Raw genomic sequence first — 72089 nt, forward strand, 5'->3', positions numbered from 1 at the left:
GTGTACAGTAGAAGTCGCACAGATGCCAATACACCACACACACATTTCAAAAGAAAGTTGTTACGAAGGTCGTCAATGAAAAGTTTTAAATACAAAAGGGGCAAGTGAAATTTCGGCCTGGAAATGCCATGCTCCCAGTTTAATTTTGCAGGGAAAGTCTGTCCCAATGCAATTAAAAGTATTTACATTAAAGAAATCAGTTTGTCATACCTCATCATGAAGCAAATTGAACCGCCCGCAAATGAAGACTTCTGGGCACATGTAATTAAGGACGAAGTTGACGTAGGATGTTGCTCGGTCCACACAGGCCTAAGTCCATCTCAATATTTCCAGAGGAAGGCCAGGTATTTATAGTGTGGAGTAGAATGAGAAATATATCTGGAAGATTCCAGAGATTAGTGAAGCATGCGCGAATAAACCAGGCGGTCACGTGACGTCAGCCGGCAAAAAGGAAATTAGTTTATCGAAGATGGTGAAGATGAATAGAGTAGAGTTCATGCAAAGTATGAAGTATGCAAGTTCACAGAAGTATGCAAGTTCCAGTTGGAGAAAAAATGCAGTTTATATCATGATGAGGGTAAGTCCATACTAATCGTAGAAAAAAGGTTATGTGCGTGGCGAATTTCATAACAGTAGTTGCCGATGAAGTGAAGAGTCCGTTACAACATCATATCCTGGCACACATTTTAACACCTTTATTATTTCTGAAGCGAAGTCAAGAGAGACGAGTGCCTGTGTTGTATTATTAGACATAATAAAAAGCGTTTCATAACACTGGGCATACTTACCTTCGGAAAGTACACCATTCTCAAGGAATATCGTCCTAATTTACACATGCTGTAATGGCTTTTCAGGAAGCAAATAAAACTCACATTCAAGCTTCAGAGGTAAATAGCTTAGCAAGAGGTGTGCTCCAAGGATCACCACTGTCTCCCATTTTCAAAAACATAGCAACAAACTGTATATTAGAAAATTAACTGAAGGAAAATTACTTAATATGCCATCTAACTAACATTACTGCCGTGGTCTTTGCTGACGACACTGGTATCATAGGTAATAGTACAGAAACTGCACTGGAATTAATCAGAACTGCAACTGGACATTTTCAAAAATAGGCTTATCAGTTAATGCGAAGAGAGCCTCCATGGCTCAGATGGCAGCGCGCCGGCCTCTCACCGCTGGACTCCGTAGTTCAAATTCGGTCAGTCCATGTGAGATTTGTACTGGACAAAGCGGAAGCTGGACAGGATTTTCTCCGAGTACTCCGATTTTCCGTGTAATGTTTAATTCCAGAAACACTATCCAATATCACTTCATTTTCCAGTCATTAATCATTGCCCCGGAGGAGTGCGACAGCCTTCTGCAGTCGCCACAATTCCTATCCTCGCCGCTAGATGGGGGCTTTATTCATTACATCCCTGACTCGGTCAAGTGACTGGAAACAGGCTGTGGATTTTTATCTGCATTTCAGTTAACGCGAACAAATCTGTTTCTATTAACATCAGCAGTGGTGAACATTTGAAAGATCCTTTGTACATATCTGATGACCTTGTTATCCCAGTCCTTAATTATGGAAAAGTAATTCGTTATCTTGGAGTATCCTTCACAAACGAGCTCGTTTTCATAGGCCCTCTGCAAATAACAATTTTGATTATGATGATGATGATGATGATGATGATGATGATGATGATGATGATGCTTGTTGTTTACAGGGTCCTAACATCTAAGGTTACCGGCCCACTTAACATTTTTAATTCTAATCTAGTTATACTCACTTCCTCGTCCTTACTACGGTTCTATCAAGTATTTCACATACTAAATTTCGCAGTACTACCACCTCTCGTGTATAGGTTCTAAACAATTCGCCCAGAACTGATTCTTACTGATTTTTTCTGACAAGCTAATCAAGAATGCATCAAAAGAAATAATAAAATTTCCAGATGACTCACATGGTGACATGGTTTATTGTAGAAGGAATATTAAAAGTCTTTCTTTTGGTGCATCTTGGAAATCAAGATTACAACATATCAATACTTGAAAATTTCCCGCATTTTAAAGTAACCCATATATATCTGCAACAAGGGGTGTCATTAAAGAAAGCAGCAAATGTCTCACAGAGCTTGGATTCGAAGAATAAGATCAACATTTTTGCAAAGGTACTCACTTGCTTTCCGCTTCAAAAATCAGAGTAGATCTTAGAAATCATGAATTCAAGAGATGGCGTAAATTACCACACAAAGAAAAAGGTGTGGGCCTATTGGAAGAATACGAACCCACAAATAACTGAGCCCGAAATCATACTGGACTTTCAGTCAGTGAATGGCGTGAGGGAGTAAAAATTACTGCTAATGTGTGCGCTGTTCGATCTATTCCTGGCAGGTCCCAGAAGATTAATAGCCACTTCTCTCGAAAAGAGAAGTTATAGGGTCGTAGAAGAAACATCCGTACTTGCCAATATCGGAAACAGTAGATGAATTGACATTATAGTATACAAAGAATCAGATGATTTAGGATACGTAATAGATCCCGTTTCTAAATTTCCATACACCACCCAGAAGTCGTTGATAGGGAAAACAAGCTGATCATTGAACCGACCATACCTTATGCCAGAGACAAATTTGGATTGAATGACGTTAAAGTGATAGGATTAATGGTAGGATCTCGAGGGCTATTTCTTGATTCATAGTATTCTTTGGGAAGCAGTTTAACTTAAACGTTCCAGAATTGCAAACTATGTTAGCTTTACGAGGTTCAATTTCATTACCTAGAAATCATTTCTATATGCTATAAGTCCTGTTCATCAACGTCATTATAAGAACAACGTAATCGACAAAATAATCATTGTAAACCGAAATTATAAATTTCAATGCCTCTTATGCTTTAACCATTATGGCAACGTTCAACTGATGGAAGTTAATATAAATAAAAGAAATGAATAAAACACTCTTAAAATTAGTGTGCATAACAACCTTTCAAAGCCTTTTTTAAATTTTTAGTCCTCAGTATTACACATCACATAGTGTGTTTTTATTATTCTTGTGATTTAAGTGGTAAACAGTTGTTCTCTACATTTCTGGTGTATAACCCGGTGGGTGAGATAGCATTTGTTCTATTGAATAATATAATACGCCACACAGATTCCACTAATTCACCACGATTTCTGTCTTGATTTAATCAGCAGGTACAATACGCGATTGAAAGATTTGAACTTTTTTGAACTTTAATGCTGTAATTATTAAATTCCGTATCATCAACCTACTACATTCTTTATCATTGACGCTGAAGCATGAAATGCTTCCGATTTCTCGACAGAACTGAACAAGTTATACGATGTTTGTGTTCCGTCATTCTTTAATTTGGGTATTGTGACATTTTCGTGTAATGAACTTGCATACGTATCTATCAGTGAGGGAGACTCGCTATAAAATAATTTCCAAGCTGTGAATACATCCATTAAAATTGATTAAATGCAGTGATTAAAATATTCAGATCAATGCAAAGTTATAATAACATCAAAAATAAGTTTTGCATTTTCCGAAATTCAGCGAAATTTGCTAAGTCTCTCTGATTATTTAATATTGAAAGCATCCATCGTAGCAAGAGTTCTGATCCAGCTTATCTTATATTAATACCCTGTTGAGTTGTGTCTGTGTGCAGTGATTAAAAATGGTACACGTTGGACTTAATTTAAAAGCTCTTGCGTATTTTTATATAAGAGATCTATGCATATAAAATGTGGGGTGATGAAATACCTAAATATTTATGCAGTGTTATCACTCAAAATCCAATCACGTAAAAAGTATTTCATATTAGTACGTGTATCAGTGTGCCCATGCCTGTAATACGAAATAATATATTTGGAAACATATAGAAGTGAAAGCCGTGGCTTTCAGGAACAGTGGTAACCGATAATGTAAATGTACGTAAATGAGAGGAATTTCTTTAAAATAAGGTGTAACTGACATCAGTATGTAAAAACAGAATATTATGCTTACTCGGCGAATTGCAAAGATGGTGATATCATTAAGTCGGCACTGAGAAAATTAATGTTTTCTTTTTAAAATTCAATATTTAGTATTATAACGCTGACGATATCTTTACGTCGACGTTGAGAAAATTGAATTCGCCGGGCTGAGTGGCTCAGACGGTTAAGGCGCTGGCTTTCTGACCCCAACTTGGCAGGTTCGATCCTGGTTCAGTCCGGTGGTATTTGAAGGTGCTCAAATACGTCATCCTCGTGTCAGTAGATTTACTGGCACGTTAAAGAACTCCTGCGGGGCTAAATTTCGACACCTCGGCGTCTCCGAAAACCGTAAAAGAGTAGTTAGTTGGATGTAAAGAAAAATAACATTATTATTAGAAAATTGAATTCCCGTTCATCAAAAGTTACAAATTAATATTTAATTATAGTAAATTCTTAAAATTGATTTTAAGTTTCACTAAAGCTACACAATTAGAAATTTAGTTTATTTCTAGTATCTGTAGTTGGATACGTGACAAATTGTACTGCATAGGCATGTACATCCTAAGTTAAATTTCCATAACATAAATCAACATACACAGATGAAATGGCGTATGGCTCATAGTGCCGGGAGTGTTCGAGGACATGTTCGGCTCGCCAGGAGCAGGTCTTTCTATTTGATGCCCTTAGGCGACCTGCGCGTCGGGATGTGGATGAAATGATGATGAAGACGACACGTAAACCCAGACCCCGTGCCAGCGAAATTAACGCCGCCTCCCAAAGCCCATTTAAATTCTCCCGCCAAATGATCTGATTGGTTAACTTTATCAGCTAATAAAATGAGGATGGCGATAGAAATCGAATTATTTTTTTAAAAGTTTTTTAAAAGTTATCCATCAGTATGAAATTTTCGTTAAAACTCCCGAAATGTTTACGTACGATCTACCGATTTTTGTTTGTAGACCTGGCAACACTGAGTGAGCCTTCCGTTATAGTAAAAACTCCCGAACTCAATTGTGAATGGCAGTAGGAAATTTGGCCTTCCTTAATCATCGAAACTTCCCCAACGCCCACTTAACATCGGAAACAACGTATGAGGTCCTCCCCGTTTTGTTTCTCGGATAGCGTTACTTAAGAAACATACAATTTAATATAATCTTACTCACTGTATGTACAGTAATTTACGTATAAATCCGTATACAATGTAGAATACCATAGCGAAGCACGGGAACATTTGCTAGTTTTACAAAAAAATGGTGATTGAATGCGTCAAATACGTGTTTCTTTCGAGGGGTACCCAGTGCCCCGCTGTACGGTTAGTGTCTCTAAACTTAAGTGTGCGGTTCCATAGCTAATATTAACCTTTTTAATATATGAAATATCAATGGTGGTTGTCTGAAAGCTTAGGTCCAAGCGCCAATAACTAACTCTCTTAAGAGTTGCTACAGTTATCATACGGCAACGGTTTAAATGCTTCGTACATCTGTCTTTGTTTTTTGAAAATTAACCCCATACTTCGTATTTATATTGTTTGTTTGTTTGTTTGTTGCAGCATTACAGGAAAAAATAATGGAGATATCTTTATGAAGTTTTATGTGTAAGTTTAGGATAAAGGCGAGTGTGATCATAGCTCTAAGATGTTCAGCGAGAGGGAGGCTTCGGAGGGGCCTAAAACATTAAGCTCGATGTATCTCTCTGACAGATGGTTATACAGGAAAATTTGTGACAACAAAATTGATTTATAAGGCATGATCAAGAAGTTTCCGTTTGAGGACGTTGCTTCAGCGGGCATGCAACGTAGCGAGACTCCGATGCGGGTATATAAGCACAGACATGTAGCCAAGAGGGATTAGTGTAGCAGTCGTGTCGTGCCGAGGTGAGTGCGTTAAATGCAGAGACGTTAACTATGGCGTCGTTATTACCAAATGCGTCCAAACAGGACCAACGTTCTGTTACCCAGTTCTTGGCTGCAGAAAGACAAACACCGCTAGACATCCCTCGGAGAATGGGGACTCTGCATAGGGCAACATGTCTGTCGAAAACTACCCTTGTGGAATGGTGCACCAAGTTTCGTGCAGGCTGTGTTTCGACACAAGACGCCGGTCGATATGGGGGGCCAGCCTCAATGCTATGGACAACAACAAAAACTCAAGAGGGAGATACTCAAACACCCACCCTATAGTTCCGATCTCTCCCCATGTGATTTTCATGCCTTCGGTCCCCTCAAATAGGCTTTGAAGGGTCGACGCTCCTTGTCGGACGAAGATATGCAGCAAGCGGTTACGGACTTATTCACGCAATACGACACGGTATTTTATCACACGGGAACCTTCAACCTGGTGCGTCAGTGGAATGAATGCTCAATGTTCACGGCAATTTCGCCTAATTGGCATCCCGGTTCAGGACTGTACGGCCTCCGAACGGAAACTTTTTGATTAAAGGTAACTAGTTACTAACAAACATTTTTGTTGTAAAGGGAAATATCATTGGCGGTCCTCTGAAAGTTAAAATCCAAGAACCGATAATTAACACTGCGGAGATTTGCTATGAAGATCACTCTGGCAACGCTTTAAATGTTCTTTGTAACTGTACTTAACGAACATTAACCTGATACTTGGTTTCTATACTAGAAGAAAAAGATAAAATGCAGAAAAGATTAAACATCACAGGACCAAAGAGAACCAAAAAACGATTTTTTTTTACAAGTTGTTTTACGTTGCACCTGGTGTGAAAATGAGAAACCACGGAAACCCATCTTCAGGGCTGCCGACATTGGGGTTCGAACACACTATCTCCCGAATACTGGATATTGACTGCACTTAAGCGACTGCAACTGTTGAGGTCGGTGAATCAAGAAACAAATACATTACGACAAGTCTCTGACAGGGAGAAACTGCCTATCTGCGGCGTGCCTGAGAATCTCAGCAACACAATGTGCGGTCGACAGAAATGTAATCACGCACTTGACAAGCGATAGATCCATCATCGATGGGTACAACAGTATGTTATTTCATGTTTCCATCTTGTATATTGTATTAAAATTCTTGGCCGTTCACCTACTGCATTTTATATGAAGTAACACGGAGCGCTCATCCTTCGCGGGGCTTCGTTAGCTCCTCCTGCTCTGCCGCGGCCCCGCAGTGCTCTTTAGACATTACATAGAGACCTATTATAAAACTACTATTCTTGGATTTCAGCAATTTGAAGAAAAATTAACCCTTTGGGATCCAGTTAATTCCCGCCTGCATCGTGCAGAGGTACAATTTAACATTAGGCAACTATGGAAAGGAAATACTCTCTTTCTTCTTCTTCATCTTCTTCTGTTTACCCTCCAGGGTCGGTCTTTCCCTCGACTCAGCGAGGGATCCTACCTCTACCGCCTCAAGGGCAGTGTCCTGGAACTTCAGACTCTGGGTCGGGGATACAACTAGGGAGGATGACCAGTACCTCGCCCAGGTGGCCTCACCTGCTGTGCTGAACAGGGGCCTTGAGGGGGAAGGGAAGACTGGAAGGAATGGGCAAGGCAGAGGGAAGGAAGTGGCCGTGGCCTTAAGCTAGGTACCATCCCGGCAATTGCCTGGGGGAGAGGTGGGGAAACCACGGAAAACCACTTCCAGGATGGCTGAGATGGGAATCGAACGCACCTCTACTCAGTTGACCTCCCGAAGCTGAGTGGACCCCGTTCCAGCCCTCGCACCACTTTTCAAATTTCGTGGCAGAGCCGGGAATCGAACCCTGGCCTGCGGGCGTGGCAGCTAATTATACTAACCACTACACCACAGAGGAGGACAGGAAATACTCACTTAAGTAAACTTATGAACTTTTGCATTATTTATTTATTTATTTATTTATTTATTTATTTATTTATTTATTTATTTATTTATTTATTTATTTATTTATTTATTTATTTATTTATTTATTTATTTATTTATCGTATGATGCTTACAAGACAGTAAGAATTATGTTAAATTATATTTTTTATATACACACTTTACAGCATTAGGACCACTTTTCAAATATGGATAGAAAGGTCCGCAGTCCATCTAATTCTTTTTGGAGATGCTGAATGGAGTTCATCCAAGGAGCCGGTATATGTGCGTAGAGGGCACTCCTGCACTATGTGCTTCATGGTTTGCAATTCAAAACCGCAATCACATTGGAGAGAATTTATCTAACCTCAATGATATAGGGCTGCACCAGTTCGACCAGTACCACATCGAATCCTGTTTAACCTTGGCCAGACTGTCCGAGGTAGATTAAAGCCAGCAAACCTTGTAGTGGGATCACTGATTGAAAATATGCCATGAGGTGTCGAGTTTAACCATTCATCTCTCCAGGCATTTCGGAGATCTACGCCGTCTTGCAAACTGGCTTTCTTGATTTCAATCTCGGTTTAAAAAGACGTTTGCATCACGATGAATTGGAAGAGCATCATTTTCCATGATCCTCCATCACAGGCGAAGATGGGGTGGAGCGATGTTACATAGTACAGGCAAACACTAGGAGGGAGTACCAAAGATGACACGCATTGTCTGGCGTCGTTGCATATCCAGTAGTTGGCAGTGAGAACTATTTAACCAAATGCCAGCACAATATTCAGCTGGGGAATATTCAACAGCCAAAGTAGTACACCTGAGTGTACTGGCGCCGGCACCCCATGATGTTCCAGCTAACCTACTAGGTATGTCATTATGACTTTTCAGTTTTGCAGTCGTTTTTCCAATATGATTTCGGTAGGTCAGTGCCCTGTCCAATATCACACCTAAGTACTTAGGACAGCTATTGTGCTTTAGGTATTGATTCCTAAACTTCACTTTAGTATGGTAGTTTGCTTGTAGGTGACTAAGGTGAAATGTGGCAACCTCATATTTTGAGGCACTTGGCTTGGGCCGCCAGTTTTTGAAATACTCATCCATCTTCCCAAGATCTGCATTTAATATATCCTCAGCTTCATCAAAGGTGGTAGCTTGAACTGTAAGATTTATATCACCTGCATAGATTACATTAAAAATGTGAATTGCACATTTCTTTATCACCTGTCATATTAACAAAATTATCAGCAATATTTTTTGAAAGTGTGGTTCTTCTGAAGGCATTTGTTTGGGTGCAGTTCTGCATTCCATGGCCAAGTCTCACAATAAAATAATGTCTCATTTCTGCCTCCTTTCACACTTTCCTGTCGGAACACATGGCACAGTCCTTACTTTTTGTCCTAACGGGTGTCTATGATATGTAGCTTCCCATTCAGACAAATCTGTCACCGCTCCGTCAGCCGCGCTTACGGGTATTTTGTTTCGTAACGTCCTCCATAAGGCCCATGATAACTAGACCCCTGAAAGACTTGCGACTTTAGCCTTTTTCTGGAAATTAAATATTTGAAAACTTTTTTTTTTTTTGCTACGGGCTTTACCGTCGCGCCGACACAGATAGGTCTTATGGCGACGATGGGATGGGAACGGCCTAGGAGTTGGAAGGAAGCGGCCGTGGCCTTAATTAAGGTACAGCCCCAGCATTTGCCTGGTGTGAAAATGGAAAACCACGGAAAGCGACCTTCAGGGCTGCCGATAGTGGGATTCGAACCTACTATCTCCCGGATGCAAGCTCACTATTTGAAAACTATCCGCTAAAGCTACCAGGTTCTTCCCTGTGTTATGGGGCATGTATTCCAGGTGAATATTGTGACAAAACTTTGAAAAATCGCGGTCACCTTCTTCAATTATCACTCTACATCACAGTTTCTGTTACTTCACTTTCCTCCTCCTCACTCGAAATTGTTTTCTCATATTCGAGAACACTTTTACTTTCAGAATCAGTCAATAAGTCAGCGTCAATAACGCCACTGTCACACAACCGTCCGTAAATATCACCAGGTTCCATGCTGCGACTGGTGGATGCCATGTTGATAACAAATATAAACACAACAGCGACGAACTGTCTCGAAAGATAAAGCAACTCAGTTAAAACAAATTAACATCAGATGGCAGCTTGGAACAGAGAAATGTCCAGGCTGAATACTACGTAAAGCAAGGCGCCATTTTCACTCCAACATACGAAATACTAGGTCCGACATGGGGGAGGAACGGAAAATTAATGATGTCGAATTGAGTCCTACATTCGACCCCAACGGTTAAGAGTGGTATTTACGATACATATTACGTTTTTCTAAACATTATATGTTATCAGATCTCAATTTTCCAGATCAATGGCTGAGGGGTCTGTATTTTGACCCTAGGTCCTATCCCCGGCCGAGTGGAAGGATTTTGATAGTAAATATTGTAGTTAACTTCCTTTGTTCGGGGACTGGATATTTGTACTGACCCCAATATTCCTGTGTCTCATATTCCACTCACAACATACCCTCTACTAAACTAACGCGCACTTTCTTGCACACAGTAGACGCCGCGTGCCCTTGTCGAAGTTTCCACCTTACAAGGGCAACACCAAGCTAACAAAATCCACATGAAAGTATATTGATATCTAGGTTTCTGTAGTTAGTTGAATATATTTAAAAGTGTGCTACTTATTTCGTGTAACGAAGACTTTTGTCTGGATTATAACTAAATCTTCTAAGAGAACAAATTCTTAAGAATTAAGTGCATGTGGGATGCTGGTCTGAGTTATGAGGTCCGAGTAAGAAACAAGCTGGTATGCGATTATTTGAATGTAATTTGGAGTGCGGTGTGGACCGCCTCGCGGTCGATAGCGGCCGCTGCGACAAAACCACGCAGTCACGACAGCTCACCCAGGGTAATTGATTGCCCGGCCAAATTCAAGGCAGCACAACATCTGACCACCACACATTCAGAATTCACAAAGCGCAGCGTTAAGACCACCTCAAAACTATTTATAACCATGATCACGGAACAGAGTAGATGAGTGCTCTAGTAGGTACTGTAATAACAATCTCTTTCACTGTGCAAAAAGCCAGATATTAAATAATTACTACTCTTTTATCCGTTAATGGTCCTGGAGCATCTCCCTGAGGTAACCCATTTACTAGCATGTAGAGATTATAAACTGAAGCTATTATGGACTAAGTAAACAGAAAGGTGAGGACCGGACGTTGGGTACAGCTGGTGAAGGCTTGGCGTATTCCCTCACATCGGGCAGAGTTGAAAGGAAATGATGATGATAATAATAATAATAATAATAATAATAATAATAATAATAATAATAATAATAATAATAATAATAATAATAATAATAATAATAGGTCTTTATATCTCAATTGTACGAATTTCGGCAACGCCGGGGTGCTGGAAGTTTGACGTGCAGTTCTTTTACGTGCGAGTTATTGTAACGACTCGAGGCTGACTTATTTGTACAACTTCAGATACCATCAGATTAAGCCGAGATCGAACCCGATAACATGGGTTCAGAAGGCCAGTAGTTTGCCCTTCGAGACACTCAGAATAGCAATAATAATAATAATAATAATAATAATAATAATAATAATAATAATAATAATAATAATAATAATGTTAATATCGTCAACAAATATTCAGTTCACGGACTAGTCTGTTACCACGAAATTATTTCATGTCACCCGATTAATGGCTGTACTAGTCCGACTCGTTCGCGGAATGGTCAGCGTACTGGCCTTCGGTTCAGAGGGTCCCGGGTTCGATTCCCGGCCGGGTCGGGAATTTTAACCTTCATTGGTTAATTCCAATGACCCGGGGGCTGGGTGTTTGTGCTGTCCCCAACATCCCTGCGACTCACACACCTCACATAACACTATCTTCCACTACAATAACACGCAGTTACCTACACATAGCAGATGCCGCCCACCATCATCGGAGGGTCTGCCTTACAACGGCTACACTCGGCTAGAAATAGCCACACGAAATTATTATTATTATTATTATTATTATTATTATTATTAATGGCTGTACTATTCACTGCTACGTAGTTTTCCGCTCGAATGTTCTATTTCATGAATGAAGTCCTAGGTCTTCCCGACCGCCCTTTACCAGCAATATAGCCTTCTAAAATGCTTATCAATAACGTATAATAGCATAAAGTATAACCCCACCAGGACAGACATCGTTTGCATATTAATTTCAGTGAAGATCTCTTTTGCCTGCCTCCAGGCAAACCACAACATTTGTCATCTTATCTGTCCACGTTTAAGCATATTGTGGAAACATCTCATTTCAAAAGTCTTCAAGCATTTAATATCACTTTTACTTGTCGTCCAGTTTTCTGAGGAATACAATAGCACGGTCCTGACAAATTTATGTAGGATTGTTACGAATGTGTAGGATGAACCTGTTTACTGTAATCTACTCTTCTGCATAAAACCTGACTTTGCTTCAAGAATGAGACTCAGACGCGTCTACCACCCTCATTAATTTTCTGGTTCAAGTAGGTGAATGTACTAAGTTGTTTATTTGTGGAATCGCAGAATCATTGAAGAATGTGAGCTGACCATGCACTTTGTCTTTAGACCGTTAATTTTCACTAAAAATATTTTTACTGTAGATGTAATTCTGGAGATAATAGACTGTAAGAAAGCCGGGATGACTGGGTCAGACGGTTGAAGCGCTGGCCTTCTGATCCCAACTTGGTAGGTTCGATCCTGGCTCCTGGCTGGTGGTATTTGAAGGTGCTCAAATACGTCAGCCTCGTGTCGGTAGATTCGGTGACGGGAGTAAATTCCGGCACCTCAGAGTCTCCGAAAACCTTAAAAGTAGTCAGTGGAACGTAAAAACAATAACATTATATTAAATTATAAGAAAAGTGGACTTGTACCAATATAGCCTGATAATCGGCAAAGTTAATTCGGACCATTATTCAATTCACTTTCACACACATCTCCATATTTCTTACTATTTCTTCCATCATTAGAACTCCAAAAGTATTGAAGAGGGCTGGTGAGAGGGAACATCCCTGACTTATTTCTTTCTTAGTGGGTATTGGTTTTGAATGTCATTCCTTAAATAAAACAACAGCTTTCTGACTTTCGTAACGCCCTCAGATGGGAGTGATACATTATTGTTCTACGCCTAAGTTCCGAAGCGGTGGGAACAGTTTATGACAGGTACTATGTAGAAAGCCTTTTCATAATCTACAAAACAGTCTTATAGACATTTTCTATCAATTTCTGCAATTTTAGAATGACTTACTAAGGCTATCGATTCTGGTGGGTACAGGGCTTCTGGTAGGACGACTGCTTCGAAATGTTTCACTGCGCGATATCATTTTGTTATAATTCCACGTTAGTCAATATCGTCGCTCCTATGCTAAAACCGAGAATGTGACAATGCTCTTGTTATCCATTATTTCCCTTAAGACTGGCTACGCCTCCCAGCCACATAATGATATGCAGTCCATCAGAACAAATGTAACTGAGTTCATTTTCCTTTGCGCGCGTTTAAAGGAAAATGAACGTTACTGTACCGTACTATAGTAATGTATGTTTGCATGCCATACTTACCCGCTCCTAGAGTAAGATGCATTTAAGGTTCATTTTTCTTTACACACGCGCATAGGAAAGTGAACCTGTCGAAAATTGTTCTGATGTACTGTATATCAATATGGGCCTGGGAGGCGTGAGCAGTTTTAAGGGAAATAGTGGATATGAAGAGCGACGATATGTCTTCTGGAGTTTGGTGGATCTTGTTAATTTTAATCATTTATTTATTTTAATTCGTTTAGGTTATTGGAGACCACGTCAAATAACTTATACAGTTTTGGAAGCCTTATTTGCAGCTCAGAATAACAGCGTTATTTCTCTTCGTACATCCGTCCATCCTCGGTTCTGCCTCACTTATCCATAGAAGCCCTTGAAGTTGTTGATCTGTAATCTGCATCGTGATCGTGCTCCATCTGAAATGTCTTCTCGCCTCAGACCAATCCTGCCGAAGTTTTTCTTACCTCCTGGAACCACATACCTGAAACTTCAGCTCTGTTATTCAGTATTTGTAAGACATGCTTTGTCAGCCGCTCTTCATCCATTTAATATAGATATCCATAGAAATCCAGTCTTCGTGTTCTTATTGATTCCAGCAATCGTTGGTTTTCCTGATATATTTCTTCACTTCTTCTTGACCTATATTGTCCAGTTGCCATCTTCGGACCCATTAACTTGGGAATGATCTCTTCTCTCACTCTCTCTCAAATTTCTTGGCGTCTCAGAGCCCATCCTTTCCAATTATTCACTTGTTCATAGAAGCCCTTGAAATTGTTGATCTGTAATCTGCATAGTTCTCCATCTGAGATGCCTTCCCACCTGAGACCAATATCTTAAAAGAGTTTACTCAAAACAGCTTTGGCAAATCCTTCCGTCCGTTCTACTGGATCGATTTGCTTCATTTCTGTTTATTCTCTCCGGGAATACCTGCCAGTGAATCATGAGACATTGATAGGTCTCTAAGTTCAGCCAACTTCCAGTAATTATAAAAAATCATTACCTGATCACACTCCAATAATTGAAGATGAAGGCTTACACTAACCCGCAATACATTCTCTACTTAGCAGGTTGCTAAGCGACTAACACTTTCACTAATATTCTGATATATATGTGATTTTCATCCTTTATTGCATGCAGCCATGTTTGATTACTATCTGTGAATCCAAAGAGTATACACATCCTCTGATGATGGAAGAATACTATTATCTACTAGATACTTTTTGATTCTCTGACCTTCCCAAGCTTCTGAATATACTCAACAGATGGCAGAACGTTCCTAATAACTTAAATGATGCTAAGACACAGCAGTCAACATACGTGCAGATGGGAAGGTATCAAGTCGACTAGCCTTCTGTATGACCATTAATAAAGCGCAAGGACAAACTCTTGAAAGCGTGGATAGTCTACTTATCCGAACAAGTATTCGGCCACGGCCAATTGTTTGTTGCACTATTTTGAGCAAGATCGTTTGAAAATGTTAAGATCCAGATCTAGATTCGGCCGAATGGTCGAATTATGGAAAGAAGTTATATAAACTACATTTCAGGTGTTAAATGTTCACAAAACTATCGAAAAAGTCATGCAAAACAATATGACTGCGACAGACGTATCAAGACAAGTTATCTCATCTATTTATAAGGACAGCACGGGTCCACTGGTTATTATTATTGTACCGGGTGGTACACCTCCACGCCGCTAATTCAAAAGGTGCGCCAGTTGAAACTCCTTTGCTGGAGGAAACCTGAACTTTATTGACGGTATTAATTTTCTACTTTCTCAGAAGATGTCACTACCTGTAAATTTCGGAGTTTTAGAACTGTGTCATTTTTTATGTGTTTTTGTTTTGCTTGAAGTAAGAAGTGTGAACTTTCTCTTCTAGAGGACACTACTGAAGAACTACAATAGTGCACCCTAGTGCGAAGAAAAAGAACTGTTCTTTGGAGAAATTTTTATTTCAAAAGTTTGTTTCTTGTTAAATTTCCTTCTGTTATGGTTTAAGTTGGCTGTATACCCCTCTCTTTCTCCTTGTTTTGTATTCAACCAATCCCGAATTTCTTAACTTAATTTTCCACCAATAATGTGTTTCTTCTTCATCTTGTGTAGGGGTTTCTCTTTATTCTCCAATAAAGTGATTGTGGGCGGGTGTTCTCATTCCCCTAACGCCTAGAACCTTCCGCGAGAGTATATAAACTGCTGATTTTAGGGTCTCTGCGCCACTTCTGTTCCATCTTTCAGTGTGTAAAGTACATAGCAGGGGGCGGGAAGCGCCTCTTTCTTCGGCAGCGGTCAACAACAAGGTAATGGCCAATTAATAAATTATTTCTTTGCTAGCTCAGCAGTTTAACTCTCGGGGCGGGTCCGAAATTTTTCCGTTATGTAACCTTCCTTAAAAATGTAAAGAATCTGGTATCTATTTTACCTTTTAAATTACGTATTGGGATAGAGAGTGCTTAACCCTCTCGATCTCCCACTCATATTGTTTTGAGGTGAACTTTTTTCTCAACCTATTCTTCCTTAACATTATGTAAATTTGTTTCTGTTCTAAAGTCACCTCCGTAGTATGGGATTAGCCCTTGCATCAGTGGCCTAAGAGCCAAATTAGGTTTTAAAAACAAAGTGTATTAGGAGTGCCGATCGCCTCCTCTCAAATTGTTATTTTGGAGGTCATGTAATCAACCTTCTTTTCATTTAATAGACCTCAGTAGGTTGGGTATTTTACCCCTGTGTCTATGTCCAGTGAGGACAACTCGAAGGTGGAGTTTGGTGTGGCCTTTGAGAGGCTTAAAGTTGAGAGCGAGTGGCTCTTTTTGAAAATTGAGTGTTGTATGCCTCGTGGAGGCTTTTCAGTGTAATTTGGAGCAAGGGCTCCTAGGCATGAATGGGGTTTTCTGCCCCTCTGTTGAAACTTGTGTTTGGGGTAAAACTGAGCTGATTGCCCAAGCATTGTGAAGTCAGGGCGCGAAGCCAAATCCCGTAAATATTGTAACTACCCTTTTGACTTGCTACTTTGTACATGCCATGCTTGTTATTTCCTTATTTTGAAAAGAAAATATAACCTTGTTAAATTTTAAATTAATTTTACTTTCGTAGCTTGAGACCCGTTCACACCCGCACCTTCTTTCACCTCTACCTACCACGGAAAGCTCCGTAACAATTATTATTATTATTATTATTATTATTATTATTATTATTATTATTATTATTATTATTATTATTATTATTATTGCCAAAATGACGCCGCGATCCAAGATTAAAACGATATAGCATATATTTTAATATATGGTTGTATATACTGATTTTAACGAAATGAAGAGGTCGATGATTTTCATCTCCGTAACGCAATGTTCTCTTCCGAACTCTCTGAAAAGAATCTGCACCCGAATGCATTCCATAAAGAAGAATGAACCGCCCGTCTGGGCGGTCAAAACATAATTAATTTCTCCTGTCATCAATAATACTGTTCTATACACAATAAGTCACGGGAAGAATTCTACAGCTGAATGCGCAATCTATAATACATTATTAAAGTGTTCTGCATCTCACGGTCTTTCTTCAGCGACAACAATCACATAAGTCTGAATACTGTGTTGTATTATCTTCGTTTATGATATTTAAAAAGTTGTTCGCTTGCCAATAAAAAAATAAAACAAAAGAAAAAAAGTGAAATGAATTACGGCATGATAAATCCAACGTAAGCTTGCAGATTACGTTTTTAATTGCACTTTGGTCCAGAATTCAACGCCGAATACAGAAGTTCTTTTCACTCCGTAAAAGTGGAATATTATTCGAGACTAGCTGTTGTGGTGAAGCCTCATTGGCTCGCGCTTAAGCGCGCCGGCCTCTCACCGCTGGGTCCCGTGGTTCAAATTCCGGTCATTCCGTGTGACTTTTGTGTTGGACAAAGAGGAGGCGGTACAGGTTTTTCTTCGGGTACTCCGGTTTTCTGTGTCATCTCTCATTCCAGCAACACACTGCAATATCATTTCATTTCAGCTGTCAGTCATTAATCATTACCCCAAAGAAGTGCCGGCACAATTCCTATCTTCGCCGCTAGATGGGGCTAGTTCATTTCATTCTTGACCCGGTCGAATTACTGGAAACAGGCTGTGGATTATCGCTAGCTGTTGTATCTTCGTGGATGGGACTACAAATCAGTATAAGCAAGATAACATTTTTGTAGACCATTTTCTTAGCATTCTACACAGAACGCAATGAGTTCAAAGTACAACAAAAATAGTCCAGATTACACATATCTGTGTATCTAACGTGTATGACAGCTGCAGGTATTAGTTGGTGTTATCTTCCAAGTGCCTAGTAATACTTCAATCTGATGACCACAGAAAGCTTCTCGATATTAAATCCTTGCTAAATGTTAAATGTTTTGTCATAAATGAGTATTTGTCCAATTTTTGTAGCCGGGCTGGGTGGCTCAGACGGTTAAGGCGCTGGCCTTCTGACCCCAACTTGGCAGGTTCGATCCTGGCTCAGTCCGGTGGTATTTGAAGGTGCTCAAATACGTCAGCCTCGTGTCGGTAGATTTAATGGCACGTAAAAGAACTCCTGCGGGACTAAATTCCGGCACCTCGGCGTTTCCGAAAACCGTAAAAGAGTAGTTAGTGGGACGTAAAAAATAACATTATTATTATTACCAATTTTTGTAGATTCGGCCCCAAATATAATGTAGTGATAATATATACGGAGATATTAGAGTATTTGGCTCTCTCTGTGTTCATATCTTCACCTGTGCACACGTTAACTTTCACACTGCTCGCAAAATTTCCATACAAAAACAAATTATTAGGTTGATATTAAAACAGACAGATATACAACACTTTTAAAATATTACCGGAATGATCTTCTTAGCTACTCTCCATGAAGTTCCACATTTACCCATTCAAATTTAGAATTTGATGAACAACGGCCATCTAAAACCGCACATTATTTTTGACCACAAGACTTCGCCATAATCTTCTTTTTAAATCTTTTAAACTCAAAGTTGTAAGTAATTATTAGCTTAATCAAACGTTTCATAAATTTGAGGAGACCGAGTGACCGGCTAGGAGATTTGAGTCACGTATCTGACAGCTTGCATTCGGTAAATAATGGGCTTAAACCCCACTTTCGCAGCCATGAAGACGATTTTCCATGGATTTCAGTTTTCACGTCAGACGAATGTTGTGTCTGTAATTTAATTGAGGCAACGGTCCCTTCCAACCCAAGAAAATTGTAAAAACAAGACAATTTTAAACCTTCTTTAATGCTGTTGACTGGTGCCACTTTTTTTAAATGCTAAGAGAAGCAGGAGTCAATTACAGGGACAGACGAGTAATCTGGAGTGTCTACAGTGAATAACAGGGTATGATCGGATGTAGCGGACATGACTATGAAGACAAGGTGTTAGATAGGGATGTGCCCTCTCACTCGTACTTTTCAATAGCTTCATGCAGAAAGCTCTAGATGAGCTAAGAAAGAAATTAGGGCTTTATTTATATTATTTTCAGATTAATTACTTAAGAACTTTCAAGGAAAACAGACAGGAGGATTACTTCTTTAACTGATCTGGGTACATGCGTTAAGGTCGTACCTACACCTCTGAGCATAGAAAAATTGGGTGCATTAATTTTTATTTTTCGCGAAAACGGAAAAGAATATAAAAGGAATCCTAGTATGACAAACACATTATTCCTTAATAATATGCCTACATATTTAGAAATCACATAAACTATGACATACGTAATTATTAAAAAGGACGGTGTATCATGACCACTATTTCGCCTAATTTCCAAACACATAGATATTTTTGTATGATTTTTTATTATGAATAGTAATGTTACAGCTGCAACATGTACAGTACTAGATTCGGTGAACTACATCAAGTATAAATATTTTTTTCATGAACTTATTTTCAAGTAGTCAATTTTTTATTAACTTTCATTTGAAAATATATTTTTTAAACTTAACCAGTGAAGCTAGCTCAATAATTCTAGTATACCTTCTTCTTCTCTATGAGAACTACATATTACCTGATTTTAAAATGCATGCAAATTTACATCTGAAAATCTTAAAAACTTCCGGTGTTAACAGGGAAACGGTTTTGAAAAAGAAAAGTTACGGGAAATGGTCAACAAACTTAACGGTACCAATAAGGGGCTTGCTTGAGTGACAGGGCTTCAAGTTTCTGGTCATAACTTCGAAAGTATTGGAGATATTAACAAACATTTTGCACTCTTATAAAGAGAAAAGTTCAATTTTAAATCAAAAACCTTGAATATTTGTAGTTTTGGTTGGTCAAAAATGGCATTCTTTTAACAAACTAAAATCCTTCTAAAGAGAGAAACAATCATCTACGTACTTGCCCTCTTCCCAGATTCATCCCGTTCATTGTGGAACTGTCATGAGACGAAGTATATCATTTACCCCTATTTTCAAGCTCATTAAGTAATTATGATATGGATGTTACATGTACTATTAGCCCGTAATTGGTATAATCAATACAATTACTGGCATATTAATAATGTAGTTTTCTTAGGAAACTCCAAGTTAACAACTGCCAGAATTAAAATGAGGTATCCTCATTTTTCTCCTTGATATACATTTTTTTAACCAATCAATCTTATTTTAATTTACTTTTCTATTAGCTGCAATACCGGCGTTGACTGAACAATGTCAATAATCTCAATAATGTGCATGATTACATATTTTCCCACCCCTTATATTATTCCCCAGTTTCTGAGGCCTGCCTCTCTTTGTCAACGGCTTGTCTTGATGTGCTCGCTTCCTTGCTTTCTGTGGTCCTTTGAAGTTCCATGCATTTTTGCATTATTGATAATCTTGATTTGCTCTCCTTATTCCGGCATAAAAGAAATCCAAATAACGTTTTAACATTTAAAAGAATATTGACAGATATACAAAGCCTCTAACACGTTGCCGGGAAAATCTCCATAGAAACTATCTGCACAGTCAATAAGAGCTACAGTTAAACTTCTATGAGTCGAACGTCTATAACTCGAATTTTCGTTATCTCGAAATAATTTTCTTTCCCCAACAAAATCTTACGTATTTTGCGCCTTATGTATTCTCTATAACCTGCAGTTGTATTACTCTAATTGTTCGATATCTCGAGTGATATATCAAGGCAAGATATAACTAGAGCCCGGATTTTTATGCATTAATAGGTTAGAATGCAAACTTACTGAAGCGAGTAGCAAGTATAGTCTACCTCCATTACGAATATGCTATCGGGTTTGCATAAATTTAAGGAGTACGGCCCATCAGAACCCCTAAAATTTATGTTACTCTTGCTACATTACGGAAGAGCGGGTGGCCGGCACTTCCTACTAACCAAATTAATTTGCACTAACCTGTTACTGCATAAAAATCCGGGCTTTAGATATAACATATTTTAATGTACATTGAAGTTATGCAGAACATTACTCTTACATCTACTCTATTATTCCAACGTACAACTAATTCATGTACTAGAACTTGAATATAACTCGTTTCCTCATACATTTATCAGCATTCTCGACATTGTTATATGCCGTAATATCTTCACGGTACTGTTAACTATACCACAGGAGCTTTAAACCCTTCAAGCCACTTTACAGAGAAATAACCAGAGAAAAATTACGAACTTCCTTTAAAAGATATTCATTAGCAAATATCCTAAAATTAAGAATATTCCTTATTAAGGCACGTCGGTAGATGCAGGGTGGGTTGTTGTCCCACATGCTCTGTACTCTGACCGGACAACCGAGCAGAGGAAAGTTGGCCACGGCTCTATCGTGGCTGTACGCCTCTGCATTCGGGAGACGGGCCTGGGGCACAGTGCCGGACTTCACGCCTGGTCCCACCCGTCGGCTGTCCTGAGAATGGCTTTCCGTGGTTTTCCATTCTCCTGCACTAAGGCGAATGCCGGGACAGTTCGTAGTATAGGCCACGGCCGCCCACCCCCTCACCTTCTTCGCACATCTCCTTCACCGTAACAAATCCTCCCGGCCTGAGAGACGGCGCCACAGTCTAAGAGGCCCGCCTCCGCCTTCAGGGGAGGAATGAAAACGTTTAGTAGTAGTAGTAGTAGTATTAAGGCATAATGCATCTGGTTTTTAAAACACCGAATTAGGAGCACTGTCCTTACTCCGTAATCATGTATATTGATAGTAGTACCATCTAAAACCAAACACCATGGCACAATAGCCCAGAAAGGCCTTGGCCTACCAAGCGACCACTGCTCAGCCCAAAGGTTTTCATATTACGAGATGTCTTATGGCCAATACGACGATTCTTCTTGGCCAATATTCTTGGCTTTCTAAACCGGGGCGTTATCTGACCGTCCGATGGCTCCTCAACTGTAATCCTGCAGGCTGAGTAGACCTGGAATCAGACCTCAGGTCCAGGTAAAACTCGTTGACCTGGCCGGGAATCGAACCCGGGGACCCCGCGTAAGAGGCAGGCACGCCACCCATACATCGCGGGGACCGGCAGTAGTACCATCTACACCCAAAATATGTAAGATGTTATTCTATAACAGTTTAAAGCTCTAGTGTATAAGTTCTTGTTCCGGGTATTCTGTGGAACGCAGAGGTGAGAGAAGATGCGGGCTCGAATGGGTGGATAAAGAAAAAAATCAAATATTTATTTAAAAATTTTAAAATTAGGAATTTTATTTCTTGCCTTTCTTTTCTTTTAAAATTTTAAACTTTGCTAAGCAATAACAGATAATCAGGTACAAAAGTTAAGCTCGTGAGCTCAAAAAGCAATGTTAGAAAAGTCTAAAACAATCAGATAACATGATTTAACAACCGGAGCTTGAAGCTCCCCAGTTACAATTTTAACAACAGCACCACAGCTGCCTTCAATAAAACTACAAGGAGACTGATCTCCAAAATTTACAACAGTAGGAAGAGCGTCTTTGTTCCACACAATTTATCTCTAGGAGACTATTCTCCAAAATGTATAAGTTTCAGGCATCTAAAGGGCACAATCTACATTTTACCAAAATCAAACAGTATTCACTGCCTTATCTGCGCAACAGTATAATTTACATAGGAAATGAAAAATAGTAGTTAAATTTAACAGGGGAAATAAGTGTTCATTCTACCTGGCCTTAGTAAAAATGTTACAGTCATTGGCCGGAAGTGAAAATGTTGGGAGGCGAACACATTAACTCCTCTGAAATACACTTGAAGATTACCTAAAACCCTATTTGGGCTGATGGACCTAAGTTACAGAGGCTAAGCCTATACTACGGAGGTGACTAGATGGAGAGAAAGTTTAAATTACAAGGAAAATATGGATTTAAAACTTACGAAATAATAGTCACGTCAAGACCAAGTTGAAGGAGAATACAGGAGGGTTCACACTTTTTATTCCCTAAGTTAGATTGAGTTCCTTAGACTGGTTTGAAAATTTACATCGAAAAATGAAAGTTTAACATTGCCAAAGAGTTTTGAAACCTTCCTCTCGGGTTAGCTTTTTGAGACGATTACATGATTAAAAGTTGTCTGACATTACCTTGAGCTGGTGGACCTTCCGGAGATGGACGAAGCAAGTCCTCCCCTGCCTCTACTACTAGCACACGCTACTGCGGACTAGAGCGACCAAAAGACAATATGGCCCGAAAGGTGCCAGTTTTTATAGCGGACAGGAAGGTTCCAGAAATCTCTGGGCTGAAGCCCTCGGCACACCCACAATTCTTATTGGTATTATTAAATAAATTTCAAAAATTCCTTACTGGTTAATTTTTAAAGCCGGCGTGAAGAGATAGAAGTGCCAGAAACCTTAGAACACCAGCAACAGTCTACAAACAATTCAGTTTAGAAAACCTTCACACTCAAAATTACTTCGAAAACGGATTCTTAATCCTCGTACCAGAGGGCGCACATAAGTCGACAGTATAGACATCTGAAGATAAACGTCCAAACTTCTTCCACTAGCAGTTTCAGAGTTTGTCACAGATGGACGTAGAAAAAAATACTAAAATTACGAAGTAACTAATGATACCGCTTAATTTTCTATTAGAACCTGGAATTTTCGTGACTCGAAGTATTTTTTAGCTTCCGCAAGCTCTCCGAGATATCCAAGATCGATTGTAGTTACCCGCTCTTGGACTTAAAACAATCACATGACTGCTACTGATATTTCCATTAAGTTTCCTTGTATAAGAAAACGATATAGAACAAAAATTCGCCATGAACTATTCTCGTGTAAAGCCACCTGTGAGAGTGATGCATTGAGTTCTGTGTTTTAGGCGCTCTCTGAAGTACACTCTCATGCAAAAAATGTTTGAGCAATGTACAAGATCCTGTTCGACCTTATTCTAAACTAAAATTCCATACTACCAAGTTCGATAGCTGCAGTCGCTAGTATCCAGTATTCAGGAGATAGTGGGTTCAAACCCCACTGTCGGCAGCCTTAAAGAAGGTTTTCCGTGGTTTCCCATTTTCACACCAGACAAATGCTGGGGCTGTATCTTAATTAAGGACACAGCCGCTTCGTTTCTAATCCTAGCCCTTTCCTGCCCCATCGTCATATAAGACCTATCTATGTCGGTGCGACGTAAAGCAACTTGCAGTGAGAACAATGCCAAGTTCCAGAGCTGGAATGACCCAGCCACAGACAGCGGTGAAAACTGCTCTGCCGTTTTCCGTTGAGTGTGCACACTCACCATTCCTATCAGCGCCTCATAGCAGGGATCTAACAGCTGGAATACCATAATGAATCAATGTGCCACGTACAATTAGTTATTCTGATATATATGAACCAGAGAAATCGTTTGCTACCATCTATCGAAGATGAGTGGCAGCAGAACAGACAAAGCATATCACAACAAACAATAGTCCATATAATGTTACTCTTGATCAATTTTACGGGCTTTCAGCATTGTAGGCCTTCACATTTAGTTTTCTTCAGAATCTGTGTTATTAGGGCTTCCAATGTAAAGGGAGTCTCCTCCCTTTATTACTCCCTCCTGCCTGATTCTGAAAGCGATCGTTCCTTCACGACTTTTTTTTCATTTGATAATCACATTCACAATTTTCCTTGTCGATACGGGCTGTAGACCACGAGGATTGTCATCCTAAGACAAATACCAACAATCAACATTAGTTGGCAAGACTGAATAATACAACCTGTGACAATAAAGTTCGGTGAATAGTCCTGTACTATAAACATAGATGAACAATGCATGACAGTGACCTTACTGTCTTTCGAAATAGTCCCCTCCTATAACTATACACTGCTGAGATCGGAGATATATGTCCCGGAAACTTTGGAAGAAGGCTTCCTTGGGATGGTGTTCAAAAGCCTCGTCATGTTTCGTTAGATGTCAGGAATATCGTCAAATCTCTTTCCTTTCATAGCGAGTTTGATGCGTGACTTTTCGGCTCTGACCTTTTTCCGACGAGGGGACCCCGGAGAACGCCATTCCATGCTTTGCCATTTCGTTTCAGGGTCGTACTCGAGATATCAGGTTTCATCCTCAATGACAATACAGTTCAAGAAATTTGGTGTCGCATCCGCCGTTTCGACAAAATCCTGTGAAGTTTCTAAACGTGCCTGCATCTGATCGTCTGTCAAGTGATGTGGCACAAGGCGAGAACACGTTTTCGTCTTCCCTAACTTCTGGGTAACGATCTGTCGCACGGATTCACGGTTAATCTGCAGTTCATCCGCTATCATGCGCACAGTTAATCGCCGATCGTTCGTGATTAATGTCCTCACCTTCTCAATGTTTTCGTCTCTGACGGCGGTCGTTGGTCTTCCGCTACGGGGGTAGTCAGAAATACTTTCCTGGCCTCCTCGAAAAGGGGCGATCCACTCGTACACACACTTCATGGACAGTGCTTCGTCTTCATAAACACGTATCAGCATCGCATGCGTTTCTTTCGGTGTCTTACCCAGTTTAAAATAAAACTGTACATTGATCTTTTGGTCGTTCATGTTCCTGTTTGCAGTTCAGAACTAACGCACTGTGTCAAGCACGCCTTACACTGCACACACACGATGCTCACCTGGACAACGTGGGGAGCAGGTGGTCAAAACCTGCTGCTACGCAACCAGTGTCGCCAGTGTTAACGGATCAACCGTTCTGACTTCATTCACCGAACTTTATTGTCACAGGTTGTATTTCATGTTAACGGTGCTCGGTATTGACATGGGCCTAGACTAAGCAACACAAGTCTAAATTTATGAATATCTCTGTTATCGTAGCCGTTGCGGTAAAAGTGTATAAGATATAAATGATCGGAAATTGTATTTTCTATAACTTTTGTTGTGTAGGATTTATCGGTAGGACCACTAATAACATAGAGATTTCAGAATTAAGTTTTAGGCCTTCCCCTAAACTACCATTTCACTCAGCGTGAATAAAACTTACAGCCTAGATAGCAGTGTCTTATTTTCCGACTGTACATACCGATTTTCGTTAAATTGTGTTCAACTTTTTTCTCGTGATGCGCATACAAACACATATACACACACGCACAGACAGACAGACAGACAGACAGACAGACAGACAGACAGACAGACAGACAGACAGACAGACAGACAGACAGACAGACAGACAGACAGAGAGAGAGACCGAGAGAGAGAGAGAGAGAGAGAGAGATAGACACACAGAGATGACGGAAAGTTAAAAATTACAAAATTGCATTTCCTTCTTACTTTGAACATGACCAATACAAAAATTCCATTTATTTAATTCTGAGCAATGTACAGTCAAAACTCCTATCATATACTATATGTATATTATTTCAGTAGTATATATCCCTTTTGCGGCGCTCATAAATAACTGATCGGGACAAACTAGCATTCCAAAGAAAGATATAGGGATTAGCAGTGACGAATTGCACTCTAATTTTATAAATATAGATAATTTCCTTAAAAATTACCGTAGTTTAAAAAATTGTACGAAGTGTGCAATTTGCAAATACTGTTGCTGTAGGAAAATACTCGCCAAATTTGCCGGTAACTTCATATTTTGGCCGCTGGGACGCCTTTTTTAAGTCATTATAATGTGCTGTTGTTATCAGTTAAGAAAAGAATGATAGTAAACCCAAAAATTACTTCAGGAACATTCGTCAGTATAATAATGCACTTGCATTTGCTTCGGTTCAAGTGGATACCACAAATGTTAAAAAATCAAAGATTACATTTAGTGGCAAGACTGTCTAATATTGCACTGATTTGTGTATTCCTTAGTTCATCAGTAGTTCACCATATTTTATGAACATGCGAGATTTCTAGCACGGGTCCCGTAGTTTTATATATAGTGGCCTAAGCGGCGGGGTATATCAGCAAAATAGCGTAAGGTATTTGGGGGTAAATGTCGAACGTGTTGGATTTAGTAGTTTGCTGTGTTGATCTGAGAGTGGGCGTAACTCTGAAAGAGGAAGGAGAGGTTCTTCCTGTGATATGGAGCAGATAAGACACAGTTGACAAAAGTCTATCCTTACTTCGAAAGTTCGCTACACCAGCAGGTAATGGACAAGTTGTGGGATGAGATCGATAGAGCTGGAAGTCTTAATTCGGAGCAGAGGAGCCAGCAATCAGGGCTTAATAGGTTCTAGAGCAACAGTGGCGGACAGACTGACGGTCTCCAGTTTACAACTGTGTGAGGGCTGGCCGTAGTTGCTGATGGAACTAACCATTATCTGGTGCTGGATGATTGCTGTATTATTATTATTTTATTATTATTATTATTATCAGAGCTTTTTTGTGGCGGTACATGACGATGATGATGATGATGATGATGATGATGATGATGCTTATGCTTGTTGTTTAAAGGGGCCGAACATCTAGATCATCGATCCTTAATGGTACGAAATGAGACAAAATATAATGACAATTTAAAAGTTCAAAATTCATCCACTGACCATAATTCAGAACGTGATGATGAAGAATGAATGGATGAATATGAGTTTAAAATAATCAGCGGATCCAACTCACAATACTGAAAGTTAAAAATAATCCCAAAGTCGATCCACTGACTAGAATTCAAGAAGACGACGATGAACAATTATTATGTACTTAAAAACAACCGGTGGATCCGACCCACGATTCCCCACCTTCCCAGAAACTATCTTTAAACAATAGTTTGGTTTGAACCCCACTGTCGGCAGCCCTGAAAATGGTTTTCCGTGGTTTCCCATTTTCACACCAGGCAAATGCTGGGGCTGTACCTTAATTAAGGCCACGGCCGCTTTTATTTTCCACGCCTAGCCCTTTCCTGTCCCATCGTCGCCGTAAGACCTATCTGTGTCGGTGCGACGTAAAACAACTAGCAATAAACAACAGTTTTACTGACCAAAGGGCTGTTTCCAAAGCACAGTCCTAAATCGATGATGCTTGTTGTATAAAGGAGTCCAAATCCAGGTCAACGGCACCTCATAATGCTACTTATCGCTTATTTATATCGTGTCAGAAGCATACATAAGTTTAAAATTAAAGATATGGAAAAACATAAAACATAATATAAATACTCCAATGGCGAAGAGCCACATTAAACTACGTGAGCCCAAAACCTTGCAACACCAAGTGCATTTGGCTTTGCTTTAACCAGGTCTTCTGTTGTGCAGCTGAATGGGCATGAACTGCATTGCAGCAAATGGGCTGTGGTCTGCTCTTCTCCACATACACACAAGGTACTGTCCACTTCGAAACCCCATTTCTTCTGGTTTACCCTGCACCGCGTAACACCAGAGCGCAGTCTGTTCAGTGCTCTCCAATTCACCCAATCTGTGACATGGCCAGGAGGGAGTTCCTCTTTTGGGGTCATCCATTGACTGATCCTCGTATGTTGACTCCTGACGCGCCATTCTTGAATTCTTGCTTGCTGCGCTGTTCCTGCAAGTGTTTCGGCTACTCTCAAGAAGCTTTTCCTAGACTTAAGCCGCTGGCGTGGTGGCTCATATCCAAACAAAGGGTGGGCTTCCGATGTCAACACCTTTCTCTTTTCTTTCTTGGCTGCCACTTCACGGCGAATATCGGGAGGTGCTATCCCTGCAAGGCAATACACTTTTTCCAAAGGTGTAGGTCTCAAACATCCAGTACTAATGTGCTAGTAAAGTAGAACCATGGTATTTCTCATGTTGCGGTACTCATCAAAAGTAGCGTAAGCTCGAGGTGTTCCAAAAATTATGGTACTACTCACAAGTATTGTACGTCACACAGGTAACGCAGACCTGTGGTGTTTCTCAGATAATGGCACCACTAATAGGCAACGCAAGCCCGTGGTGTTCCGCATATAGTGTCACCAATCACATGTACTGTGAACCCACAGTGAACCGCTCTCCGCTGCAACTGATCACAAATGTATTGTGTACCTAACATAGTGGAACAACTCGCAAGTAAAGGCGGAGCTCATAGGGCTGGTCGTGCTGCAATAGCATTTTCTGGTTGAGCGAGGAAAGCAATGGCAAACTACCTCACTCCTTATGTTGCCTAGTACGCCTCATTTTGGCACTGCCATTGGTTTTTGCGGTTCGCTATGACCGCTTAATCTTTGGTAATGCTATTAGAGGATACATCCTGCCTCCTGGCTGATGACCTATCACACAGACAGGGTTTCGGTTATGAATGAAGTAATGGTCGAACTATTAAGGCTGTATAATAATAATAATAATAATAATAATAATAATAATAATAATAATAATAACACCGAGCTCGATAGCAGCAGTCGCTTAAGTGCGGCCAGAATCCAGTATTCTGGAGATAGTGGGTTCGAACCACACTGTGGGCAGCTCTGAAGATGGTTTTCCGTAGTTTCCCATTTTCACACCAGGCAAATGCTGGGGCTGTACCTAAATTAAGGCCACGGACTCTTCCTTCCCACTGCTAGCTCTCTCCTCTCCCATCGTCGCCATAAGACCTATCTGTGTCTGTGCGACGTAAAGCAACCAGCAAATAATAATAATAATAATAATAATAATAATAATAATAATAATAATAATAATAATAATAATAATAATAATAATAATAATAATAATAATAATAATAATAATCCCATTCGAAGAAGCCATCAGCGTTATGTAATAACTAGACCTGGGAAGGTAAGAAGAATGCCTTCTTTATTTGGATGGATATATCGAAGTGCCAAATAGAAATAAACAGGTTTCCGTACATTTGGGGAGGTTAGGACCAGTTATTATTTTGCTCTTTTTGCCTAGAAATATTCCGTTGCCTATTCGAAAGTTCAATGCCCATTTTTTCTTTTCTTAAGTAGTTATGGATATTGCTTGGCTATTATTTGCATATTAAAGTTAATCGGCAGAAATAAAATATAATTTATTGTATTAATAATAAAGAGCATAATTTCATTTTAATTTAACAGATTATTATATTTGCGTATTACACAAATCTCTACCGAAAATCTCACTTTACAAACCAAATGGTCGAGAGGTTTGCCGGCTCCTGTGCCTCCTACGTAAGATTAAGTACTAAAATGCGATGTAGATGTACAGTACATTAAGAAGCTTACATTAAACCATTTTTGTTACCTAGTGTAGATTTTCGCCATTTTAAAGCTTATCTTCATTATTCTACAGCCTGTTTCCTAAATTTTATGTGCTTACTTGCCTGCCTATTTTAGCCAAAATAAATGCCAGAACTTCCAAGTCTGGTAATAACTAAAGCCCGGATTTTTATGCAGTAACGGGTTAGATTGCAAACAAATTCGGTGTGATTAGCCGCCACCCCTGGAGGCCCGGGTTCAATTCCCAGCTCTGCCACAAAATTTGAAAAGTGGGACGAGGGCTGTAACGGAGTCCACTCAGCCTTGGGAGGTCGACTGAGTATATGTGGGTTCGATTCCCTCCTCAGCCATCCTGGAAGTGGTTTTCCGTGGTTTCCCACTTCTCCTCCAGGCAAATGCCGGGATGGTGCCTAACTAAAGGCCACGGACGCTTCCTTCCCTCTTCCTTGTCTATCCCTTCCAATCCTCCCAACCCACGCAAGGCCCCTGTTCAGCATAACAGGTGAGGCCACCTGGGCAAGGTACTGGTCATCCTCCCCAGTTGTATCCCCGACCCAATGTCCCACGCTCCAGGACACTATCCTTGAGACGGTAGAGGTGGAATCCCTCATTGATTCCGGGGGAAAAACGAACCGTAGAGGATAAACAGATTAAGAAAGAAAGATATACATTTTTATATTCAGGTAAACGTGCTTTGTTGTAAAAAATTAAGGTGTGGTCTTTCGATAACTTCCACATCACTGAGCCTAGAGCCCGGATTCTTATGTAATGACGTATTCCATTTCTTTACTTGAAGGCAACTGAAAACGAAAAAATGTCGCCGAATTGTGGTTCTGATAGGGTTATACATATGTTTCATTTTACATATTTTTACATATTCTAAGTAATATTACATATTTTTACATATTAGATGAGGAACGTAACATGTATATATCACTGAAATTATTCAAAAACCAAACTAAGTAGTTACAATCGCTTAAGTGCGGCCAGTACCAGTATTCGGGAGATAGTGGGTTCGAACCCCACCGTCGGCAGCCCTGTAAATGGCTATCCGTGGTCCTTTCTGTCCCAACGTCGCCGTACGACCTATCTGTATCGGTGCGATGTAAAGCAACTTGTAAAAGTTATTGAAAAATTTGGAAAATGCGTCAGTTCGTTTAATGTTTAGAAATATTGTAAAATAATTGACGAATTTCATCTCATATAGAAAATATTTCAATTGCTAAAGTCCGCTTTGAAATTATTCCTTTAAAATTGGGTTTCTAACACATTTTCTGTGAAATACGTAGGTCCGAGTGCCTTAAATGCTTGCAACAGTACAAATCCTTTCTCATAATCCGGGATGGTTGTCCGGCTCCATATCTAAATGGTTAGCGTCCTGGCCTTTGGTCACAGGGGTCCCGGGTTCGATTCCCGGCACGATCGGGAAGTTTAACCAAAATTGGTTAATTCCCCTGACACGGGGAGTGGGTGTATGTGTCGCCTTCATCATTATTTCATCCTCATCAAGACGCGTAGGTCGCCTACAGGTGTCAAATCAAAAGACCTGCACCTGGCGAGCCGAACTCCTCGGACACATCCCGGCGCTAAAAACCATACGCCACCGAACTCGATAGCTGCAGTCGGTAAAATGCGGCCAGTATCCAATATTCGGGAGATAGTAGGTTCGAACCCCACTGTCGGCAGCCTTGAAAATGGTTTTCCGTGGTTTCCCATTTTCTCACCAGGCAAATGCTGGGGCTGTATCTTAATTAAGGCCACGGCCGCTTCCTTCCCACGCCCTGTCCCATCGTCGCCATAAGACCTATCTGTGTCGGTGCGACGTAAAGCAACTAGCAAAAAAAAAAAAAAAAAACATACGCCATTTCATTTTCATTTGGAATGGTTAGGTGCCTTTCATTAGATAGAGTTTCTAACAAACCCCATGCAGTCTAGGTTATTCAAACTCTCTGTATGGAGACCATTAGTGGCGAACAAGAAGAGCCCATGGAAGATATTTCTCCAAAGCTATTTTTATATTTTTAAATATGCATCGCTGACTTCCTGCCATGTTGAACAGCCCTTCTCAGCTAACAAGAGAGTTTTATCGGATCAGCATCAAAATATCACAATGGAAAACATGGGTAGGTACTTGGTGACACACTGCGCATCACGATAAAGAAGTTACCGTTCTATTTGTCTTCCTTAATAGAGGTTTAGAGACAGATTCTATATTAAATGTATTTATTAACATTGTTTTATTTTCAGGGAATGAAGGTAGCAGGAAATCAGCTACAACAATACAACGCATAAAATTATTTTTATACATTTTAAGTATTTGAATCGTGCCTTTAATTAGGTTATTTAATACTGTCAGAATTAGAAAGCAGTAGACTATATTAATTATCCAAAGGAACAATGATGACTTTGTCATAAAATATGGAGGTGTTTAAACAATTTCATTATCTCATACCATGTCTGCCTGCGTAGTGTAAAGGTTAATGTTATTAGCTGCCGTCCTCGGGGTCCGGGTTCGATTCCCGGTACTGCCAGAAATTGAAGAATGGCAGGAGGGTTTGTGCGTGGTTGAAATGGTACATGCAGCTCACCTCCAATGGGGGTGTGCCTGAAAAAAGCTGCACCACCTCGGGATGAGGACACGAGTTTACTTTTGTCCGACTAGTTGGCTGAATGTTCAGCGCACTGGCCTTCGGTTTAGAGGGACCCGGGTTCGATTCCTGGCACGGTCGAGGACTTTAACCTTCATTGGTAAATTCCAATGGCCCAGGGGCTGGGTGCTTGTACTGTCCCCAACATCCCTGCGTCTCACACACCACACGTAACACTATCCTCCACCACAATAACACGCAGTTACCTACATACGGCAGATGCCGCCCACACTCGGTTGAAATAGCCACACGGAATTATTATTCGTTCGTTCGTAATCTGTTTTCCCTCCAGGGTCGGTTTTTCCCTCGGACTCAGCGAGGGATCCCACTTCTACCGCCTCAAGGGCAGTGTCCTGGTGCGTGAAACACTGGGTCGGGGGATACAACTGGGTAGGATGACCAGTACCTCGCCCACGCAGCCTCACCTGCTGTGCTGAACAGGGGCCTTGTGGAGGGATGGAAAGTTTGGAAGGCGTAGACAAGAAAGAGGGAAGGAAGCGGCTGTGGCCTTAAGTTAGGTACCATCCCGGCATTTGCCTGGAGCAGAAGTGGAAAACCACGGAAAACCACTTCCAGGATGGCTGAGGAGGGAATCGAAACCCCCTCTACTCAGTTGACTTCCCAAGGCTGAGTGGACCCCGTTCCAGCCCTCGTACCACTTTTCAAAAATGTCGTGGCAGGGCCGGGAATCGAACCCGGGCCTCTGGGGGTACAGCTAATCACACTAACCACTACACCACAGAGGCAGACCGAAATAAAATAATAATAATAATAATAATAATAATAATAATAATAATAATAATAATAATAATAATAATATCTCATATCATAACCAAAGTCACAATGAAAGGAAATACAAATATTTTTGTAAATTTAGTGCATTAATACTGTTACATATTCTATGAATATTAGGTACCGTATTTAATTACATATTTTTTGAATATTACATAATTTCACTGATACTACATTTTTATGTACGTATTTCGCACTTCAATATTATGTAAAATTCCGGGCCCTAGACAGGCTGAACAACTTTCAAACTTGTGTCAATTATTTGCCGTTGGTATTTATTTATTTAAACATCCTGTCCTAATCAGTCTTGCCATGCTCGTAATGACACAGAATGCCATACATAATGTTATAAGGTTAAAAAACGTAATTTTTCATGCTGACGTGTCGTGAACGTCGTCCATAGGTTTGGATAGGACTATAATAAAATGTTTTATGACACTGATGACGATTTCCTCCTGTAACGTTTTGTGAGTTTGTCACCGTCCTCTCTAGTGAACGAAACATGTTGGCGTTGTACCATGTACACCAATAAAGAGTAAAGTCACTCGAAAGCTCTGCAGATTGTACTTCCCTAGAAAATGCTATGGCACGGCTGGCTCATACCTGTCTCTCTTCTCCTTATTGATCTCAGCCGGTTGCGCAGATGACTTTAAATCGAACTGTTTGATCATTAATTTCTGTCACGATAATGTCAATGAGGTGGTAGCTTGCACTGTCTGCTAGGAGTTGAACTTCTTCCTAAACTTATCCGGCGAGTTGGCCGTGCGGTTAGGGGCGCGCGGCTGTGATCTTGCATCCGGGAGATAGTGGGTTCGAGCCCTACTGTCGGCAGCCATGAAGATGGTTTTCCGTGGTTTCCCATTTCCACACCAGGCAAATGCTGGGGCTGTAACTTAATTAAGGCCACGGCCGCTTCCTCCCTATTTCTAGGCCTTTCATATCCTATCGTCGCCATAAGAAGGTTGCCTATCATCTCGTGAATTGTGTTATGTTGCTTGATTCTCATCAGCTCTCCTTTCAGACACTTACCCTGCACGTGTGAAAGATATTCATGTCAGTGCCTGCAGTGGCCTGTAGTCGATGAGCGCCAAGAAAGACAACGTACAAGTGGAAACAGAGCTGTTTTTCTTTTAACGTTTCTGTTCTGTCCTTACATTCTATTAGAGATCGAGCTGTGAAGTTTGTCAATGTCTTCAGCTCGTTAATCCTCAACCTGGTCGAGAGTTTCCTTGTCGCCCGTCATAAACAAGTTGCGCTAAGCGTTTCAGAACACTTCACAATGAATTAAAATTATAATCGCTTCGTCAAGTTGCTGCGCTCCAAGACTCGAGGCGCTCATGAGGGCATAACTTCTTACCACCAGGAGCCATTATACTGTGCACTGGTACCTGATAATATTAAGTAAATATTAATAAACCACAGGGTGATCTACTGAAAAATTAATCAAATACGCCGGCTTCTAATAGAGCGATACAGCTAAAAATAGCTCTGCAATCTACGTTGGGGTAGAGTGAGGTAATTTGGTGGTACGTTTTCCTAATCCTAAATTGCTCACATTATTAAGTACTTCAAAGGGGTTAAGATATGACTAAATATAAGTACCTGTTGTCAAGTACACATACTAGAATCATAACATTTTTTGCCAATGTTGGATGTTTGTAAATGGCATTGTTTAAACAAAATGGGAAATATCCAAATTACCCTACCACAGGGTAATTTGGTGTTGTATGACTGTTTGCTTGCACTTCCAGCTTTTACTGCCCCTGGGGTAAATGGACGGTAGGGGAGACCGCTGTACGTAGGGCCGTACTTTCTTAAATTGCTGTTACTTACTTTTCAACAACATTAATGGTTTTTCGGTGATATGCTCCTTATTCATCTACAAGAAAACAGAACCTGCTCGACATTTTTAATCAAACTATATCATAGTAGGCAACACAGAAAACGTCAAGTGTCCCAAGGTACAACATGCCTTCGAATATATATTTTTTTACAAGTTGCTTTACGTCGCACTGACACAGATAGGTTTATGGCGACGATGGGACAGGAAAGGGCCAGAATTGGGAAGGAAGCAGCCGTGGCCTTAATTAAGGTACAGTCCCAGAATTGTCCTGGTGTGAAAGTGGGGACACCATGTAAAACCATCTTCAGGACTGCCGACAGTGGGGTTCGAACCCACTATCTCCCGAATACTGGATACTGACCGCACTTAAGCGACTGCAGCTATCGAGTTCGGTCCTTTGAATATTGGGCCATGGGATGTTGTAAAATATAGTTACACTTATAAATAATACAGGTAAGTATTGGCAACATCAAATACATTCCTGCTTAATTCCCATCGTATTGAAACATGTAACAAAGAGCAAAGCACTGCAATAAAACTGTTAGGGAATCAAAATTTTCATTAGAAGATGGTAGCCCTACATTTGAAACAGTTTTATACAACCAAGTTACCCCACATCCCAATTACCCCACTCTACCCTGCTTCTGGTTACTCGATTATTATGTTGATGAATATGATTTAAAAGATCTAACATTAAGTAATAAATCGTAAAGAAGAACAGTAAGTGGACATTTAGGCACAACTAGGAAAGGTTTCAAGTGGATCTGACCCTTGGCTCAATATTTAGCAAAGTAGTATTCGGTTCAGAGGGTTACAAGTTCGATTCCAGGCCGAGTAGGGACGGAAATTTTAGGCGAGTATAGTTAATTTCTCTGGCTCGGAGACTGTGTTCGTCTTAATATATATTTTCAATTATTTTAGGGGATTCGGAAAGTATTTTTAAATGCCTTTTTTCCAAATGTTATCTCATAACATTATTTGGACTGTGCTGTAATTACCGTGAATATGGTCTAAAAGTGGATCAGCTGATTGATGAGTAAGTCTTTTAGATAATTTATTATCCTCAAGATAGCCGTGAAAATTTGTCGCACTATGTGATAGAACCACTCAGCGTTAGGATGCTTGGCTATATTTACAGTAGCGTTGAACAATAAATCGTTCTGGTTGGAAGGTACTTGCAACGTTACTTGCAGTACTTGACCATTACAAACCTCGTTTTGGCCCATCAATATTCATCATACCTCCGCCTTCATTTTTTACCCACTCCCTCATGTGTAATGTATATTCAACCAATCGAACTCTCGTAGTAAACCGTGAAGTATCCTGCATTTATAAAGGGGAGGAAATTGTTGAATATCATTAATTCGTTGCCTTAGAGTTCATTGCATTTATCGTCCACGCATACTATGTGCTCCAGAACAGGGCTACACAAACTGTATTCAACTGATAGATCAAACTCTTTATAGATAAAGACGATGGGTCGTTGTTGATGATTTTTGTACGTCGATTAAGAATGTTCGTGTATCTTCGAAGAAAGGTATAATAAGAAGAAGTAGGAGAAGAAGAAAGGTATTCACGTCCCACTAACTACATCTTTTGCGGTTTTCGGAGTAGCTGAGGTTATAGAATTTTGTCCTGCGCGAGTTCTCTTCCGTCCAGTAGATCTGCAGCACCCAAGGCTGGTATATCTGAGTCTTCAAATACGACCAGACTGTGCCGAGATTGAGCCGACCAATACGAGCTCGCAAGGACAGCGTTCTATCATCTGAGCTACTAAGCCCGTCTCAAAGGAACAGGCCTCAAACAAACAAAAATTGTATCTCTAATGAAACTTATGAAATGGACTTTCTCATGCGTTGAAATTGACACAGGTGCTAATTTTTCGCAAGACGAGTTATACCGTAGAGCAGGGCCTCTCAGGGTGCATGCGCGTGGTGCTTGCACTGTGCACGGTGCAAAAGACGACTTGGCTTGGTTGAACAGAGTGCAGACCCCCCACTCCTCGATTTGGAGCAATAGCGCTTACTCTCTCTTTCCTCACGCCTGTCTCGCTCGCTCCGCCTGTCTCCCTCTGGCCCACTTGCACCGTAGCGCTCCAAATCCGGGCTGAGTTGAGCCGAGTATAGCCGAGTAGAGCCGAGCTTAGCCGAGTAGCCCAGAGACGAAGCGTTAATCCGAGTCATGCCGAGCGGCATCGATGCACAGTGCACGGAGCTCTTGCGCCTCCATCTGCACGCGTGAGAGTTCGGGCGTTTGAGAGGCCCTGCCGTAGAGCGTCAAAATTTAGGAAAATATTTGCAGTCATAGGTAAGTGTTCAAGTGTTCGGTTTAGTCCTTATGTTGGTAGACGTTGTGAAATATATAGACATTAACCCTTTGGCACTCATTCTATATTCAGGGGTTTGCTCGAAGACACTCAAACTAATTTCTGTGATTTTCCAAACCAAATTACAAAAACTCAACACGTAAACAGTTTAACATACATTAAAATAAAATAAATCACACTAATACAGGAGAATATGAGCATTTCAGGAATGAATATACCTAGGACGTATTGTTATTGGTAAAGCCAAAAAAAAAATATTAAGTTTTGAAAATAAATTTAAAAAAATAAATTATGGTTTTCAATGACAGAAAAATCAGACATCATTGCGTCTTCGTTCCTTACACTTAGGCGTGAATGAAAGAACATTTAACTCTGAATAATTTGATATCAATATGATGTGTGTGCTGCAATTAACTCATGAAGCATGGCACGAAGTTATTCACCGTACATGTAACGGTCATCGATCTCAGGTCCTCGCGGTCCGATGCACGGTGAACAGCTGTGACTGTGTCATCTGCCACTTAATGGGAACCCCTTTGGGCAAAAGAGGGTCATTATTACTGTCTAAATCATCTGAAAATTCAAGGATATCGGCTTCATTCGGCCTTGAATATGGCCTAGCCATTGCGACAAAAGGATGACGCAAGCACGTGCAACAACGGAGTTATGAAAAGGAGTAAAATTATAGTTTGCAAAGTACAGCGAACACACGATATACCGAAGAAACGAAATATCTCTAAACTAAACTCATAGCAAGATGAAATTGTTGTGTTCATAAGCTAACTAAAACAGATCCACCCAATAACAACTTCAAACAACCACAACATAAACATTCACGGTCGACAGATTTCATTTGTCGAAAATAATTTTTTTTTTGCAGGGCTGGTGGATATACCTGTAGAGTAAAACGCAAATTCAACTCTTTAAGGTACCGTCACGATGAACTGTTACGATTTAACAGCCACGCAAATGACCAAAATCGCTAAATAGGACGGAGCCGATGTATCGGCGCCGTGAGCGTTTTCGCCATAACCTCTCGCGCCGATAGATCGACGCGCTGAGTGCGAATTATGTTGCTGTAATAATTACGTTCTGATAATTAACGACAAACCGAGCGAGTTGGCTGTGCTGTTAGGATCGCGGTGCTGTGAGCTTGCATTCGCGAGATAGTGGATTCGAACCCCACTCTTGGCAGCTCTGAAGATGGTTTTCCGTAGTTTTCCATTTCACACTAGCCAAATGCCAGAGCTGCACCTTAATTAAGGCAACGGGCGCTTTTTTCCCACTCCTAGGCCTTTTCCTATCCCATCTTCTCCATAACACCTATCTGTATCGGTGCGACGTAAAGCAAATTAAAATAATAATCATTGTACCGCGAGGTCACACCCACCCTGTTCACCCAATTGAGGCGCCTTGAAGAATGCCATCTTCAATATAAACTTGCAACAAATTGTGCAAGAAGTCTGGACTTTTCTTCACAGTTGTCTCTACCAAAAAAGGTATGTTCTGCCCTCTAGTATGAAGAGGAACGATTAAGACTACAAAGTAATTTGTTATTGTAAGGTTTCCTAAACTGAAATGAATTATCCTTGTTTTTTGCGTATCACAGTTGTGAACATTTCGATCTCGTTCCACCAACTTCAAAATTACCTATAGAAAATTTTGTATGTGTATTTTTCCACCCATAGTGTTCATCTTCTACTTATTTGATTATCCAATAAAAATTGGGAGTGTATCGGGCCTTTGTCCAGATCTCTCTAGAACCTTCCCCTCGGGTAAAAAAGCTGGCAATTTATCGAGCCACCTTGTCTTGTTCGTCCAGTTTACTGAGTGTGTGCTAATAGTGGAGGCGGGGGCGTCTCGCCCTTCATCGAGCAATCCAGCGCAGTAAGATAATGGTAACCATTTAATAACTAGGTGGTAACCTCTGAAAGCTAGCTCGACTGGAAAGTTCCCTGTCTTTAGGAATGTAACCTTAAATTTCCAATCTTCAATAATGTAAACTTCATCTTCAAATGTAAATCTCAAAACTAGCCTAGAAACTTAGCCGAAATTCGGTAATAGAGAGTGTGACACCCTCTCGAGTTCCCTATCAATTTGTTTTTGAGGTGACTATGATTTTGTAACCGTTCTCTGTCTGTAGCTTTTTAACTTAAAATTTCTCCAGCTAGTCATCTCAGTATAATGGGATTAGCCTCTGTAACTTCGGGCCAGAGGCCCAAATAGGGTTTTAATTTTTTGTACAAATTTCAAGGAGTGCAAATGTCCGCCTGCGCATCATTTTGATTGTTGGGTCGGTAACTTTAAACTATGTTGTTTTTCTTCCTACAAAGGCCCGGTAGAATGAGTATTCGATACTCCTGTAAAATTCTTTACGTTAAGTGGTTAGACTGTTGAGAGTTCAAGACAGTGAATTCTATTTGAATTATTAAATGTACTTTGTGCCTCGAGAGGCCGTAAAGCAGGGCCTAGTCCACTTGTGTGACACAGTTCGCACCCGCGACCCCACAGGTGTGGAGAAATTGGTAGTAGAAAAAGAAGAAGTAGAAGAAGGCACGTGCTACTGTAGGGCATGTACTGTCCTGTTGTAAGTGACACAGAGTGGTACACTCAAGTAATTCAATTGCTTGTTTACAATACAACAAATGTCACTGCCTACGGTCTGTGTAGGAGCCTGGAGAGAACTTTTCCATTTAAGACGAACACTGATAGTAGTTTATAGAGTGCAGTACAAGCTTGAGATAGTGTTTATGTTTCATGTGCAAAGCGATCCAGAATTGTGGCATTGATTCAAGGTGGACATACACAAGCAGCAGCATCATCCATCATAGGGGTTGCCCAAAGCACAAGTATCAAAATCGTGGAAAAGGTACTGTGAGACCAATGATGTGACTAACAGTCAGAGGAAAGATCGACCAAGGGTGACAATGTCACGCCAAGATCGGTATACCCGAGTAAAAGTGCAGAGGAGACCAGTTTCGACTGATATACAGAGTGTCCTTGAAAAAGGTTGCAATATTCACACAGGAGGAAGCGCGCAACAAATGAATAAAGGTCTGTCTCTCTGTTAGGTCATCAGCCCAGAGGCTGGTTGGATCCTCAAATAGCACCACCAAAGGCTATGCAGTTATAGAGAAACGGCAAAAACCAATGGCAGAGCCCAAATGAGGCGTAATTGTCTAGGAGACTGAGCTCCTAACCTTATACCTTATGAAGACCACCTTTAACAACCAGAGCATCTTTGCTCACTGAAATTCACATTTTCCATTCATCCAACTCCCAATTAAGTTGTTGGATAGCTCATTTTCTTCTCTCAACACAGTGACGATTCTCTAGTGGAACACGTCAAATTGGTTGAAATGACCTTAATTGGAGAGACCCTACTTTGCAGACTACTGCACACAGTTTGTGCAGATGCACGGACCCCGGCTTTCCTCAGGGAACTCATCTCGTAATAGGCAAGATGAGGAGCGAGGTATTTTGCCATTGCTTTCCTCACTGGGCCAGGAATAATTCAATATTTGCAGATAAAACATGGATATTACACAGTCCAGGTACATGACGATAAAGGGTGTAGGAGACGTAAAGGTTGCAGTGGAAAGTACCAGCAAGTTCAAGAGCATATATTTAGAGGTGGTGGTTTTTTGGGCTGGAATTATACGTAAGCATGACCGTCGTACAACTTTGATACCAATTCGATGGAAATTAACTGCCCAGCGGTATACAAATAAAAGGCTTCGACCAATTGTATAACACTTAACGAAAGAATATGGTACCAAAATCATGTTCATCGTGGAACTTTATGAGAGAGGCGGGTATCAACCATATGAATTTACCAGGTAATTCACTGGACATGAACTACATTGAGCATACATGGAGCAGGTTGATCGTCCAAAACCCCTGCAAGCACTCCCAGATCTCATTAGAGTTGCCCAGATGGAACGGGATTTCATTCCTTCAAATGATGTCAACGTACTGATCGCAAGCATGCCACAGCGTGTCAGAGACCTTAACAATGCCAGAGGAAGCCGTAGATCAGGGCTTCTCAAACGCCTAAAATCTCACGCGTGCAAACCGAGGCGCACAGGCTCCGTGTACTGTGCATCGGTCCAACTTGGCTTAACTCGGCTTGACTCGGATGGTGTAGTGTGCTGAGAACGACGAAGCGTTCGGTGATAGACGGCTTGTTTGTCAGTGAAATAGATAAGCGCAATACAGCAACATAATAATGGAGCAACCTGTTTCCATTTTGCTTTTTGTCGCTCGTAACGATAAAGCCAAATGCTAAATCTGAGGGACAATAATTACGTGATCATCAGCATGATATATTTTTCAATAGAAATACTTTGCTCAAATTCTACCAGAATTTGTCATAGGAAGATTTTCCTAAGCTGCATCGAGAAGCAGCTAAGATTATTTCTATGTTTGGTTCCACATGCATATGTGAAAGGTTCTTTTCCTGTTTTAACTGTTCGAAAACTAGATTGCGTGCGAGTATTTCTGATGGTAATTTAAAGAACGCTCTCATAATTGTTGTTAGCCGATCCCTTGCTCCAGACACTACTGGCATAATTGCAAAGAAAAAGGAAAAGAAGTGATAGAGAAGATAAGTTGTCTGCTCAAACCAAATTGAAGGAATGGATTTTTAACACCGGTAACCTTGTCCCATACAACTGAGTGTCTCGGCTCATCGTTCGTAAACATCTCGCACCGAGTGGAGAAACAGCATATCTCGTTGGGAAGGGAGAGATAGATGTAGGGAAAGAGGAGTGGGGGTTTGCACTCTGGTCAACCTAGTGAAGTCGTCTCTTGCACCTTGCGCCGTGCCGTGCACTGCGCACGCACCCTGAGAGGCCCTGCCGTAGATGGTATACTAAGGCAAAGTGAAGAAAATAGAATCTTCACTAAAATATAAAACACAGTTTGTAACATTTCCATTACTACTGTTTATTTGCGGTTAGGTATTGGGAGAAAAACCATTTCAGTTTGTAAATGTTTCCTTTCCAAGGTTGTGTGTGTGTCTCTGTAATACAACAAAAATCACCCTGTAACGTTGTTATTATTTCGTTGTATACTTGATATACGAGCTGTCAGGGGAGACATGGCGTGGAATGATTTTAGTAGACGAATAAACATGAGTGATGTCCTCAAAAGTAAGGAAGATCACAATATTAAGATAAAGTTGGAATTCAAGAGGACAAATTGGGTCAAATATTCGTTTAAAGGAAAGGGGGTTAGAGATTGGAATAACTTACCAAGGGAGATGTTTAATAAATTTCCAGTTTCTTTGCAATCATTTAAAAAATGCTAGGAAAACAACAGATAGCGAATCTGCTACCTGGGCGACTGCCGTAAATGCAGATCAGTATTGACTGATTGGTTTAAAACATATACAGAGTGTCCTTGAAAAAGGTTGCAATATTCACACAGGAGGAAGCGCGCAACAAATGAATAAAGGTCCTATACACTGTCTCTCTGTTAGGTCATCAGCCCAGAGGCTGGCTGGATCCTCAAATAGCACCACCAAAGGCTATGCAGTTATAGAGAAACGGCAAAAACCAATGGCAGAGCCCAAATGAGGCGTAATAGGCAAGATGAGGAGCGAGGTATTTTGCCATTGCTTTCCTCACTGGGCCAGAATGTGCCACTGCAACACGACTGACCCTATGAGCAACACCTTTCATAACACTCAGACACTATTCGTGCTCCGAATGTCATTATTCAGCACCACCCATACTCCAGCAACATCCATATTGTCACAGCCATGGATGAGACTGGGACTTCAGTGGAAGCTACACTTTGCTCTGGCCTGTGCCAGGGGACGGATACAAAAGTATTGCATCCGTCAAAAAATGGCAACAGGCGAGTTCTATACACATTGGTCGCAAATCCAGTAAATGCGGAGTTATGGTCCGCTACCACTACTACCAATTATCCCGATGTTGCAATAATTTACGGAGGGTCGTATGCAACAAAAGACGGAAATACGTTCCTACCAAATCATTGGTCGTAAATGACTGCAGATGTGGTGGCAGCGGCCCATTGTCATCGTAGTATTAGGCGAAATCTAACACGGATCTTCCATGAGGGATGGATTGGTCGGGGAAGGCCAATACCTTGGCCTCTCTGCTCGCCTGACCTTAACATTTTAGATTTTAGCTTTGGGGACATGCAAAGTCCATGGTGTATGCGGTCCCCAAAAATGACTTGGATACACTACGAGAACGCGTGTCCAGTGCCTGTGATGCAATCTGGTAACAGCCAGGGGTGTTGCAACTAGTGCGTAATTCCATGCGACGTACAGTAAGGTGGAATGGATGGCGGTTACACCGAGCACATGTTATGAAGAGTAGATAAAAGACAAGGCGATCATTGATAGTAGTGGTAGCGGACCATAACTCCGAAGATATTGGGTTTGTAACCTATGTTTATAGGGCATTTTATCCTTAGTTTCTTGCGTGCTGCTTCCTCTGTAGATATTGGAACCTTTTTTCAACGACACCCTGTATGTATATATTTCTGTTTAGAAGCCGGGAGAGAAAGAATTCTGAGTAATGTTACTATCCCATCAGTGATCAATGATGTAGTCTGTCCTTCTTCATATAAAAAGGAGAGAAATCTTTTGAGGATCTGTACCGGTTTCAAAAGAATTGAAAAGTGGTAGTTGTGGACAAGCAGCCTGTAGATAACCTACAAGTAGTCATGTTATCTACATCTTACGCGTTCAAATTTAGTTGTAGAACACTGTAATTGAGGTGGGCGTGGGCATCTGACGCACGACTCCCGTGTCACAAGAACATAACAAGTGGTCAGATTACAACCGTACGGTTGGTTCTCATGAATAGACCGCACACAACAGCACAGGTTTTGAAGCACTAGGTTTGGAAGTCATGAACGGCCTCATTCAGTATCAAAGCAAATAAACTGAATAAGGTAAGGACCAAAGATAACTAGGTACAAGTATTGAATGTACGAGATACCAAGAAATAAACAGACAAATCTCCTGGTATTTAGGAACGACTTCTATTAGAATCTTACAATAATATTGTTTTCACGTCCCAGTAACTACTTCTAACTGCTTCCGGAGACACAGAGGAGCCAGACTTTTATCCCGTAGGAGTTCTTTTACGTGACAATAAATCGACAGACATGAGGCTGACGTATTTGAACACCGTGAAATACCACCGGACTGAGACAGGATCGAACCTGCCAAGTTGGGGTCAAAAGGCCAGCGCCTCAGCCATCTGAGCCACTCAGCCCGGCTAGAATCTTACATTTATAAGACCAAGTGTTTCTCAAACTTTATGAGAGCATGTCCCGGTGACTTCCTTTAGCAGGATTTAGTGAAAACACTCGATATATTAACCTTTTAAGACCTGGCGTGCATAACAACATCGGACATTGTAAAACCACGTGACCGGGCGAGTTGGCCGTGCGCGTAGAGGCGCGCGGCTGTGAGCTTGCATCCGGGAGATAGTAAGTTCGAATCCCACTATCGGCAGCCCTGAAGATGGTTTTCCGTGGTTTCCCATTTTCACACCAGGCAAATGCTGGGGCTGTACCTTAATGAAGGCCACGGCCGCTTCCTTCCAACTCCTAGGCCTTTCCTATCCCATCGTCGCCATAAGACCTATCTGTGTCGGTGCGACGTAAAACCCCTAGCAAAAAAAAAACCACGTGAATTGACAAGATAAGGTACCTAGGGGAATTATTGACCCGGAGGGTAGGGGGACCAAGGTGACAATGGCTAGACTCGATTTTTAATTATTTAAAGATATATGGAACTAAACGAGGTCACAGTGATAGTTACAAGTAGAGGACTGTAGAGATGTTTAGTTAAATCACAGAGGCTTGCTGTCTGAACGATGAAAGGCATAACAGTCGATAATGAAGATGTACCAGGTGTCCACAATTAAAGATACAGTATTCAGCGTGGGCTGTAATGATCGTAGAAACCTGAAATTTAAGAGTTATGCTAACTAATCAATGCGCTCGCGAATTATAACACAAAAAATATTAGTTCCAAATTTTGCCACCAGGCGAAAATATGGAGCTGTAAGCAATGTTAGGGGTCACAGAAAAAGGGGCAGGAAAGATCAAACACATGATAACGATGGTTCTGGGAGGTTTATTAACACTTATGGTTGTCCAATATGGCCTCCGAACTCAGCAACATGCTGCAGTCCGTAACACGGCATGGTCGACAGTTACCAGCAACATATCGGGTTAAACCAGAGAGACATGTCGTCGTATGCTAGCCTAATTCGTGAGCGCATTGCATAGTGCTGTACCACGCTGAATACCATAACTTTAATTGTGGGCACCCGGTATGTATCCCTCATTTATTTATTTATTTATTTATTTATTTATTTATTTATTTATTTATTTATTTATTTATTTATTTATTTATTTATTTATTTATTTATGTATTTATTTATTTATTTATTTATTTATTTATTGCAGGCACCCTGGAAAACACTAGGAGTAGACACATCATTTCACACGAAACAAGACGAGTCTAAAACAATGGTCTCGAATTTTCCTTTGAGAAAGGCAAATCATGAAAAATATGTCTTTCAATAAGCAAAGCTCAAATATAAAATGAAAACCTACAACATGTTTTCCAGTAATTTGACCGGGTCAGCGATGGAACGAATGAAGCCGCCATCTTGTGGCGAGGATAGGAATTGTGCCGGCTGCCGAAGCCTGTCGCACTCCTCCGGGGCAATGATTAATGACTGACAGATGAAATGAAATGAGAATGGAGAGTGTTTCTGGAATGAAAGATGAGGAAAAACCGGAGTACCCGGAGAAAAACCTGTCCCGCCTCCACTTTGTCCAGCACAATTCCCACATGAAGTGACCGGGATTTGAACCACGGAACCCAGCGGTGAGACAGACTGCCGTCTGAGCAACGGAGGCATAACTGAAGCTCAAACAGATAACGATTAATTTATTTCCATAATTTCACAATGATAGGTACAAAGGATGTTACTTGCTAGATGACCGAGCTCGATGGCTGCAGTCGCTTAAGTGCGGCCAGTATCCAGTAATCGGGAGATAGTGGGTTCGAGTCCCACTGTCGGGAGCCCTGAAGATGGTTTTCCGTGGTTTCCCATTTTCACACCAGGCTGTACTTTAATTAAGGCCACGGCCGCTTCCTTCCAATTCCTAGGCCAAACCAAAGTGTGCTGGCTAGCAGACACGAAAAAGGATCCCTCAGAAGTCAATGTTGACCCATTGAAAACTACACGGTCTATATATAGACAGAAAATAAACTCAGACAATCTCGCAGCAAAGAAAGCGATGGCAAGAAATATCCACTGAAAAAAATGAGGAAGTTTTTTTGGGAAGATTATAAGAACAAGACGACCTATGCTAACTATGTACGAGCTCTTTTGAGGTCTATACGCATAATAATCATCATCACACACAAGTGCGAAACCGTGGCCGGCCTTTGATTTCGGAAAGGGCCCAATGTAGTCTATGCATAATCTGTCCATAGGATAAGAATGTTGCTCAGATGACAACAGACTTATGCGATTATTAGGAGCATGTTTACTGGTGTTGCAATTGTTGCAAGATTTGAGAAAGTTTCACTGTCCATGGAATTTCAAATGAAGTGTTATCGAATAATACGTAATAACTAGGGTTCGGGAGTTTATGACCTAAAAAAGTACAAAATAAGCAAGCAAATATGCCCTAAAAACGATCAAATATGGCATGATTTTAAGGGAGCTGCAGCAGTATTAGAAATGAAATGGCGTATGGCTTTTAGTGCCGGGTGTCCGAGGACAAGTTCGGCCTGCCAGATGCAGGTCTTTTGATTTGACTCCCATAGGCGACCTACGCGTCGTGATGAAGATGAAATGATGATGAACGTCTTCAGCGTATCAGCGGAATTAACCAATTGCGGTTAAAATTCCCGACCCTGTCGGGAATCGAACCCGTGACCCCTGTGGTCATAAGGCAGCATGCTAACCATTTAGCCATGGAACCGGACAGCAAGTATGAGAGTGTTACTAACATTAAACGTCTTAATACCAAACGCGATCTGTGGTAATACACCGGTTAAACATATCTACTGGAGTGACATCATATTCAAAGGCGGTAACACACTATCGTCACGATCCGTGAGCTCACGCGTATAGTGTCGCAATATAACCTGTCCAGAAAGATGTGCTAGAAGAAGTCCGTACAATATCTCCCTCTTGCAATCAGGCCTTCTAAACCTACTACCTATTCCGGAAAATAAATAAAAATACAGTATATCCACTACACCATGTGGAAATCCTATATTTGAAACTGAATGCAGATAACAAGTTCATTGTTAGCGACACCTCAATTTTACAAAAATGATGAAATTATAACTAAGTATGATCTTATATCAAACTATAAAATGGACGATATATGCATTTTTGTGCAGTATCAAATTGCTTTAAACGGGGTTCACACTTATTTTTCAGATATCAGATAAAATGAGCTGACGAACGAAATATGACTTTTCCTTAACTTCCGAACCTTAAAAATAATAATAATAATAATAATAATAATAATAATAATAATAATAATAATAAATGAACGAAAATCCACAGCCTCTTTCCAGTTATTAGACCTGGTCGGGAATGCAATGGATGAAGCCCCCATCTAGCGGCGATGATATGAATTGTGTCGGCTGCCGAAGCCTGTTTTGACTCCTCAGGGGCAACGAATAGTGACTATCAGATGAAATGCAATGACACTGGAGAGTGCTGCTGGAATGAAATATGACAGGGAGAACCGAAAAAAATCCTGCCCCGCCCCCGCTTTGTCCAGCACAAAACTCACATGAAGTGACAGGGATTTGAACCACGGAACCCAGCGGTGAGGGGCTGACGCGATGCCGCCTGATCCATGGAGGTTCTATTATTATTATTATTATTATTATTATTATTATTATTATTATTATTATTATTATTATTATTATTATTATTATTATTATTATTATTAAAAAGCAAATAAAAGAAGATATGATCATTTTCAGTTTCCACCTGATCATTTTACTGATAATGGAAGTGTGAAATTATCATTGTTACTGTCAAAATAGGAGATAGCCAGTGAGCACTCTCAAGGCGAGTGAAAATCTCTCTCTCTTTAAGAAAACGTATCATAAGAAACGAACGGGAAAGTTGTTTACTGAAGCTAGGGGGAGAGGACGCAGTTGGCAGATAACTGGCAGCTCTGACGTCTCTATTTCCTGTTGAATATAAACTTATGATAACCTAAATATATCCCAAGATACAATATTCATTCGCATTTCAATCGATCTACCTCGTGTCACTGAGCGTGTTTGCAGACGATCTAGAAGTATGCTGGTCTTTTCCACACTTATCCATCCATTCAAATAATCCGAATGCCTACATAAATTATTGTATTTTCATCTTTCTTCCTTCCTCCCTCCACACACAAAATGTTCCCTTACTTTATAATCTAGCAAGAATGTAGTCGAAAGGGACCCCAAACCATGTGCTCGAATGTGTGGGAAACTTCAAAAAGCATTTATTTGGCGATTTTGTCAAAATTGTTTCAAGCTTTCGGGTAAACATTTATTTTTTACAAGTTGCATTACGTCGCACCAGCACAGATAGGTCTTATGGCGACGATGGGTTAGAAAAGGGCCAGGATTACGACGGAATCGGTGGTGGCCTTAATTAATTTACAGCCCTGGCATTTGCCTGGTGTAAAAATGGGAAATCACGGATAACCACCTTCAGGGCAGTGGACAGTAAGGTTTGAACCCACTATCTCCCGAATGCAAGCTCACAGCTGCGCGCCCCTAACCGCGCGGCCAACTTGCTCGGTGTTACAGATGTTACAGTAGGCCATAAAAATCCTTGGCTGGACATTATAACCTGATAAAGCCACCCGTTCCTCGTAAACTTAGGTCAAGTATCAGACAAGATGCCTCTCAGATGTTCAGGATGGTCAAGGGCCCTCTTTGAACTACTTAAAACGAAAACAGCCGTTTTTCAACTATAATGACTAGAGGTAGTAGGGATTTATCTTCCCACGAAAGTTATTGGTCTTATGATTGGCGCTAGAGGGAAAATTCCTAAGGAGACGCTGAACTTAATAATAAACAATATCCCGGACATTACTATCCAGACGATAGCGGATTCAGCGTTAAAAAGTTCATTGGCAACTGTAAGGCACCACTTGTACTCCCCAACCTTAAGAACCATTATTGTATTTTCTTTCTCAAATAAAATTTGAAAGAGACAATCTGCCTGATGGTGGCAATATAATCAAGTTATGACTCAAGCCCTGCTTAATCCAAACATCATATAAAATAAATATTATTAATATGAATTAATTAGGAGGCCAATATTTTGATCCCCTAATTGGCGCGGCTATCAGGTGGATTATCTCTCTTTTATGCTTGATATTTTACCTTAGGATTTTTAAAATGTAATTCAAGCAGCTCGAGAATCTATTGGACAATTCGCTACCCTCACATAGAATAATGCAGTAATAATATTTTAAGACAAGTTTGAGAGTCTATGAGACACATCGTAGCTCTCACATAAAATAAAGCAATAACTACATTCTAAGACACAAGGAACATTCAAATTTGTATCTGTTTTGGTCTCTCTTGAATATTTTTAACGTACCTTCTGATTTTTATCTGTTCGGGTCTCTCTTGAATTCAAATTGTAAATTTGATCGCATCCGATAGCCTTTCCTTGCTTTCTACAAAACCCGAAATGATTTTTATTTATACAAACTATTTAATATAATGTTATTAGCTTTGCGTCCCACTAACCACTTTTACGGTTTTCGGAGACGCCGAGGCACCGCAATTTAGTCCCGCAGCAGTTATTTTACGTGTCAGTATTTTCCTACGGATTTTTCGCCCTTGCTTTCCAATTTCATTGGCCTCTTAAAAATGTAGTTTCTGAGGCATATAATGCTTCCGGAAAAATAACTGCCCTGTAATGAAGTTTCGCATTTCGCGACATCACTCTTTTATTGTACCGAGCTCGATAGCTGCAGTGGTTTAAGTGCGGCCAGTATCCAGTAATCGGGAGATAGTGGGTTCGAGCCCCACTGTCGGCAGCACTGAAGATGGTTTTTCGTGGTTTCCCATTTTCACACCGGGCAAATGCCGGGGCTGTACCTTAATTAAGGCCACGACCGCTTCCAATTCCTAGGCCTTTACTATCCCATCGTCGCCGTAAGACATATCTGTGTCGGTGCGACGTAAATCAAATAGCAAAAAAAAAAAAAACAATGTGTCTAACAGACTCTTTTATTGTAATGATTCCATGTTGCCCTATACGCTTTCTAGAGTTTGGTGGCACCTTCTAAATTGGATTTACTATCCAGTCCAGACGGTAGTACAACTTCACCGAGATATTTGAAGGAAGACACATATGAATTTATTCCACATTTATTTATTTTATTTTTATATTTATTTTCATTTATATAGTACATAATATTTTTTTGCTAGTTGCTTTACGTTGCACCGACACAGATAGGTCTTATGACGACGATGGGATAGGAACGGCCTAGGAGTTTGAAGGAAGTGGCTGTGGACTTAATTAAGGTACAGCCCCAACATTTGCCTGGTGTGAAAATGGGAAACCACGGAAAACCATCTTTAGGGCTGCCAACAGTGGGATTCGAACCCACTATCTCCCGGATGCAACCTCACAGCCGCTTGCCCCTGACCGCACGGCCAACTCGCCCGATACATTATATTTTAACTTCCATTACAAACGATACAAAAGTATTAAATCCTAATATTGTGATACGTTCGTACGCTGTACGTGTTAGTAAAATAGGTTTATAGAACATGTAATTTTGTTCATTTTATCAAAATCTTATTTTCACTGTACATTGTATTATATAAGGGGCTGCCTGGCCGAGGCGGTAAAGGCGTGCTCGGTTCGCCCGGAAGGACGTGGGTTCGAATCCCCGTCAGGAAGTCGTAAAATTTAAGAAATGAGATTTCCACTTCCGGAGGTGCATATGGCCCTGAGGTTCACTCAGCCTACACCAGAAATGAGTACCAGGTTAATTCCTGGGAGCAAAGGCGGCCGGGCGTAGAGCTAACCACTCTACCCCATCACGTGCCGAGGTTAACAATGGTGGGAGCCTTTACCTTCCACTCTCCCAAGGGCCTTCATGGCCTGTACGGAGGTGACTTTGACTTTATTGTATTATATAATTTTAATATAAAATTATCAATATCATTATTTCCATAGATGGTATGGTTATTTTATCCAAATCTGCAGAAGATCTGCATAAATTCCTGAATGGTACGGACACAGTCCTGGAGAAGGAGCACAACATGAAAATAAATAAATAAATAAATAAATAAATAAATAAATAAATTCGAAACAAAAGTAATGAAGTGTAGTCGAACGAAGTCAGATGATGCAGGAAATATTAGACTAGGAAATGAAGTCTTAATGGAAGGAGGAATGTTCTTACTTAGGCAGCATAATAGCAGATGATGCAGACTAGCACAAGCAAGGAAGGCTTTTCTTAAGACGTTTTAAAAGACTTTCGGCTGGAGCTCAGAAATAAATATAGAAGCTGTTGAAATGTAGTGTTAATGAATCTTGAAGGTGAGCTGGGTATATCGAAACACGAATGAAGATATACTGAATCGAATTGGTAAGAGGATAACGATTTGGTTAAATATAACCAGAAGAACAGATAGAATGATAGGGTACATCTTAAGACACCCAGGACTTGTTCAGTTAGCTTTCGAGGAAAGTGTAAGTGGTAAAAATGACAGGTGTAGTCTAAGGTGTGAATATGACAAACAGATTAAAGTAGATGTAGGATGTAGTAGCTACGTCGAAATGTAAAGCTTAAAAGAGGGTAGGATGGCATGGAAGGCTGCATCAAACTAGTCTCTAGACCAGGCCTTTCCAACTCGAGCACTTAGTGCTGGGGCGCACCAGCGCTGCACTCAGCAGCACCGTTCCCCTCCTTCCCCACCTACTCCACGCAGTACATTGCATTTTACATCAAGAACAATTATGTGCAAAAATCTTTCGCAACTTTAAATCTGTTATGGATACTGTGTCAAAATGTGTAAATTTCTGCAGAAAGCAAGGTTTGAACCATCGGCAGTTCAAATGATTTTTAAAATATCTCGAGGCAGAATGTAGCGACATTTCCCTGTTGTACTGTGCGCTGGTTAAGTTGCGCGAAAGTGCTAGCAACCTTCTTTGCAATAATTGAAGAAATTTCTCTGTTCATAGAGATTAAAGATTCTCCACAACCAACTTTGCAGAATAAAAAATGGGTAGCTGACCTCGCTTCCTTGGCTAACATAACGTCTTATTTAAATGATTTAAATATTTCATTGCAACGGAGAAACACAAGGATTAGCACCATATGTGATAGAATAGAATTAAGACTTCCAGAATGCAGGGTTTGTTATGGAAAAAGACATCTTGAAGCCGAAAATTTTGACAATGTTACTTCATTAGAATCTTTACATTTGTCTACTGACGAAAATCTTGCAGACTATCAGACGTCATTACAGACTTTGCACGATGAATTCACTGCCCGATTCAAAGAAATGAATGATATGGCACCTCAGCCTGAAATATTTATGACGCCATTTTCAGCGCGTCCTGAAAAATCACCATCATATTTCCAAACAGAGGTGATAAAACTACAGCGCAACGCAATCCTAAAAGACAGGTACTACCACTACAACGGTGAATTAATTTCATTTTACAAAGGTGTTCACCCACAAGAATTTCCCAGACTTCATGCTTTTGCCTTAAAATTTACGTCAATGTTCGGTACAACTTATGCATGCGAACAGATGTTTTCAATTCTTAATTTAAATAAATGTAGAACTAGGACTTCTCTGTCTGATACTGTCTTAGAGACTGTACTTAGAATTTCTACTGCAAAATCGATTGTAAATATCGATAAATTACTTGCCGAAAAACGATTGACTTAAACACTACATGTACATTAAGGCAAACGCAATGTATGCACAGAATAAATTGTTTGTTTATGTGTTCACAGAATTGTCATAAATAATATTGCTTTCATAAGCTGCGCGCTGACTTGACGACCTGTGGTTCTGACTCTGCTGCTTCCCCCACCACCTCACCGGGGCTACAGCACAGCGCCGGGACTGCTGCCGAGGCCGTGAGAGCACCTTAGATGGAATCGTTTGCTCTAGACTGATGACCCAAACAATAACAGTGCTTGCACAAGGTCATTCTGCTTAACGTCATAATTAGTTCATTCTCCCAAGCCACCCACCTACTTTTCACAAACAATTCTTTAAACATTACCCTTTATTGTATAGCCAAATTATTCTTATCAACAGGGCGAGCTGGCCGTGCGGTTGGGGCGCGTAGCTATGAGCTTGCATCCGGGAGATAGTGGGTTCGAGCCGCACTGTCGGCAGCCCTGAAGATGGTTTTCCGTGCTTTCCCAATTTTACACCAGTCACAAATATGAAAAGTCCTCTTAGCTTTAATTACTGCGTTGATGGGGTGAAGGTTCCTTTTGGGGATCATTCTAAGTATCCAGGTGTTAATATAAGGAAAGATCTTCATCGGGGTAATCACATAAATATGATAGTAAATAAAGGGTACAGATCTCTGCACATGATTATGAGTGTATTTAGGGGTTGTAGTAAGGATGTAAAGGAGAGGGCATATAAATCTCTGGTAAGACCCGACTTGAGTATGGTTCCAGTGTATGGGACCCTCACCAGGATCACCTGATTCAAGAACTGGAAAAAATCCGAAGGAAAGCAGCTCGATTTGTTCTAGATGATTTCGGACAAAAGAGTATCGTTACAAAAAAGTTGCGAAGTTTGGGCTGGGAAAACTTGGGAGAAAGGAGACTAGCTGCTCGACTAAGTGGTATGTTCCGAGCGATCAGTGGAGGGATGGCGTGGGAGGACATCAGTAGAAGAATAAGTTTGAGTGGTGTCTTTAAAAGTAGGAAAGATCACAATATGAAGATAAAGTTGGAATTCAAGAGGACAAATTGGGGCAAATATTCGTTTATAAGAAGGGGAGTTAGGGATTTGAATAACTTACCAAGGGAGATGTTGAATAAATTTCCAATTTCTTTGAAAACTTTTAAGAAAATGCTAGGAAAACAACAGATAGGGAATCTGCCAGCTGAGAGACTGCCCTAAATGCAGATCATTATTGATTGATTATGATGTAATGCTGGTGCTGTACCTTAATTAAGGCCACGGCCGCTTCCTTCTCACTCCTAGGCCTTTCCTATCCCATCGTTGCCATAAGACCTGTCTGTGTCTGTGCGATGTTAATTATTCAACTGTAAAAGAATATTTTATCAATAAATTCAGGATATGTCATTAGTTAATTGTTAAATTGCTAAATGCTAATTGATTATAAGCATCCGGGAGATAGTAGGTTCGAATCCCACTATCGGCAGCCCTGAAGATGGTTTTCCGTGGTTTCCCATTTTCACACCAGGCAAATGCTGGGGCTGTACCTTAATTAAGGCCACGGCCGCTTCCTTCCAACTCCTAGGCCTTTCCTATCCCATCGTCGCCATAAGACCTATCTGTGTCGGTGCGACGTAAAGCCCCTAGCAAAAAGAAAATTGATTATAAATCAAGTCTCACCGAAAATTGTGTGGTCTAACCCAAATTGTTCTCTTGTAAGAAAGCACACCGGGCGAGTTGGCCGTGCGCGTAGAGGCGTGCGGCTGTGAGCTTGTATCCGGGAGATAGTAGGTTCGAATCCCACTATCGGCAGCCCTGAAGATGGTTTTCCGTGGTTTCCCATTTTCACGCCAGGCAAATGCTGGGGCTGTACCTTAATTAAGGCCACGGCCGATTCCTTCCAACTCCTAGGCCTTTCCTATCCCATCGTCGCCATAAGACCTATCTGTGTCGGTGCGACGTAAAGCAAATAGAAAAAAAAAAAAAGAAAGCACAGAAGAACATCATAGACTGTGTTTGACCTATTGGGTATTTTTCCTATTTTTTACTAAATTCTGGAAGCCGGTCGAGAGAGGTGGTTGTAAAGTATTTTGGAATAATCCTCATTACTGCATTGGGTTGGAGTGGACAGCACTTGTAGGTCAGAGGCAGGAGGACCACTGCATGCATGTACTCGCCATGCCGTGTTGTTTTCTCTAGCGACTATCGACATTTTGCTCCAAATTGCGCGAGACTGAGGGCGCGCGAGGTCACCGCCCGGCACGCCACACACACAAGCACAGGACACAAGAGGTAATGTTACAGTATGTAAAACACTTGGCCAATAGAGAAAGGACTAATGGCACAGGAATTTAATGTTTCTAAGCACAGTAATGATATCGACACAGTTTCTTGTTGAGCACGTTGCAGTTGAAACATAGTGCACATGAATTAATTTTGTTAATGATTTATGTCACATGAAGTACATTTTTAGGGAACTGTAAAACATAAAACCGTTAAAATACTTAAGTGTATAAAATTTGGTGTTTCTATTTCATTAGCAAGCTATTAATATAATTGTACAGGTTTTTAAGTTGAAGCAAATAATAAGTTTTTAATTTCACTTCAAAAAAGGAGTGTTTACATCGTTAAAAATGTAAAACTTGTGATTTAAAAAAGTGATACAGAAAATAATTGAAATGAATTAATTTTAATGTCATTTCACATCAATTTACCTCTTGACAACTATTTAAAAAAACATCATATATGGCTTCAGATTTTAGGGGGAAAATATCAAACAGTTAGTTATTTAATTTTTGTATACGTAATAGTCTGGAGATCAATAATATAAATAGTTTTAGGCCTCATTTTAATTACCTCCGTGCAGTAAAATGCGTGAAATCTACCCGATCATAAACAAACGAAAGTTTATACATTCATTACAGACTCAACCAGAGGCATGACAAACTCCCATTTAAAACCAGTCGGTAGCCCTACAAAATACAGTATAAAATGAGGAGACATTAAAATGGCCGAAAAGATTAGTTACACCCTTTTAAAAAATTATATTCAATATTCTAATCATTACGTCGTTCCTGCTTTTACGAAATTCCGGTGTGAATTATAATGATTCAGCTCGAAGAAAGAAATGTTGATGCCAGTCCATGAATTCTTGTAATGTATATGTAAAGATTCTCTTCACTTGGTAATTTGTTCGAATTTTCAAAAGGAAAATAAAATTACTCCAAGGAACAAGAGATCGAGCTTAGCATTTTTCGTCATAAGGAGCGTGCAGCTGTGAGCTTGCATCCGGGAGATAGTGGGTTCGAACCCCATTGTCGGCAGCCCTGAGGATAGTTTTCCGTGGTTTCCCATTTTCATACCAGGCAAACTCTGGGGATGTACCTTAATTAAGGTCACGGCCATTTCTCCCCACTCCTAGCCCTTTCCTATCACATCGTCGACATAAACCTATCTCCTATCTGTGTAGGCGCGACGTAAAGCAAATTGTAAAAAAAAAAAAAATTAAAAAAAAGAAAAGAAATCACATCAAAGGCCTTGTCCAGGGATGAATAAGATAGGGGTCCCATGTTTCGTCCCCTTAGAAGATTTGGACTTGTAGTAATTCAGAAATATTATGGACAATTGGTATATATATTACTGAACATATTCTCCATTTACGGGCAAGTTACAATGAAACTGTTATAACGTAAGGTTGTCAATATTTGATATAGACATAGACACTACAAAAACTAAATTACCAAATATGTGTTCGTAATTTCGTCCCCCACCAAATTTATCAAAAATACAATTTATTTAAGTATATGTTTCCTTTCTAACGTTACCAAACACTTTCCCTCGCGGGAAATTTATAAAAAAAGTTTCTTTTTTTTTTTGCTATTTGCTTTACGTCGCACCGACACAGATAGGTCTTATGGCGACGATGGGAGAGGAAAGGCTTAGGAATGGGAAGGAAGCGCCCATGGCCTTAATTAAGGTACAGCCCCAGCGTCTGCCTGGTATGAAAATGGGAAACCACGGAAAACCATCCTCAGGGCTGCCGACAATGGGGTTCGAACCCACTATCTCCCGGATGCAAGCTCACAGCTGCGCGCCCCTAACCGCACGGCCAACTCGCCCGGTAAAAGATTTTCTAGGTATTCTTTTTTAACACTCTTTCGTGGTTGCTCGTGGGATACTAAACTTTTTACTTGCACGTTCGTAACCCATTATCTTGTCTCTCACTGCCTTAACAGCCTTTTCCGTAGCCTCCTTATCGCACTGCTCGCGTTTTCCCACCTGAAAAATAATAACAAATTTCATAAATAAAAAATAAAGTGAAGGGGGACGAAATTACGAACATTCCCTGATTTACTAAAATGGCCGCTACAGTAACTCACACCGACCACCTCACTGGAACGATTACACGCCAGGAACTACACCACACGACTGAAATGCAGTGCAGCATTTCATAGACATATCAGTGCTCACTCTAGGAATAACAGGCTCTTAATTTGAATGCTGCACTAACTTAGCTCAGTATGAAAAATTAATCCTCCTTGTACAAGAAAACTAAACGTGGTGCGCAAAACCATCTCTCACAAGAAAATGACGGGATGAGGCTACGCGTGTGTGCGCGGCTGTACATTAGGTACCAACCGTGCAAACTTGAAATCCCCAGGGGATCGAAATTAGGCGGGAACGGAATTAGGCCCCCCCTACCTTACTGTTGTCCAATCAGATGCTGATGTTGGTGGTCTATTGTTTTAAGGAGAAGTACGACCATACTTATTCAGCAAGATGCCTTGTAGATGTTGGAATGTCATGTGCTAAGCGTGATGAATTCTTCAGCAGTATTGTTTGGCCTTCTTGTCCATTTGCACTTTCTGCAATGCATGTATGCTGGGTATTCAGCCCGAAGGCTGGTTTGATCCTCTGCAGCTCCACCAACAGCTGTCATAAATAGCGTAGGCGTCACTGAAGAGGCGTACTAGGGAAATGAGGAGTGAGGTAGTTTCCCGTTGCTTTCCTCACCGAGCCAGCCGCTGCTATTACATATCAGTCTGCCAAGCCCACTGAAGTGCATGCACCAACTGACCCTATGAGCGATATCTTCACACCATTCATAACAAGGACTGGCTGCATAAGCAATGGTATTACTAGCATCACTCATACCTCAGTCACTTTCATATTGTAAAAGCCAAGGATGAGACTGAGACAGGTCAATGAAAGTAACAAATTGGATATAGCCCATACCAGAAGACATAGTGCACTGTAAACACTACATCTCGCCAGCAAAGGCATCTTTCTGCAATAGCAGCCAGTCTTTTAATTGACCTAAGAGACTGCTAACTCTCAGTTAACTGAACATATGGGGTTCGAACCTGAGGAAACTGGATAAGAGGCAGACGTGGGGCTTGATGAGTCTTATATTCGAAAATCACAATTGTATCGGTCAGCATTCGAAGAACAAGCGTCATTGCGAGAAGTTATTTATGAAACATATCCGATATTACCTCCGCTAATAAGGTATCCATAACTAAGTTATGAATAACACACAGAAAAATAATAGAAGTTGACGGTGAAATGTCACAGTTTGCAAATCTAATTCACAAATCTTAGCTCGAGTTCCATTTTCGGATCTGCCATGTATTTAAACTGGTTTGTCATATGGAGAGGGGGGGGGGAGAACTGACTATTATGTGGAAAGAGAGCAGAATATACTGTAGTTAATTCAAAATTCCTGAATACGTCGAACTTTTCTCGCCGTTCCTTGACATTACTATATAACATAACGTCGAAAATTCGTGCTTAATTCGAATGTTATATTGTTTAATTAGATTAGAAGTGAAAGAGGCATATTACAATTATCGTATTTTCAAAAAATGATATTTAAGTACGATGGAACAGGGCTGGAGTGGATTAAAAAATAGTGTAGAATCGTGATGAAACTGGAGATGTAACTGCAGTTGTTTCGAAACTAGAGAGAGTGTTCGTTGAATAGTATTTTAGGTAGCGAACTTTGAATTTTGGTAATCAGGAACATAAGCTCATTAGGCCCAAACGCAGAACTCCGCGTAGAAGTGACTGACAGCTGTCAGAGAATGAAATGGCTACTGAAGACTTGGAAGGTGGAGCATGGAATACTTGGTAAAATATCCGTCAATAATTCCAGGTGGTTTAAATGACAACGGCTAGTCTTTGCTACAGAGAGACAGCCAAATGGAAGTCATTGTCTGTTTTAATCAATAAATAAACCTGGGGAGTTTGCTGTTGCAGTACAAATATATTCAAAGTAACAACGGAAAAAATATGGCGTTTTAAGGAGACTGTAAAAGATTTAATCGTGTTTTAGTGTTATGATGGACGTGTATAACTTTTGGTTTCCTTTTATGAGGTAAAATGCCATGCACAGTTTTATGTTCGCTATATTTTCGCCATATTATACTGTCATTTCAACTCGAGAAAGCACTGAAAATGTAAAGATCATTTTGAATTCGAGATTTGAGTAAGTGTCATGTGTATTATCGTTTAATTCCAATTCTTGATTAATTCCCTTTCTGGACTCATGTTTAAATTAACCAAGTTCTACTTTATGTATTGTTATACAATTATGACACTAACGTAACACATTCTTCCATTTTTATGCTTTAGAACGCCTATAAAACTAACGTTTTGCTCTCAGAAATAGAATAGGGAAATTCCAAGACGCTGAAGATCTTCAGTCTTTGAGCTCAAGGATATTTTGTTTAAGGGGCATAACAGTAACAAGAGATAAAATAAGTTTGCCACTCTTCTCTTCTCATGTTTCTTCCTCTCTTTCATTACGCTACTGCTTTCTCCTCTCACATGTGCATTTCTGCTTCCTAAGCTCCCTTCTCTCTTTACCTACAAATTGCCCGCGATAGCCTAACATCACATGACAGCATTTCCCGAAATAACCACACCAAAATCATAATCATACCAATTTTATAACTATGAGGCCATTTCATGCAATTCTTTCTTTTGGTTTTGCTACTGCACAGCTGCTAATAAACATTTTCACTAGGACTCAGAAGTTGAGGAAAAATCCTTTTTTTTCGACGAGTGTCCGAAGACGAGATCCAACATTCATTCTGGGGCGTTGTAGGCCAGAAAATGATGGGTTTTATTTGTTCTTTTTGCCCTCTTCGATGTTCTTGGTTTATTGGTCCTTTCTAGCCCTTTTTTTTAGGTCTTACCGGATTTTTCTGCAACATCACCTTCTTTCTATTTCATTTTTAATGCTCATTCTCAATTCGAATCATCATCAGTTCATCCATAACCTCTTAAATACATTTTCTCTAGTAAATACCTATATTTGAAGCATATCTGAAAAGAGAGAAAATGGAGTGAAAAATTGAAAACTATTGCTTGATAAAACCAGAGGTATCAAATTATGTGCAAAAATATGTGAAATATTGAAAGGATAAAATTTTTATGTGAGTGTTTCTGAAGAGGAAAATTTTCCTTGATTCAAATGTGAACCCTTAACATCCGTTGGTGTGGAGAGACGTTTCTCCAGTTTTCGAAGTACTCTCTGAAAACTGATGATCCCTTACACCCAAGACCATGGAGATGACTATTGTGATGTACTGCAAAGCCAACTGAGGTACGGTTTCCGAATTCCAATTTCTGTAACCCCAGTGTAGTTAAGACAAATATGATTCCAGTTATACAAATTTCAATTTATTTCTCCAGGATATCCACTGCGGGTTCGCTGAATTCATTCTAGGTGGAAAAATTAGTTCATTCTAAATCCTGCAAGTAACTTTTTTAACGAATACGGAATTCCTTCTTTTTAATTATGTTAATCTAAAAATATATAATGTCTGAAAGATGTAGTACTTTGCTCATATATTTTTGCGCTGTATGTTTCATGCCACCAGACATTTGCATTTCTAAACATTATATTACTTCATTAAATATGTCATTAAAACTAAAATTACGAATAAATTTTACGTCCTTTTTTGTCACTTTAGGTTGTATTTTATTTTAGGTCTCTTTATGATGATGATGATGATGATGATGATGCTTGTTGTTTAGAGGGGCCTAAGATCTAGGTCATCGGCCCCTATGGTACGAAATGAGACGAAATGGGATTACAATTTAAAAGTACAAAATTCATCCACTGACCCAAATTCAAAACGTGATGATGAGCAATGAATTGATGAATATGAATTTAAAACAAGCAGTGGATAAGACGCGCAATGCCTCACATTCCCCCAAAAAAATGTTACCGACCAAGGGACTGCTTCCAAAGCCCAATCCTGAATCGATGATGCTTGTCTAAATGGGTCAATATCTATGTCAACAATCCCGCACAATGGCACTCATCGGTAGTAAAGGAGAGCCATGATATTTCTCAAGCTGCGGTACTAATCAAAAGTAGCGTAAACTCACGGTGTTCCAAATATTAAGGTACTACTCACAAGTATTGTACGTCGTAAAGGTAACGCAGACCTATGGTGTTTCTCACACAATGGCGCCACTCATAGCCAACGCAAACCGATGAGGTTTCTCACCTAGGTGTACTAATCACGGGCGCCGGCATTCCTGTGGTGTTCCTCACATAGTCGGTACTAATCACTGGCAACGCAGACACACGGTGTCGTTCATGTAGTGGTACAACTCACAGGCTACGCCCAGACCCGTGGTGTTGCTCACATGGGTACGACTCACGGGTACTGGAAACCCACACTGAACCCCGCTTGAGTGCTATGAATCACAAAACTATTCAGTACCTAACAGACTGGTACTACTCGCAAGTAAAAGCGACCCATGATGTTCCGCGCGTGATCGTACGAATCAAAAGTAGTTTCATAGTTCTATTACAATCAGCCCTTGGTCGCCTCTTTTAGTCGACTCTCACGACAGGCAGGGGATACCGTGGGTGTATTATTCGTCTGCCTCCCCCACCCACAGGGGGTGTGTGTTTGATCCGCGAGAGGTATTTTATTTCCCTCAAGTCCGCCGGCAAGCCGGTTAGGACCCCCATATCCGCCACCTGGGACGCGCCACGTGGGAGTATCACCTCTCCCCCTGCTAAGCCTGCGTAGCAGGTTCGTGGAGGTCTCTTTATAACGTTTTTGCAATTTATAGGTCATCCCTAATTAGCTCCATCTAACTTCATATATAATGTGTCTAATGGAAGTGGGGGGAGAGACAGAAAATTATTCTGACTTGCCTGCCATCTTGAATATGGTCATGCGAGTCAAAAAAACGTATACGCTAATCTATTATTAGGGACAAAATCACTTTTTAAAAATGTTTTAGCAACGTGTAAGCCGAATGAAGTACATGAGACCCGAAGTAAGCAATGTACTGTTCGAATAGACTAGATAGTTATTTCGATAGTGACCTATGGTATTTCCTCCAGGCACTGCTAGACTTTAAGTAAACATTCTGCATATGATTTTGTGAACTTAAATATTTTTACTCCATACTGTGTTAACATCAGCAACCACAGATTTCTGAGGACTAAAGAAGAAACAAATTTACTACTAACAGAATCATGGAGTAAATACAAAAAACGAACTCTATGCATAATGACAAAATGTACACAAACACATATTTTAGAAACTTTCTATTCAGAGTTCAAACTTGGGAAAAAGGGTATGCATTATTCATTGCATTATTCTAATAAGGAGATGTGAATTATACCGCATCAATTGGATCGTACTTTTCCATCACCTGTACCATATTTTCTCCTAAATATATTCGACGGTGCGCGAACAATACCTCGTATCCAACAATGCTCTTCCTATCCATTATTTTCCTTAGGACTTGTCACGCCTCTCAGCCACACATGGATATGCAGTTCATCAGAGCAATGTTCATTGCGTTCATTTTCCTATGTCAATATGCAGAGGAAAATGAAGCTAACCATGCCGTGTTGTAGGAATGTGTATGTCCATGAAGTATTTACGCACTCCTACAGCATAATGCATCTAAGGTTAATTTTCCTGTACACATTAGCACAGGAAAATAAACACAACGAGCATTGCTCTGATGGACTGTGAGATGTACCAAGTCCTAAGGAATCTTTTTTTTTTTTTTTTTTTTTTTTTTGCTAGTTGCTTAACGTCGCACCGACACAGATAGGTCTTATGGCGACGATGGGGCAGGAAAGGGCTAGGAGTGGGAAGGAAGCGGCCGTGGCCTTAATTAAGGTACAGCCCCAGCATTTGCCTGGTGTGAAAATGGGAAACCACGGAAAACCATTTTCAGGGCTGCCGACAGTGGGGTTCGAACCTGCTATCTCCCGAATACTGGATACTGGCCGCACTTAAGCGACTGCAGCTATCGAGCTCGGTCCTAAGGAAAATAACGGATAGGAAGTTCATTGTGGGATACGAGGTATCGCTCGCGCACCGTTCATATAGCATAATAATTTTAGAAGTTTACGATATCAATAATTTACAACTCACGATCTATCAGTAGTTCAAGATATTTTTCTGCTATGGATAACACATTCTTTAATGAATATGACTAATGCTCAAAAACAACAAATTTTAGTAAATAAATTTGTACGAAGAAATGCATGAGAAATATTTAAATATTTCAGGCGAAAAGCTCCATCTCCACAACTTATTTTAATATTTTTAATTAGTGTACTCTGTGCTATAAATGTCTATGTACACCACATGAAATTCCCTCCCTTATATCAATTTGACTATATCCCATATGCCCCAATACCTTCGCATTACGTATTATATGTATCTCAACTGACCTTATTGACCCGCATAATCCAGAATATTTTTTTAAACATCAAAACTGTATTTTTTACAAGTTAATATTAAATGCTGTCAACAATCAATGAATATGTAATAATAATATTGTTTTTACATCCAGCTAACTATTTTGATGATTTTCGGAGACGTCGAGGTGCCGGAATATTGTCCCACAGGAGTTCTGTTAAGTGCCAGTAAAACTACCGACACAATATTTGAGCACCTTCAAATACCACTGGACTCAGCCAGGATCGAACCTGCTACGCTGGAATCAAAAGGCCAGCGCCTCAACCATCTATGCCACTAAGCCCGACTCAATAAATATGTCCAAATAAAACTAATTACCCTCTTCATGTTATTATTCATTTTGAAACAATACTGGGATAATCCGTGTTAAGGTTAATAAAATAATGATAGAGAAGTAAAACTTTGCTCAGGATAGGATTGCGAGGAAGCATAATTCAAAGAATGAAGATCCTAATAAACAGTCGTATATGTAGTGATAATATGGAGGTAAATTAAGTTTTCTTTTCATCTATTATTTGTATTATTTGTTTTATTATGTATATGTGACCTAAGATATTGGGCAGCCACCTGCGTGAATAAAACAATTACATGGTAAAATACAAAATTTTACGCTCATATTTGAGGATCAGCTTCTTACTGGTAGTTCTTAATAATTACAGAGTGGAATTCGTTACTGTGCGGTGCCACAAGAGATAAAATGCTGCATGGTAGCTCCTCTTCGGGACAATAATTTTACTTTCCATGAGTGAAAATGAGTACAGTTGAAAATGTAGTTTCCATCACGTTTTGACTGACCTTTGCATGTACAATGGAGCATATCCACTTCGTTGATACGATACGGGTGGCTTTTGAAGCCTCTACGACTAAATCTTATTCAGCTAATGGATATAACACAGTGGCTTCGGAAATCCACCTCGAGAACTAAGTGTGTTTGCGAAAGTTCCCATGTATAATCGAGCAAGGCCTAAATGGCCAAGTTGCCTTGACGTGTACAGTACCGTACAATCATCGTTGTTGCAATACATTGCTCTCCCAAAGTAGACAACCGTCTGCTCTCCAAATTTATTTAAGTCAGCATTTCGTGTGAATTTAGCCATGTTTTACGGCCGGGTGCCCTTCCTAACGCCAACCCTATGTGGAAAATAAATTTACTATTGCGTGTTCGTGTGGTGGCAGTTAGAGTGGAGTTTTGTGTATTTATGAAAATATGTATATTAAGACCAACACAAACACCTAGTCCCCGAGCTAGAGGAATTAACGGGACGTAGTTCAAACGCCAGGCCCGACCGGTAATCGAAATCAGGATCGTCTGAACTGAAGTGCAAAGAGCCGGCCCAAAGTAGGCCGTATTTTAGTATCTGATAAATCTTCTTGCCTCACATGAGTGATAGAAATTTCTAGTTTTGTACATCTCGATTGTATGTGAGTGTGTGTTTTGTGTCTGAAATCCGACTGAGGAGTAGGAGCTGGCACTGGCGTGTAGCGGGTCGAGGATCGATACCGTGCCACCGGTATCATGACTGAAGCAGCAGACTGACCGCAATACAGTAAGAGGTCACCACAGCGTCCCAACATATGACCCTCCATGTGGTTCAGCACGCGTGCTAATATAGCCTAATTATTCAAAAATCACCTAACTACGCAATATACTGAAAACTACAGAGTACACCGACCATAATATACCTTCAACAATTGATTAAAATTGTAATTTTTAGTTTCTCTAATTGACGGCCGGGCTGAGTGGCTCAGACGGTTGAGGCGCTCGTCTTCTGATCCCAACATGGCAGGTTCGATCCTGGCTCAGTCCGGTGGTTTGAAAGTGCTCAAATACGCCAGCCTCGTGTCGGTAGATTTACTGGCACGTAAAAGAACTCCTGCTGGACTAAATTCCGGCACCTCGGCGTCCTCAAAAACCGTAAAGAAGTAGTTAGTGGGACGTACAGCCAATAACTATTGACGAACTATTATACTTCTCTTGTTCGTATGCGAGGCTGTCAGAAGTCTGTTTGATCCATCACGTGCTGCTTAGTACACTCCACCGCTAACTTGGAGGGGAACTAATCTGATCTGGCTAGTACGTAATAGCTCCTGGCTTAGTTTATTAAAAATAAAACAAACAAACCCCACGGCACTACAACCTTGACGAGCCTTAACCTACCAAACAAACGCTGCTCAGCCCGAAGGCCTGCAGATTACGAGGTGACGCATGGTCAATGAGACGAATCCTCTCGGTCGGCCGTTATTCTTGGTTTTCTAGACCGGAGTCACCCTTTCACTGCCAGATAGCTCCTCAATTGTAATCACGCAGGCCGAATGGACCTCGAACCTACTCTCAGGTCCAGGTAAAAATCCCTGACCTGGCCTGGAATCGAACCCGGCGCCTCCGGACGAGAGACAGGCACGCTATCCCTAGACCGCGGGGCCAGTATCTTGTTTATTAGATAAGTTATTATAACATCTTGTTTCAGTCCATCTGACAGATGATGCTTAAATCTGAATGTCTAAATAATATATCGTCGCTGCCGGGACAAAACCTCCTATGTGAAATATTTTAGCTTAGAACTTTGGCCGGTAAAGTTCTGTCATCTAAGGTGCAATATTGTGTGAATATTGTCAAGGGATTCTCGCTCTTCATAATGTATGTGCTGCGGGTCAGTATATCTTCAAAAATATTATCACATAGGAGATTTTGTCCTGGCAATGACGATATATTGCAAGTAGCTTTACGTCGCACCGACACAGATAGGTCTTATGGCGACGATGGGACAGGAAAGGGCTAGGAATGGAAAGGAAGCGGCCGTGGCCTTAATTAAGGTTCAGCCCCAGCATTTGCCTGGTGTGAAAATGGGAAACCACGGAAAACCATCTTCAGGGCTGCCGACAGTGGGGTTCGAACTCACTATCTCCCGAATACTGCATACTGGCCGCACTTAAGCGACAGCAGCTATCCAGCTCGGTAAAATAATATATAATATATATTTAAAGACCAGACTTAATATAAATAATCTTGGTACTCCCTCCCATTGTTGTTGTTGGTATGTTAAATATTTCGCCAGCCAGAATTAACTGACCCGGAGGAACCATTCAGTAAAGTTCCTCCTTCGGTTTTAATCAGCAACATAACCGGAAAGTCGAAATTGGAAGGCAGGCTGCCTAGACGGCACTTAGGTCTGCAACTCAGAAGCTGAAGTCATACAGTTTTATTATCTAAATAGCCGGGCTGAGTGGCTCAGACGGTTAAGGCGCTGGCCTTCTAACCCCAACTTGGCAGGTTCGATCCTGGCTCAGTCCGGTGGTATTTGAAGGTGCTCAAATACGACAGCCCCGTGTCGGTAGATTTACTGGCACGTAAAAGAACTCCTGCGGGACTAAATTCCGGCACCTCGGCGTCTCCGAAGACCTTAGAAAGTAGTTAGTGGGACGTTAAACAAATAACATTATTATTATTATTATTATTATTATTATCTAAATACGAAGGTATTTCATAATACCTATTCAGTGGTCTGACTCAGATTTATGATGCTGCCAACACACAGGACTCGTAAAACTGAAAAGAAGCCATATATTCTCTGTTGATTTCTGCCAATATGATTCCACAAACAAGTAGTAAATTCATATTGCCACAAAAAATAGCCGTTTGATATAAAAATACACACAGCAAGAAAAGTTTGGAATATCCAAGACGCAGAGCAATAATAAAGTTACAGAATGTTGTTTATTGTATCACAGAGACACACAACCAGGAAATGTAAAGGTTTACAAACTGAAATGTTTTTTCCTTGCTTCCAATTTCTAACACAAATAAACAGTAATAATGAAAATGTTACAAATTTTGTTTTATATTTGAGTGAAGGTTGTCCATTCTTCACTTTGCCTTAGTACCGTTTACGGCTGCTCTCGCATTGTTCAGGTCTCTAACACGCTGCGGCATGCTTGCGATCAGTATATTGACGCCATTTGGAGGAATAAGGCAACTCTAATGAGGTCCGTGACTCTGTGTGGAGGTTTTGAACGATCAAGAACAGCCGTTTTCAACCCGTCTCATGTGTGCTCAATGTAGTTCATGTCCAGTGAATCAGCTGGTCAACCCATACGGTTGATACTCGCCTCTCTCATGAAGTTCCTCACAGATGAGAGTGGGCATTGTCTTCGACGAAAATTAATTCAGCACCATATTCATCCTTAAAGGGTTATACAAATATTTATTCGTTTGAACCACCCATCTCACAAGAGATAGGCGGTTTAATGGGTACCGATATATGTAGGTGAATTCCTTTATGAATTTAAAAAATGTAATAGTTAAATTTATGAAAGGGGCGTGTTGGTTTTAGATTTGTTGGGCTTGTTAACGTGTTTAGGTTAATGACATGTGGCTGTGGGACTGATCTGCTTCCCATTCATTTCGTTACCTGACTGATAAGAGATTTTTTTATTAATGCGGCAATTGGTGTACGTGGGTGGTTACACAAATAGTCGAAGCACTTCATCGGTATACCGCTGGGCAGTGTACGTCTCTCGAATTAGTATCAAAGGTGTACGACGCTCATGCCCAAAACATTAAACTACCACTCCAAATTCATGCACGTCCTGAACTTTCGGATACTCCCCCCCCCCACCATGGCACTACAGCCCTTGAAGGGCCTTGGGCTACCAAGCGACCGCTGCTCAGCCCAAAGGCCTGCAGATTGCGAGGTTTCGTATGGTCAGCACGACGAATCCTCTCGGCCGTTATTCTTGGCTTTCGAGACTGGGGCCACTATCTCACCGTCAGATAGCTCCTCAATTCTAATCACGTAGGCTGCGTGGACCTCGAACCAGCCCACAGGTCCAGGTAAAGATCTCTGACCTGGCCGGGAATCGAACCCGGGGCTTCGGGTAAGAGGCAGGCACGCTACCCCTACACTACGGGACCGGCTCGGATACTTTCCACCACGTGTTTTACGTCTCCACACACTTTGTCGTGTGTTTCTGACCTGCGTGATATCCGTGTTTTATCTGCAAACATGACATGACGCCATTCATCCAATCCCAGTTAATGTGTTGGATGGTCCATCTTCTCTCAACACGGTGACGATTCTCTGGTGCAACACGTCCAATCGGTCGAAATGACCTTAACTGGGTACCATGCAGCCGATTGCGTACAGTTTGTGTAGATGCATGGACCCCGGCTTTCCTCAAGGAAGTCATCTCATAAATCGGGATCAGTCGCTCTTACGTGGGTATACCGATCTAGACGTGAGATTGTCACGCTTAGTCGATCTTTCCTGTGTCCGTTAGTCACATCTTTGGTCTCATAGTACCTTTACCACGATTCTGACACTTGCACTTTGGGCAAACCCTAAGATGGATGGTACTGCTGCTTGAATCAATGCCACAATTCTGGATCGGTTAAACCGGGAAACACGCATTACGGGTGAAATATGAACACTAACTGAAGCTTGTGCTGCAGTATATACACTACAATTAGTCTTCACCCGAAATGGCACAGTTAAACCCAGGCTTTACACAGACCGTAGACAGTGACATCCGGTGTATTTAAACAAGCAATTGAATTACTTGTGTATACACTGCTCTCTTACCACTTAAAACAGGACTATACACGCCCTATCATGTAACGTGTCTAACACCACAATATTTTTTCAAAAAATGAGGTGTGTAGAACATCCGATGATACATACTAAGGTTTCATTAAAGCCTTTAGTTTCCCATGTATTTCAGTGGTAGAGTAAGCTGCCTCTGTGGATCAGTGTCGGCCTCCGGATCCCAAGATAGCAGGTTCAAACCCTGCAGAGATAGTCGGATTTTGAAAGGCGGAGAAAACACCTTTCGACATTATATCGTACGAAGTCGGCATGTAGAAGATCTCTGGTGACATATTTGGTGTTTATGCGACAAAATTGATTAACTCACCCACAGATATCCAAGAATGAATAGGTCTACTCTGCCATCTAGTAGCAGTGAAGTAAAATGGAACTTCAAAATTGACGAACAGACTCGTTAGCTGAGGCCACACGATTATTATTATTATTATTATTATTATTATTATTATTATTATTGGCCGGCCGTGGACCACGTGAAGTAACTTCATGATTTCTTTCCTCCCTTTGTCTTCCTGTCTTACTAGTATTTCTTCATTTTTCTTACTTCCGTCCAAACAGATTTCCTTCGCTTCTTCTCCTTATCCTTGAGCCCTCCATATTCGTTAAACCTTTTCCTGAAAACAGCTCTATCTCATCTCGTTTCTTGTGATACCCAGCTCAGCCATATCCTGTTTAAATTCGATGAAGCATCGGATTTGTGTTTTGGGACTTCTATTGAAATGATCAAGTATCCTCTTCGTTACCTCTGGAATCATGCGGACCAAATGTCCATTAAAAGAAATCCTCCTTATCTTATACTGTCCGAAAGCTTTCAAATAAAGCTGTTAATTGCTCCTTTGCCTCCATTTTTTCTTTGTGCCAAGAACGTTTCTTAGAACTTTCTTTTCCTTCTTCTCTAATTCATCAACTTTCCTTTTAGTTTAAGACCAAACATTCAACTACTCTGATTTCATGACGGTTGTAATTATGAAGTTTCGGTTTTACTGACACTGATTTTCTTGTAAACATCTTTAGTTAATTGATAAATTAGTTCCACTTTTGTGATATTCCTTTTTTTTTTATTTTTTAGACCATTAGGTTGAATTATTTCTTTCGAGTATTTAAAATTTGTTTGACTTACTGACTTAATTCCTGTTGTTCCTTGTGGAACATAGGGCATCAACAAAGCATCTCCATCTGATCCTGTTGTCAGCCAACCTCTTCACCTCTCTCCAGGTCTTGCCTTCTTCCATTGCCTCCATGTGTACAGATCTTCGCCACGTTTGTTTGGGCCTTCCTCTCCTCCTTTTACCCTGCGGGTTCCAATCCAGTGCCTCTCTCTCAATGGCTTCATTCCCTTTCCTCAACGTATGCCCTAACCATTTCCATTTCCACCGCTGTATCTGTATGGCCATCTCGGTTTCCCCCGTCCTTCTCCATAGTTCATGATTGGAGATTACTTCCGGCCAGTAGATGTTTAAAATCTTCCTTAAACAGCGGATGACAAAGGTCTGCAACTTGGAGGTAATCACTTTAGTCACTTTCCAGGTCTCGGACCCATACAGTAGAACAGCCTTGACATTACTTCAGAAAATGCGAAGTTTGGTCCTGATAGATATTTTGTTGTTCTTCCATACCGGATAGAGCCGAACAAAGGCACCATTTGCTTTTTGTATACGCTGAGAAACATCCTGCACTGCTCCTCCATCTTTGGTAACTACACTGCCCAAGTAGGTGAAACTATCCACATCCTCTATAGGTTCATCACTGAAGACAAATGGGTCTAGTTTGTTGGTGTTCATCCTTAGGGCCTTGGTCTTCTTTGAGTCAATCGTTAGTACCCACCTTTTTTCCTTCTTTTACCAAGTCTTCAATCTTTGATTGCATTAAAATTTGTTTACTTTCATAATATTTCTATATTTTGTGTTGAAATATTTTAGTATCTTTAATGCTTGTCATTAATAATAATAATAATAATAATAATAATAATAATAATAATAATAATAATAATAATAATAATAATATCTATACTTGTCATATCTCAGGCTTTAGACCTGATTCTGAGAGGAAGGAATAAAATTCGGAGATTACAGGACAACTTATATTATTTGATCAACTAGCTCGAGCGATATCGCCTTCAAATATTGATCCTCGAAAATATATACGCGTATAGCGATTTTTCTTCAACTTCCTTCTTATTTGTCGACTGCGTGAACAATATAATTTCCACACAGTAGTTCCCACACGTTGCGTGATCCGTTCTCAAAAGAGATTCTTATCTCTTTCTATATTTCTCCATCCAATAAGTATTTTTGAGATATTTATGCCATTACCTGCTCTGT

The sequence above is a fragment of the Anabrus simplex genome, chromosome 5 (genome assembly GCF_040414725.1).
Source record: "Anabrus simplex isolate iqAnaSimp1 chromosome 5, ASM4041472v1, whole genome shotgun sequence".
In the NCBI taxonomy this organism is placed as follows: Eukaryota; Metazoa; Arthropoda; class Insecta; order Orthoptera; family Tettigoniidae; genus Anabrus; species Anabrus simplex.